The 72,089-nt window shown below is 36.2% G+C and overlaps 3 protein-coding genes across 3 annotated transcripts in view; all 3 read right to left on the bottom strand.

Annotated features, from left to right (window-relative positions):
- Positions 1 to 11,161: 11,161 nt before the first annotated feature.
- TCF24 (transcription factor 24) lies at positions 11,162 to 15,635 on the bottom strand. The gene is made up of 2 exons (XM_004679821.1): positions 15,246 to 15,635; positions 11,162 to 11,275 (listed from the first exon to the last, which is right to left on the bottom strand). The coding sequence occupies exons 1-2, from the start codon at positions 15,633 to 15,635 to the stop codon at positions 11,162 to 11,164; spliced, it is 504 nt and encodes a 167-aa protein (XP_004679878.1).
- A 1,532-nt stretch (positions 15,636 to 17,167) lies between these two features.
- On the bottom strand, positions 17,168 to 47,313 carry PPP1R42 (protein phosphatase 1, regulatory subunit 42). The gene is made up of 8 exons (XM_004680028.1): positions 47,185 to 47,313; positions 45,146 to 45,312; positions 44,194 to 44,332; positions 41,842 to 41,958; positions 32,508 to 32,625; positions 30,653 to 30,784; positions 18,005 to 18,096; positions 17,168 to 17,371 (listed from the first exon to the last, which is right to left on the bottom strand). Exons 1-8 carry the CDS (start codon positions 47,311 to 47,313, stop codon positions 17,168 to 17,170), a joined length of 1,098 nt encoding a protein of 365 aa, XP_004680085.1.
- Positions 47,314 to 64,594: 17,281 nt separating this feature from the next.
- COPS5 (COP9 signalosome subunit 5) overlaps positions 64,595 to 72,089 on the bottom strand; it is a 13,126-nt gene continuing 5,631 nt past the window's right edge. Inside the window, exons 5-8 of the mRNA XM_004679820.1 lie at positions 71,977 to 72,062; positions 68,921 to 69,032; positions 66,358 to 66,506; positions 64,595 to 64,812 (exon numbers count right to left, since the gene is read on the bottom strand). Of these exons, the coding sequence (XP_004679877.1) occupies positions 64,728 to 64,812; positions 66,358 to 66,506; positions 68,921 to 69,032; positions 71,977 to 72,062 (432 nt within the window). The 3' untranslated portion in view covers positions 64,595 to 64,727. The remainder of the gene's footprint in view (positions 64,813 to 66,357; positions 66,507 to 68,920; positions 69,033 to 71,976; positions 72,063 to 72,089) is intronic.

Genomic DNA, 72,089 nt, shown 5'->3' with positions numbered 1-72,089 from the left:
TGGTTGTCAAATTAATGCAGGAAAAACATAAATGACCTTAGTCATAAATGCATGACTTTCAGAAGGTCTCTTTACCTCAGGCAAGATTATTTTAAAACATAATATTGACATTAAGGTAATCATAGTATTTACAACTCTCGTCAATGTTGAAGTTCCAAAACTGTGAAAAATATGTTAAATTGTCAGAAAATAGAGTACTGACCTGAATGAAAGTTGATCTGCAAATACTTGAAGTACATGAATTACTTGCAGAAATAATTTTGTTGAAAATTACTTAAATAACTTATGATTTCTACCCAGATCTAAAATAATGAGCAGCTTTAATTGTCCATGTGAGAAACTAGGCTTCTCCTTTTCTGTTTAAAAATGTAAGTTTCATATTAAGTAAATGACTGCTGAAGTCATGTCACAAATTCTAAATGAAATGGAAAGTCATTAAAATGATTTGAACTGACCAATGGGGCTTAAGGGAAATAACCTGAGTTGACCAATGGGGTCTCCTTGCTACCTGAAGAGGGCTAGCATGCTGTGTTTCTTCAAAAAGTCAAAAGAAACCAAGTAACTTAAAGTTATCAAATAGTCACTTAATTAACCAATAAGGAGTCATTCTAGCTTTTGCTTGTTATGTGAAATAATACTTTTTTTTTTTGATGTTCAAAAGTTATCCAAGACTAAAGATTGAGAATATGGAGGTAGTTGAAAAATTCAATACCTCAGTTACGTCCTGAAACTAACAACACATTAAACTTAGAGCATATTCTGAATGGTTTTTCTATAATACCTTCCTGTACACATGCATGAGAAGTTATATGTCTAGTGGTATTCTGGTAAATAAGCTCTTTAAAAGATCCCTAATTTGTAGTACTTGCAAATTTTTTATAATGTCAATGGTTTCATCATTGCTTAAGCTACTAGTTATTTAGCAACTGACTCACAAAATATCTAAAAATTTGAATAGTTAACAATTGACTCTTAAAGTAAGCCATTGTCGCTAGGAGCTAAAGTGCTGAATTGACATATAACTCCACCTTCATACTTAATAAAATCCAATTGTTATCCAAGTGGTTATACCATAGCCCTGTCATAATTTTCTCTTTTCAGAATTTAAACGTTTGCCAATCTGAAGTATGAAATGGTATTCTTGTTATTTTAGTTTGTGTTTGCCATTGAAAAAGATAATTTACATATCCCTTTTCTTTCCGTAATTTTTTTTCATTGGTGTTATAGGCATAGACCAATTATTTCAATTTTCTGCTTCCCCCCACTTCCTGTGGCTTCCTGTGGTAGTTCGGACTAACTCACTCAGAGCTACTCCTGCCCCCTTTTGTCTTCATTTATGCACTTCAGAGGTTGAAAACTGAAGTATTATATATTCTAAAACTCATTTGCAGCTACGATTTTGGGTGTGAACTAAATCCTGCCAATCAAATGCATTTGGGCAAAACCTGAATTCTAAATTGAGATTTTTGAAGAAGAAAAGCAGGTCACCAGGTATCTGTTTTGCTGACTTACATGCAAAAAAGGCAGCGTGCTTCTGGAGTCAGTCACTGTGGGGCAGCTTTCCATTTGGCAGAGGCTGGATCTTGGCAGTGCTATCAGCTACTTTGACAGCCTGTTCCATGGAATGACTTTGGAATTGTTAGTATAAATCCAGCCTGGGTTTGTTTCATCTCAATGATTCTGGTAGTTATTAATACCCTGCAAAAAGCCTTTCTTTTTTAAACTAGCTGGATCAGATAACCTTAACCCAAAACAGAGTGATGTACCTCCCATGCACCTCTGGGTGACTTTGTGACCCAGTTCCAGTCAAAGAGAAATAGGTAGAAACCTTGGATCCTGATAAATTTCTGAATCTATCTACTGACTCTGGACTGCCTACTTGTGGATTTCTTTTACAGGAGAAAATAAAATCCTAATTCATTTAAGTCATTGTGATCAGGCCTTTCTTTCTTTCTGGCAACTGAATGAAATTTCTAATTGACACAGTATGCAATGAACAATGCAGTCCATTGTATTAATTTTTTGGGGGGGTGTACCAACTGATGATTGATGAACAAAGGCCCTGGGACATAAAATAGCTGTGTGTGTGTGTGTGTGTGTGTGTGTAAGTGTGTGTATGAATGTTTTCTACAATTTAAAGTGTAATATAAGTAGTAGAGAATAAGGGTGGTGATATATTAAGTAGTTTGGGAAGGTTTCATGGCTTAAGAGGTTAGAGCTATGATTTTTTTCTTGCGATTAGAACTTTTAAGATTTACTCTCCAGCAACTTTCATATATACAATATGGTTTTGAGTATGGTCAACAAACTGGATCATCTCCAATAATTATTTGTCTTGTAAGTGAATAGTCTATATCATTCTATAGGTAAAATGTTATTCCATTACCTTTAAATTTATATTGTTTAAGTGAGTTTGGATATCTTTTTGTAAAGATATTGACCATTGGATTTGTTTCTTATGAATTGCTTATTCATACCATTTATAGATCTATCAAATAACTGGTATTTTTATTTTTACATTCTGAGAACTGGGCCTCCCTGATCATCTAGGGTTAAGTCTCCGTTTTTTTTCACCACTATGGCCTGATTTAGATCTACAGTCAGGCAGCTGACCCACATATGGCACAGCAGACCTCTCCTATCTTGCTTGCTATGCACTTTCGCAGTGTGTTTCAGTAAATCTGTCTATTCTGCTCCCCCCTGTGACTCTGATGAGTCCTCTCACTCCCTTCACCTTTGAGCTACACCCCAGTTCCAAGGAAAAATTATAAACAGATAAACAAATTCTGAGATCTAATTTTATATAAATTGAATCACATCTCTAACATATATGTTGTTTTTTTTTTCTTTTTCCATTACTTATGGGTTTATTTCTTTTGTTTAATAATTTATTTATACAAAACTAAAATGAGCCACCTTTTCCTTAATTGTTTCTTGTAATTTTTATATCACTCTATACTTGTTATTTTTGGCTGGTCATCCAATAGACCCAGGCATCCTGAGAAGAGATGCCTGACTTCTATTGAATTGCCTACATGTACTTTCTTTCTCAGCTGTATTATTTAACACCAGTATTTTGAGTGTAGGGGAAGAAGGTCAGACGATAAGGGGAATTTATTAAGGCCAAACACTAAGCCAAGTGCTAATCATAGTGAGAGACCTGAAGCAACCAGAATAGGAGTAGCAAACTGGAGGATGCTTGAAGTATCCCGGCAACTAGTTCAGCAGAGCTGAAAACACCAAGATTCTCAGTTTGAGTCTGAATTCTGACTCTGCTACGGATTAGTTGGGCAATTCTGGGCAAGTTTCTTATACTCTGTGAATTTTCATAATCCATTAACAAAGGTACACAAATACCCTAAATATTATTACAATCAATCATTTAGATGTGTTCTAAATCATAAGGTTAAAAAAGGAACATTATATGATTAAGTTGGAATATAATATTGACAATTAAGTTGGAATATAATATTGACAATCTAGATAGTCAATATTAGTGGTATATTTGAGTTAAAATGTCCACACCACAACTGGAATGTGAAGCAATAACTTTCTTAATGTTCTACATGTGACTTCATCTTGTTTTGGAATCTACCCACAAGGAGGAAAGACATCTGCCAAACAATTATTATCCATTCAAGTAAAAGTTGAAACTCTTAACAGAACAGTTTTCCTTTCTCAGTGGGCTTCCGACCTACCATTCCTTTCATCCTGGTTAGTTTAAAAGTTATATATCTAAGAGGCAGAGGGAGGGACGCCAGGATCCCTGTCTATTTTCTGAGTCTAGACCTGACTCACAAAGTGTTTGTTACCTTAAGGTGTAAACTGTGTCATTGTGTTAGAGGAACAGTAAGAACAAGCTCCCAGCCATGGATGATGTTCTGAATGGACTTCACTCCCATCTCTATGTCCATGATATCTCAAGCACCTTGGATTACAACTTTCACTATTCTGTAAACTGATTTTTGAGCAGGGGAGATGCTGGAAACTAGGGGCAGAGCTGTGTGGCCAAGTGGACATTTAAACTCTGAAGACTGGCAGGCCTGGCTCTCTTGTATTTTCAATTTCAACTTGCTGGTACTGCTGGTAAGGCAGATGGTATGTAGTTATGTGCTGGGCAGTTAGTTGTTCTCCTTTCTCTATTTTGCCTCCTCTTGTAAATAAGCCTTCCTTTTAACTTACTACTTTCAGCCTGTCTGCTTTGGGTCTTGTTCTGAGTTCTTAAGCACATGGCTGAGGACTCACAAACTGGGACACCGCCCTTTATTATTTCTGGGATTGCCCACTAACAACTGCTAAGGTCCTACTTGCTACTATAACTTCCTATATCAATGGTGCCCTATTCTGCCTTATTCTCCTTGATTCCTTGATCACAGTGTATGATTAAGTTGTATAAGTGGGTCTAATGGTTCCTGAGACTTAGTGAGTCTGTCCTCTCAGGCTGGTGTAGTTTAACCTTAGCAGTGTTGTCCTGGTGTTGTCAAGAAATCAAGTCTCCTTTCAGGCAAACTCTCCTGTATGTCTCAGAACATTGCACTTATCACTTGACTGAACACCAGTGGAACTGGTTTCCTGTTTCTGAAGGGAGGATCTGGAAATGACTTTCCATTTCCCACCTTACTTCCTTCCTTTGACTCTGTTTCTGCAACCGTACAGCATTTTCTCATTTGATTAGAGTTCACAGTTCAAGGTAACTCCAGCATAGGGGATTACAGTCAGCAAGAGGAACATATGTGCTATATACAAAGTAGAAACAACAGATAGGTAATTTTAAAAGTTTTCACCTCATGACACATCCATTTAAGATGCCTTATAATAACACACTTTTAAAATTCTTTGATTGATTTCAGAAATTATATGAGAATGTTTAAAAGCAATTCTTATTTAGACCTCACATTGTTTTAAATGGCTTCCAGTTTTCAATGATCATAAAAATGGAGACAAGTGATTTAGTCCATCTGTAGAGCTCCCCATAGACATATTTCTTGGTTCTGAGAGGGCAGGAATGCATGAATTTCTTCAATAACATTCATGTGTACAGGAAATGACTATTGACATAATCTTTAAGCCCAATAGTTAAAATTATTCTTCAGTTTATAATTTAAAAGCTTTTGACAGCTAAATGCTATGGTATAATTTATAATGAAAGAGCTTGAGTGATTGAGAGATATTTTACTGAGCTGGTTTCTCCTATGAGTTGAAACTAAGACTTATGTAAACATAGGAAGGGAAACCCTTCCCGGGTTTGTGTAGTTAGGCGAGAATACTTAATGTCCCTCATTCCCAAATGTGCTGCAATACCATCTGTGCCATACTCAAAGTTAATAGGAAGCAAATCTATAGAATTTAAGGGTAATTTTTTCCCAAGTAAAACAGTTTCATATAAGACCACCAACTATCAGTTTGTAACAAAAGTACATGTAATTTTCTTTGAGATATACAATTTTATATTTCCTTAGTACTCTTTAAAAAGTTTTTGGAATACTAGCTTTTGGAATTACGGTAACAACAAAAACAGAATTTAAAAAAAAATCAAAAGTGTGTACCATGGACCTGATTAAGATGAAATCTGCTATGCTTGAAGATTTGGATTTTGTAACTTCATATTTTCAAAGAAAATAAAGATTAATTTTATTAATTGGATTTCCAATAATACATACTATAGTCATGAAGAACATTTAAGTCCAGGCATCCTCTCAAAATACTTAATAAATTTGGGTCAGAAGCAATTTTCTTCATTTACTATAGGGTCCCATCAAGGCCAGTTGAATGGGGGGACACACTAGCTTTATTGGAGGCACCAGACAAGCCCCAACCCTTGACTCCTGGCTTGGGGCCTCAGGGATGAGCACTGGTCCCTGCTAGGGCAGCTCCACACTGCAGTTCTCTGGAGCCACAGGCAGTGAGGCCAGCAATGCCGGCAATGTGATGGGTTCCCAGCAGCAGCACACCCTGCAGTGTCTGGGATCCATGTCCTGGGACTGCTGCAAGACCCTTCAGATTGTCAAACCTGGACATGTGGAGGGTCACCAGGTGCAGTGTACCTCTAGCTTCATCGAGACCAGCTCCAGATGTGGTTGCTCAGAGCCCTGAGGCACATGTGCTTACTCTGAGCTCAGTGCAGGATCGTCAAGGCAAAAACTGGGCTTCTCCTTTTTATATCTTGTGCCAAAATCATATCTGAACAAATCAGATTCAAACTCTCCAGCTGTCATTCAAGCTTTGAGTTATGTGTATTGAAAATAAAGGGAGTAAGCATCAGTGAAACAGGATTTGAGTACATGGACCCATAATGTTCACACTCTCCAGCTGTCATTCAAACCTTGAGTTAATTATGTGGATTGAAAATGGAAGCAAGATGACTGGTGCTGTCACCAATCACATGCATAATATTGAAACTGGTCCAATGAGCCTGGGAGATGGTGGACCCAGAAGATGATATAAGGCAGAGCAAGAGCCAACATGACTTATTCAGCATCCAGCCTCCAAACTGAGAAGCAGCACTCAGCAGCCAGCTTCTGAAGAATGAAGAAGGATTCAACAGATGACCTTTGTGGGACTCAGCAAAATTTTGCATATCCCTGTAAACTTCCAGACCTGCATATCTCTGTAGAACTTCAGAAGGTGGCTGCTGCACCTTCTTCCAGCCCTGCCTCTAATGTCACTTGAAAGGAGCACCACCAGCCTTGGTCTAGTGTCAAAGAGCTGTTGGCTGTTGGTTCAGACCAACACCTCACAAACAGCTATAGCACTAGTGTCTTTGACATTACCTCCTAGTGATCAGTGCTGACCAGCACTACTAATCAGTGATTGGCACACTATTTGGCCAGCTTGAGATTTGTCCATCTCTGGTTCTCTGGCATGTTTCCTGATGTTGAGTCTGTCACTGTCCAGTCTGGCATCCAGAGCTATCCAGGACTCCAGACTGTTGCTGTGGGCTGCTATGTTGTCATCTGTGAGCATCTCCAATGACCATCATGCATGGACCCTGGTGTACTGTTGACTGGTGTGCCACCAGCCCCAGGCCTCATTGATGAGTTGTTGCATGAGCAGACTTTGTTTGGGACTACTGGACACTGTGGACACTATATACTGTGAGATAGCCAGCCTCTTGTAGCCTTAGAAACTCTTTCTTTCTCCCAGTCTCCTGTTTGTTAAATCTATCCCATTACTGTTGGACCCTGCATCTGAGTGGTGTCTTTAAATTAAGCACATGGGTGAGAATCCCCCCTCTGGCATTGTCCCTTAGTACCATCCCATGATAGTTTTTTTTTTTAAAGATTGATTTATTTATTCATACAGAACTGGGGTACAGGCCAGAGATGGGGAGGGTGAGAGGATTCACCAGAGACAGGGTGGGGAGCAGAACAGGCAGATCGAGGAAGTACACTGCTGAGGGGAGCAGCGGTGGACTAGGAGAGGTCTGCCTCCCCATGTGGATCAAACTCATGCGCAAGTGGCTTAAGCTTCTTAGTGCTGTGCTTTAACCTGCTGTGCCACCAGGGAGGGCCCCCCATGATAGTTTTTTTAGCATTGTTTTAAAATTATAATTTCTTCTCCATTAGCTAAGAATGCAATTAAGATCAAGCAAGGAACCTGTCTTGCAATGTCAGAGACAATTCATATATTGATTTCCAAGGGAATTGTGTTGGCCACTGTGTAGATGCTCTGTCTGTATTGATTTAATTCTTCAGGATGTTGATATGATACATTGAGGCCTAAAGAAAGAGATTAAATAGTATTTGGAAAATATAGGATTACCTCACTCTACTCAAAAATGTCACCTCCTTAGAGCCTGATTATTTTCACTCTTACTGAAAATAATTGCTTTCATGAATATAAAATGAAGCTCTTTGAGAGACAGACATTATTGAAGAATTAAACTTAAACAATTTGAAGGAAAAGAATTACTGTATACTTTTACTTACTAAAAGAATTAATAAGGTCAATCAATATTCTTTTTTTGAATAGTTTCTACTAAGTTTAATTAAATTCTCCTTGAATAAATAAGAAAACTACTTTTTAGGGTATCAGTAACTGCAGATTATGGTAGTTGGGTCAAAAAGCATAAAATGTGTGAACATATTAATCATTATTTTAATGAACTACTACTGTTTTACATCCTTATTAATATTTTGACTGTTTAGGTTTCTCCCCTCACGCAATACTACTTTTAAAAATAATGTGTGGCCCATCTCCCCTGTAGGCCTTTTACTTTCCACTTCATTCCTCTGTTAAGTTTATATTTTAAAGGATGTAGGTACACATTTCTTAATGTAGCTTTATTGACATATAACTGACAGCTGACTAATTGCACTAGGTGTATTTTTATAATCAGAAAAAGAATCAATATTTTCAAGTTTGTTGGAATTGTTTATGCTTCTAAAAGGTGCAATTTTTACCATTATAGAGGAATTTTAAATATATATTATATTACTAAGAACTAAATGAAATGACAAATTTCTGAGGATTTCCTTTGCAAACTATGGACTAATACTGTGATCCAAGAATATCCTCTTCCCAGTCTATTATATACTCTATGAAAGACAGTGTGGTAAAGACATTAATACCACCTAGAGATTTATCTTTTAGAAAGATTTTAAAATGTAGTTTCGGATTTTTAAAATAACCACAGGTAGATGAAAAGTATTATATACTTTTTTAAACGGGAAATATTGATGTACAGCACTGCATGTGACTCAAAGATACAGGTAAAGACCTTTTCAGATGGCTGTTACCATAGTCGTCCATCACAGTCCACTGAGCCCTCTCCACACCATGTTCTTTGGCAGCCTCAGTTTTACACTCGGATTTGTAGAGTTTGGTTTGGTCTGTCCCTTTTATTGTCAATCCAAAATTAACAGACTAAATTAATTTTTGGGGCTTTATTTTATTTTAGTAACATCAGTTATTTCGACCATGTATCATTAATTACCAGCATTCTCCTTATCACCTTTGGGTTAATATATGCAGTTTCTTGTCTGAGATTATCCAACTTACAGAACCTGCTAGCATCCTCAAGAATTTGATAAAATGTTATAAATACCTACATAAAATTATACGTCTGTGGTTCTTGTAACTGAACAAGAAAAAATATAAAGTAAGACTGTCAAAAGTAAAACTTAACTAACAGGGTCATTCAGAGAAGTCATATTCTCTATCCCTTTGCCCAGTTAAATGTTTTAAAAACTAGCCTAACAGGCTATTATTATCTGGAAGAAAACAATTTTTGGTATCAAATTTAGTGCACACCATTCATTTTCAAATAATTTTAAAGACTAATCTATTTCATTCCTTTAGCACATTTTAGATTGTTTTTAGCATGTTTAATGCTAGTAACTTATAAATAAATAGCTGAATCATCTCGTTTTACTTTTTATTCCTTTCAGCGTTTATATGAGTGGATAAATATACTTAATTTACACATATTTAAATATACAAACATTTTTGCTACATAATAGTAGGAAGCTTTCATTATATGCCTTTTATTTTAAAGCCATGCTTTAGTCACATTACAAGGAATACATTCACAGTAAAATAATAAAAACTACCTATTATCAGACATGAGCCAAAACATGGTCATATTCAGTTGGATAAACTAAATGTTAATTTTTGCCTTCAAATAGTTTTTTACTTCATTTCACTGCAAGAACTGGAAGAAAACCAAGGTAAGGAGAAAACATGATAGTAGTTAAATGGCTACATTAATTCAGCCAACTCCATTAACATTCCTTTTTTACTTGCTAATCTTAGATTAAATTCAGCAATTTTTAACTGGGCTATTGAGAAATAAATGAACAGTATAGTGGGTAAATGGAATAAAGATTGAGAAGGAAAACGAGAAAAGGAGGTATTATAGATTTAAACCAGCAAATGTATAAGGAGAGACTGATGATATTCAAGGTGTCTCTATTGTATCCTGTTGTTTTGAGAGCCAGTGTATTCCCAATAAATAGCTTTCTTTCTCAGCTGTTATCCCCCAAGCTCCTGTTGAAAATTTGAAGCTACTGGCACAATCAGGCAGAACAGAGACTTCCCAAGACTTGACACGCAGTGTAGTAGGAGAGGCCCATGAGAAAGATTTTCCTTTTCAGTCCAAGTAGGGTTGTAGGTCCAAATGGGGACAGGTCCAAATGGTGGTCGGCTGTTGCCTGATTTATCTCAGGGTAGTCATTCTGCTTCTTCTGACCCCATCATAGTGCAATGGTATCACAATTCTCAAATCAGATAGTCATACCTGTTCACAGGTATACTGTGAACAGCAGCTGAGAAGGGGAAGAGGATTCTGGCCAAAGTCGTGACTGTGAGGATCACTGGAGTTTACTCAAGTCCCCCAAAGGCCTGAACATGTCCCTTTCTTTAGGGTAAGCACCTGCTTACTTAATCCACATTAAAATGTGCTCCCCAGGACCTGAAAGAGGGTGTGGAGTAGATGTAAAGTGATCAATGAGGAAATGACAAACCCAGCTGCCCAGTGACCCAACTTCTGTTGGAAGTAGGCTTTGGGGATTTCTAATGCCTTCTACAATTTGGAAATATAAGATATTTACTGCTTGTCTAGAAAAGCTTGTCCTTCAAGCCCTGCCCAGGAAGGAAACCACTTTTAATACTTTTTACAAGTTTTTGAAGAGAGTCAAATAATTACAGAAGTGATTGCATCTTCATATTGCCTTAGCACAATACATATACGCAGCTAAAACTACATCTTCCAACTGAAATGGCTTTTTAAGCCAACTCTAAGCACAAACTGGTTTCACAAAAATGGAATGTTGATGTATTATGAACACAGCTTTTATCTTTACTTGGGAGGGTTGCATTGATAGACATCAGCTTTTCTGTTTGTAAAAGAGGCACTATAGAGACTGTCTTCTTTAGATATAACACACACATACACAAAATGCTTTGCTTTATCGCATCTTTTGCTCTTTTCTGACAGTGTCTCATGTCTCTCACACTGAATAGATAAGCTATGGATTTCATACTAGATCAGTTATTTTATCCTACATTTATTTAGCTTAGATAAATCTAGACATCCAACTATGGGATAATATGTAACTTTCAGAAATGTTTCTTATGTCTGATGTAATAAATATACAATTATTTCATACCATTTAAAAACAATAAACACCATTTTCTTTACCAGTTCCTATCAAAGGAAAGCCTAAGGCTGGGAGTCTGAAGGAGTACTGCCATGATTTGGTTTTTCTCCAGAGACAGAGTGCTTCAGAAATTGACCAGTAGCACCAATATATAGTCTTGATCTCATGGGCCATTTCTGAAAGAGAATATTTAAACAAGAACCCAAAAATTAGAATCGATGACAGATATCACAGTCTGTAACAGTAAAATTAACTATTCCAAATACTTATGAAAATGCAGTATAATGAAGCTAGTAACAATTGTAATTATCAATATGAAGTCTAAAGGACAGCATGAAAAAAATGTTTATTAACAAAATTAACAATCAAAAATATAAAAAATAATTAACAAAATTATTATTAATAAAAAAATACACAGGCTTTTATTATCATTGTATGTGTACAAGAAGGCAAGAAATATGGAGAAAACATAATTAAGTGTAGGGAAATAAAACTCCCAACAATATTTTAATTTCAAATTAAATTTAAAACAAATTAAGCATAAGATGAGATCCATGGCTTTAAAGTCATTTTAAAAAATTATACATGCAAGGTGTCATAAGTCTACACTTAAAAGAATTACACTGAAAAGTGACTAGTTAAAAGCTCTAAATACATTATCCATCTAAAAGAACATCTGGAATGTACAATTATTAGAATGTTTGGTGTTACATAGATTGAACATCAGATTAAATATCTAGATGTACTGGTATCACACAGCTCCAGTTTTTCAGTAATCATCAGGTATGCATTACGTTTATGACTTTTCTAAACTCACCTTTAAGATGAATCACCTCGGGCCTCCCTGGTGGCGCAGGGGTTAAGTTTCAGCGCTATCAAGCTATTGTCAGCCACAGGAGCTGCCAGTTCCGTTCCCAACTAGTCTCTGGTGAATCCCCGCCCCCACACCCTGGCCCCGGGCACCTCCCCCCCCAACACCTGTGGTTTACCCTACAGTTCTTGTAAGTATAAATATATAAATAAATAAAATCTTTTAAAAAAACCACTTCAAACAATATAATTGATTGCCAGATAGTCATGATGATGAGAAAACATATCACATTAAGTAGCTAAAAGAGGTCTTTATCTCCGAATGGACCGCCTCTTTTTTTTATTTTTTTGGAGGGGTCATAGAATCAGCTTGGCTTTATGATCTTTGGAATACTAACCAGAGAAATACTACTTCTGTTATACAAAATAAGCTTTTAGACTAAAAAGTACAACTGCCAAAGATCAATAATAGGGTCCCCCATTTTCCAGAAAGTAAATGCTTTCATGTACAGCGCACTGTCTTCATAGGGGTACATTGACTGGCAGATAGTTGTTTACAGAGAACCATGTATTGTTTGTAAATGCCTCTAAGTAATCTGCAAGATTCACAGGTACAAGTATTAACAGGCTAAAGACTTCAGAAACTGTGTTCTTACCCCATGCTATATTATAATCACCTGGCGTTTTTTAAAAAATACTGATGGTCAAGTCATAATCCAGACCAATTATATCAAAATGGACCTCTTCTGCAGAAAAGAGTAAGGTAGAGTCAGATGTTATCTGGAACAATATAGACCTGTATTGTAACTCCAAATCCATTTACTATAACTTAAATGGGATACCAGATATAAAATGTAGTTATAAAGAATAGTAATATGATATTTATCTGAAACATTACTTTTTTCAGCAACCAATAAAAATCCTATTTTTTTGACTCCAGGTGAGATAGGTGAACTTGCTCCATGTACCCAGATCACTTAAAAATCCTAAATTCAGATTATTCTAACTGGGAATCAATACTTTAGACATAGATAAAATTTGTATAATTGAAATTTAAAATGATCCACTAGTAAATAATCTTCTTATAAAACAACTTTATAGTTTACATACAATAAGTAATAAGATGGGTAGTGTGCTACTTACTTCCGCAAACCCATTTCATGGTGGTGGTTTTTAATTCACAGATGTGCATTCTTATATACTCTGGGTGTATCACTCTCACTGGTGCTTTCCTTGGAAGTCCTGCCACAGGATTATTACCTTAAGTATTTTAGAAATTGGCCTGGGCGCTTCAGAATAATGCAGAAGTTAAATGTGTGTGTTCTCTTGGTCACATGGTGATGTTTTAAACACCAACGTGATGGTACAGGCTCCTCAAGATAGTATTAGAGATTTTTTTAAAAACAGGGAAGCTCCTTTTATTTCAGAGTGAAAAGTTGGTAAGAGAGCTCTCACCAAAAGTCAAATTGGTCAGTACTTGATCTTGAACTTTCCAGTCTGGAGAACTGTAAGAAAACAAACTTCTGTTGTTTTACTCACCTAGTCTTCCATATTTTGTTATTGCAGCCTGAGTAGACTAATAGATGTAGTGTATACTGTGAGGAGAGATCATCTATTTCAAGTGCAGAATTCTTTATAGTATTCAAAACAGTGCTTTGCATATTATAAAGGCACCACCAGTGGTTTTAAAACAGTCTAGACTTGTTTATCCATCATCAATTTCATGGTTAAGAGTTGATCTTGACTTTATTTTAAAATAAAAATAGTTGAATTCAAGGATAAATGAAATTTATTTTTTCTTAAAGGAGTTATATTAAAATATTTGGCATCTAAAATAAGTAAAAAAAAACACTTGTTAAAGTTATTACATGAAAATTGTGGTTCTAACACTGCTATTCAAAAAAAAAATTGCAAGAAACAACTTGGTGAAAAACAACTTGATTTCTCATCTGAATTATATCACTCCATAAAGGCATTTAACAGATGCTTTTGTATTAAAGTTAACTTGATGTTAAGATAAACTTTCTTAGTGTTTATGAAAAATGCCAAATTAAAATAAATCTAATATTAATGATGGATTTGAATAGCAATCAAATAACACTGTAATACAAGACAGTTAATAATGAATGACCTCTCCACTGAGATTATGTTACATAATTCAGGAGTGGGGTGAATCATAATTATAAATGAATGAGACAGTATTTTATATTGTTATATTTTAGCATTGAAAGAGCTCGAATCTATTATGTTGATTGTATCTGTAAATTTTGTTAAAATTCATTAAACTTTAAGTTCAGTTAATATTAGAGAGTATGCTTAACCACATTTCAGTAGTTATTATTCAAAAATTTATACAACACCAATTTATGTACTTAATGTTAAATCCCAATTTTGTATTTGTGTGTGTTTTGGCAAAGTGCTTTGGAATGGTGGAACCAAAAAACTGAAAATATAGAGAAGATGATGCATTTTGAACAGGCAGCCAGGTTAAATTACATTAAATAATTGTTAAGCTTTCCCAGACCCAAAGATAACTACCAAGTCATACAGATTTTGTCTACTTTCAGATACGGGTAAATCTGTATCACACTAAACAAAATCCCTGACCATTCTAGTTATATATAAAATGTAAAAAAAAAAAAAGTATAAAAGATGCGTTTTCTACGCTAATTTTGTACATTACAGAGTTTGCATATAGTATTTTATCAACTCACTCAACATACACACCAATCTACTATAAAAACTACAAAAATACAATATAATTTTTCTAACAGTCTTGGTTGTTGTCTACTAGAAGGGACAGGACAGTTAAGTCTTGAGAAGAAAATGGTCTTATTTTCTTCTTAACAATTTCACAAAAAAATTCTCACATGCTTTCTTGGACTACTTAGGGATGATTGATTCCATGACCCCAATTAATTCTTGCAACTTTTTAAGCATTTGATAAAAAAGCACTTGAATTAAAAACATTCAAACTAACAACGACACTAAAAAAGTACCAGGAAGGGCAACCAAGCATCCCACCAGGCACTTTGAGAAACTTCTCACTTAGGAAGGGCATCCAGTAGGTTGTACTATAAAGGGCATGAGGCACCCCTCCGTACTTAAGTCACCTCAAGTTTAAATTCACTCCCTGCGAATCGTTAAGGACTAGAATCCTGCAACTGGTACTTCACTACCAGCTCCCTCTAGGGTCAAGATGTCTCTTTGCTCTGTTTCTCCCTTCACCCGAGAGTGGGGTGAGGGCTTGGTGGCACCTGCCCAGGCAGTGGCGAACCCAGCAGGTCAAGATCCCTCGTTTCCTGGCCATATTAGTGTCGCGCCCTGTCCGCCTACCTTCACCGGGTGCAGGTACCCATCCCCTCGGAGGGCGCCAAGCCCAGGTTCCGCCGGGGCCTCGGCGTCGTCCTGCAGACTGCGGGTGAGGTGTGCGATGTAGGTGGTGGCCAGCAGCAGCACGTCAAGCTTGGACAACTTGGTGTCCGGTGGCACGGACGGCAGCGTGCGCTGTAGCTCCAGGAAGGCGTGACGCAGGGTTTGCACGCGGCTGCGCTCCCGCGCCGCGTTGGCTGCCGCCGGTCGCCCGGCGCCGGAGCGCTGGCAACTGCCGGAGCCTGCGAGACCTGGGCCGGCCCCCCCGGGGCTCGTTTCGCCAGGGGCGGCGGCCGGGGTCGCGGACTCGTGGCTGGCGATCAGAGGGCTGCCGGTGGAGCCGTCGCGGTTCATGGCTGCTTCCCGCGCCGAGCGCGCTGCAAAGGATCGACGCGCAGTGAGGTCCCGGCGCTGCGGGAGCTAAACTCAGTAGTCGCGTAGCCCTCTGGCACTCTCTGCGCGCGGGATCCCGCCACCAGACGGGATCCGGGCGTTCTCTGAGTTGAGCCGACTCTGAGGCGCTTTTGCCTCTCGGCGTCTGGGGAGAGTGGTGGAGCCTGATAGTTCCTGGGCTCCTAGAAGGCTGAGGCGCACACAGCGCGGGCTTTACTTTGTACGGGCAAATCAAGCGAAAGAGCTCCCTTGCTGGGCAAAGATCTACGAAGCACAATGCCGTTTCGGAAAATGTCTGTGCTTCTGGAATGTTAGTTAGGCTGCTACCCTAATTGCTGGTGCTGATCATGCTAGCCCATTGCAGCTGGAAGCCTTGGGTTCGCCCACGCACGGGTGCCAACGCCAGCCTCCTTCACCTTTCGCTCCCAAGGCCCGGGACTCCAGAGGCGACCCCAGGGTAATTTCTGCACAAGCTTAAAGGGACCCTGGTCCTCACCTCCCGCTAGGGCACCCGTAACCCGGGGGCGCGCAGCGCGACAGGGGTCAGACCTGGGTGTTTATCTTTCCTGGAATGGTGGTGCGGGGTTCGGCTCCGTTGCGTGAGCCCAGGAGGGTCGTGGAGTCGGGTCGTGGAGTCGGGTCTTGGAGTCGGGTCTGCGTGGCCAGAGCCTCGTCGGTCATTCCATGCCGTCCAGGTGAAATCGACAGCCTCTGCCAGTCCTAGACAGGCGCGCCTTTTAGGGGGCTCGGGGGCTGCTGAGCGTGTGTGCGGGCAGAGCTCGGCGTCGGGCCACCGCAGCAAGTCGGTGGAGATGTGCGCGCACCTGAGGGACTCTGCCGCCGGCCTCCCCCTCTGCCCCGAGAGTCATCAATCAAACCGTCCGACGGGGCGGGGCGTCCTTCCGCCCGCCCCGCCCACTCCCCCCCCACACGTGCCCCACAGACTCACTCCACCCCACCCGCGGGTCCAGGCGGGACTTGAAGCTCGACACGTTGCATGCCCACGAGGTAGATGACCCAAGGGGCCGGAGTCTCTGGCTCAAGGACCCCAGCGCGACCCGGCTGGTTGCCTCGTCGTTCCTCCTGGGTCCCTGTCTGGGCCCTGGAGCCTTCCTGGCAGGCGCTGAGTGAGTAGGGAGTACTCGGTTTTGTGAAGCGTGACTTGTCATTTCTGTGAGGAAATGTGGAGTGTGCGGCCTCGACGCGCTAACCTTTCCCTCTACCTACCACAAGGTAAACGTTTCATCTGTCCTGACTACTTAAAACAGGAGTCCCTCCACCTCGGTACTCTGAGACCAGTTTATAGAGCTTGTCAGAGATAAACTACACTTACCTCGAATCACTGCCCGTGATTCTCTAGAAAGTTCACCAAACCCGAGTAAACGGCCTGGGACCGTGGTGGCTTCTTCCCAAGGGCGCAGATTCCGGCCAGTCTCTACCCATCACCGCCCCCCCACCCCCACCTCCCTTCCACTCCCTCCCCAACCCCCTAGTTAATTGGACCAGCCGGCAGGGAATCGTCCGTGCTTGTATCCGTGCTTGTAGGGGCCGAGGGCCGGGCTAAGGCTCTTTAGAAAGCGCCCTTCGCCCCAGAGCGCGTTCAGAGCCGCGGGAGAGGCTCTGGGCTTGGGACACCCCAGGGCTTCTGCCAGTGGAGCACCCTTCGCCTTCGGAGGTGAAGACAGAGTCTCTATTTTCTAGCCACACAATTCGAATATCCTTGAAGCAGTGCCTACAAAGGCGAAGACAGAGTCTCTATTTTCTAGCCACGCAATTTGAATATCCTTGAAGCAGTGCCTACAAATTCGAATAGCAGGCTATTGAATAATCTGTAGGGTCCAACGGACTATCGAATATACAGTATTATAAAAACTGCGACGTTATTTTCTACTTTAGATTTTTAAAATTGGAATTACTATGTAGTAAAGAGTCATGGTGACGTTTGTTGTATTTGAGTATATCTTTCTACACTTAAAGTAGGTTAGTGAATCTGAATACTCCTCAGGCTTTCTGTCTCAATTGCCATTCAGTGACAGTAATCAAAATGCACGTTAGAAAGACATAAACCAAAAGGTGATTGATTCAAAAGAGGACTTTTCTTTCGATGAATGAGAAAGTAATTCTTTATCTTCCCAGTTAAGTGGATGTAGTAAGGAAAAAGGCAGTTGGTGTTTCAGATTTTATAAAGAAGCAAGTCAAACAAGAAACTAAAAATTTTTCTTATCTGATGAGATACCATAAAACCGCCAACCCTACAAAATGATGTTGAGTACTACAAAGGTAAATCGAATGATTCAGGTCACTTCAGATTAAATTTGCTTGTTTTTTACAGACTGTCTTCTACCTTTGGGTTTTGGAGAGGTAAGGTTCATGTACATAATTTTTGTCAGCAAGCTTTCAGATTCCTTCAAAGAGAGATTTCCTGTTTTAATAAAGAGTAGCATAAAATTATTTTAAAAAGTGAAAGTCACCGAAAATGGGTACCAAATATAGAGTCTAGGACACAATAACAATAGTAAAGTCTAGTGGTTTGTCACTAAGTTATAAATCTTAACAGGCATTTAAGGAGGCAAATACATAACTATTTCCTTCTTGGGATTTGGAAATCTGAGTAGAGAAGTGTATGGAAATAAGGTTGAAGGGAAGGTAGGCCAGGACTACTAAAGTGAGGTAAATTAGGTGATAAGGGCTTCCTAGATTTTGCACCCTTAGCCTCTCACAAGCCTCACCCTATCTAGTATAGCTCACTGCATTCTGCTGTCACTACAGGAGGTGAGAGGAGGTAGGGGCAAAACAGAGGCTCGCAACTGTAACCACTACCACAATAAAGATATGGAATATTTCATTTTCCCAGACTGTCTTGTGCTGACCCTCTGTAGTCAAGTCCTTCGTCTTTGGCAAATACTGCTTTGATTTGTCTTTTTTTTTTTTTTTTAAGATTTATTTATTTATACATACAGAGCTGGGGTACAGACCAGAGGTGCAGGGGCAGTGAGAGGATTCACCAGAGACAGAGTGGGGAGCAGAACAGGCTGACTGACAAAGCGCACTGCTGAGGGGAGCAGCAGGCCGGTCAGGAGAGGTCTGCCATGCCATGTGAATCTCCTCCCGGGCAGGTGGGAATCGAACTCATGCTGAAGTGGCTTTAGCTTCTTAGCGCTGTGCTTTAACCCTATGCACCACCAGGGAGGGCCCTGATTTTTGTCTCTTTAGTTGTCTTTGCCAGAATGCCATAAAATCATACAGGATATGGCCTGTTAATTCTGGCATCCATTGCTTAACATGTTTTTGAGATCTATTCACCTTGTTTTTCATATCAGCAGTTCATATGTTTTTCTTTCTTTTTTTTTTAAAGATTTATTTATTCATACAGAACTGGGGTACAGGCTAGAGATGCGGAGGGTGAGAGGCTTCACCAGAGACAGAGTGGGGAGCAGAACAGGCAGATCGACGAAGTACACTGCTGAGGGGAGCAGCGGGTGGGTCAGGAGAGGTCTGCCATGCCATGTGGATCTCCTCCGGGGCAGGCGGGGATCGAACTCATGCGGAAGTGGCTTAAGGTTCTTAGTGCAATGCTTTAACCGGCTGCGCCACCAGGGAGGGCCCTCTCTCTTTTTTTAAAAGGTTTATTTATGCATACAAGAACTGGGGTACAGGCCAGAAGTGGGGGAGATGGGGTGAAAGAATTCACCAGAGACAGAGTGGGGAGCAGAACAGGCAGATGTACTGAAATACACTGCTGAGGGAAGCAGTGGGCGTGTCAGGAGAGATCTGCCACACCATGTGGGTCACCTCCCTTGCCAGGGGTCCAACTCGAGCTGGAGTACTGTAGACAGCTTCATTGCACCACCAGGGAGGGCCCATCATATTATTTTTCATATCAATAGTTCACCAGTAATTCAGTAGTTATTGCTGAGTAGGATTCATTAAATGGTTGTACCACAATCTTTGTATCCATTCCCCAATTGACAGACCTTTGGATTTCCAGTTCTCATGATTATAAAAAAGCCACTATAAAAATTCACAGACTTTTGTGAGTATAGGTTTTCATTTTACTTGAGAAAATCCCTAGGAATGGGACTGCTAGATGTGGTACTTTTAACTATAAAAATGTGTTCAAGTATTTTTGAAGGCCTTTCGGATGTTGCCGATAGGGTGGCACATCTGAGTGATTGGGGAATAATTACCTGCACACTGGACTGAAGATTAGCAAGCTCAGGTTTATTGCAAGAGAGATCCAGCTGATAGGCAGTATCACCAGTAGGGCATAAGAGTTCTAATTGTTCCATATCCTTGATAGCATGACCAGATTGCTTCCCCGTGTGTGTGTGTATATATATATATGTGTGTGTATATATATGTATATATATATTCATTTATATATATATACACACATAGTATTTTTCTTTATTTTTAAATTAGTTTTTATGTTATTGTAGTCCCTGTAGTTCCCCTGCTACCGCATCATTCATGATCCATCATTTTATATATATATATATGTTTAATCCAATTCTTTTAAATTAGATGAGCTCACAATCTAGTCTTATTTCTCAAGTTCAGCATCCCTGCGTTGCTATGCTGTTTTGGAACTGAGTAGCTACAGTTGTCTTCAGTAAGACTTGAGCTCTCCAATTCACCTAAGTCAAATTCTCACCTGCTTCCCTCACTTTACCTTTCTGTGCCTTTGCTTGAGCCCCCCAATCCTTGTACCCCACCCCATAGAGTAGTTGAGAGCTTGGCTTTTGGAATCAATGACCTGGATTCAAGTTTTAATTCTGCTTTGTGCATCTTTGAACTTTGGGCCCCACTGACTGTACTTTACTTTCCCTATCTATAAAATGGAGCTTAGAGTTTTCTAAAGGAGTCTATTGATTTTTTTTAATTTGAATATTAAAGATTCAGCTTTCAAAAAAGGTGTTTCAAATTGAAAAATAAGCAATAATTCCTTTAAATTGGGTCTTTCATAGCTCTTGTTTATGGAGTAAACAATTGATGGAATTGGAACTAGAAGTTTCAAAAGCTAGTTTAGATTGCTCTAAAAAACTATGCTGATCATTGATTTTTTTTTGAAGGGAATGGTCTAATTTCATAAGTTTATTGAGAACTGCAAATCAAAACCAACATTGTATCTACATAAGTGATGCATATATATTTCTTTTGCATATAAAATTATTTAGTTTGAGACTAGATCTAACAAACAAAATGAAAGGCACTTAGAACTTATTAAGACCTTCCCAGAGTTTTGTGATAAAAATATCTAAGTTTTATATTTACAATAGTGAAAATATGGGAACAACCTAAATGCCCCCAAACAGAGGAATGGGTAAAGAAGATGTATATATACACAGCAGGATACTACTCAGCTATCAAAAAAGATAAATTAATGTAGTAACAATGATGGTGCTGGAAGGGATTAAGCTGAATGGATTAAGTCAGAAGGAAAAAGATAAATATTGGTTGGTTTCATTTACATGTGGAATACAGAGAAATTAAATAAAGATCAGGACAAACTTGCAAGCTGACCATAGAACTAAGGCATACAGCAGGAATAAGTTCAAAATCAGGGAAGGCAAACGAGATATAAGGGCCAAAAGAGGGGAGGGAAGAGCATAAGGAAATAGGGTGTTAGATCACAGGTGCAATGGTCGTGGGAGAACTATGGGGACCACACCTAAAGGCAGAAATTAAGTAATGTCCGAAAACTAACAATAATGTAAGTAAACAAATACAAAACTTTTCACAAACCTACCTTTTAAAAATTCTACTTGAAGCACATAAAAGATCTGTTGTTACAACTGCTCAATTGTAACCATGGTGAAAGAAAGTTACTTTTCTTTTTACTGAAGTTCACATTATAATTCAAAGAAACCTAATGTTTCTACAGTCTAACTAAAGATACTAGGTGTTTTATAGTTACATGACATACAGTGAACATTCAGTCTGAATTATAGGTCCTGAAATTCACCTTAAAGGTATCAGAAACTAGGGGGATTTTAACCCAGCTAGCAAGCTGTAGTTTTTACATTAACAAAAAAGATGGATTGACTATTAGCATTGCTGAGGCTTAAAAGATAGTTAAATCAAGTAACAATTTGCTTTATTCATTGTATAGTATTCTCAGTGGATCTTGTTTATAACATATAAATGCATTTAATGTTTATTTTTAAATTGCTAAGGCTCCAGCATCTCCTCACATGTTTGAAAAGAGAGGAAACATCTGTCAGAAAAATTTGCCATGACAAACACTGGAAGAAGCAATAATGTATATATTTTTTTGTTAATACCATATATTAATTTTAATTGAAGTGAAAGCATTTGTTCAGAATCATGCTTTAACTAAAAAGTAGTTTTGATCTAATCTTTAATTAACATGTACATTGACAGTATCGATTTCACGTTGAGGGTCAAAAACAACGTCAGTGAGTCTGACTTTTTCCTTCCTGCAGGAAAAGCAGCGCTGTGTAAATATACATGAACACAGACTGCAGGCATTTATAGAGGCAGTGGAAAACATTCCTCTGTCTTTGGACAGATGTTGCTTCACTGTGTTGCACATAGGATAGGCCCAGTTCCCAGTGTGTCGGACCTTAAAGGACTGTGGGGCAAAAGCATTTTGGAATAAAAAGTTATACTCCTTTTCACCTCTGAGCAGGCCTCCAACTTCAAATATTAAATTGTAGACAGTAGAAGACATATTTTCTGATGCCAGTTTTTTTCTCCCTCCTTAAAATATTAAGGAAAGGTTTTGCTGTAAGTAATTTTTTAGAAACTTAATATCTCGTGCTTGGGTTGTATATTTTGATTTAAGCAGTTTACTGACCTAGTGTTATTTACCGTTACACTAAATAATAACACATTAGCAGTAGGTATGTCCTAAAAATCTATATCAAGAACTTAATGAAATTCCATAATATATTTGGCTACCTTTTACTAGAGAGAGGTAGAACTGATATTCCCACTTAATCTTTTGCAATACCAAAATAGTATTTTGGCATGTTGTTAGTAAAAATGTTACCTGTGAGAATCAAAAAAATTCAAAAGAAAATATTGATAGAATTTTCCACCTTAGTATAACACTGAAGGCTAAAGATTGAACATAAATTACTTCACTGACAGTGGCAGAAGCAGACCATTCTTAATGTTCTTATAGAACCCTATTCTTCTAGAGTAGCAGGTCTTTGTAGAAGATAGTAGTTAAAAGTGCTTTAGCTCTGTATTCAGTACTCCTACTTAGGAAAATAAGGATAGAATTTATTCGCTTTTTCATGAGTGAAGTTCTGAATTTTGCTTGGGAATATAAATGTGGTCTATGCCAGCTATAGTTCACAGCTGAACTGAACAGTATGTGTGACAATATATAGAATTTACCAACATTTTATTCTTAAGCTGGGACAATTTTAATTTTCTTTACTGCTTCATGATGTGCTAGCAAGAATTTTCAAAATGCTTGGTAAAGAAGCAAATTCAAGGGCACTTTTGTGGAATTGACACCAGTTACGTAAATCTTTAAAAAGTTGTTGAAGTATTATAGACAGTGACTAAAGTTTTGATGGTAATGATTATGGATATAAGCAGTAAAACAAATTCTCATGCACCTTCCTTTAAAAAAAAATTTTTTTTTGGTAAATGGAGAGGAGGCAAAATTTTTAACTCCCTGCATATCTTTTCCCCTCTCCCCAAATAAAGCATTTGTCAGACACACAGGATATTCTCTCTAAGCCTCCATCACTACAAGCCTGAGCCACTCTGCTGGGAAGGGGTAACACAGTGCCCCAGTGCTGTTGTGTATTTCCTCTCCATGGGTTCCATTAGGAATGCTAAGTCATCACCCCTTGACTAGACCCCACAATGAGGATCCCATGAGAAATTCACCTGTCTTTTATCAGGCAACTCTGGAAAAAGGAAAGCTCTTCTAAAGTATGTCCACTGGCTGAATGAAATATGCTATTGCCCTTCATAATAGTGTAATGACGATGATATGATTGGAAAGATCAATAGATTTATCATTGTATTGATTAGATATGGACAGTTAAGTTGAATCAATAAGGATATATTAGGATCTGGTTTATAATGCCCATAGCATGTGCCACACTGTACAGTAATTGTAGCCCATTAGCACTGTAACTATCTTGTTGCAAGATCTTTCAGATTATATTTTGAATTTTTATATTCAGCATATTGCCTGGCATATATGCCTATTAGTTTTATGAACAAATGAAGTTCTTTTATTTTTTTAAAGTTATATATATAATTTAAATATGCAAGTTAAATATATTTATTATACTATTGTTAATTTTTGTACAATGTATTCTCCTCAGGTGTAATCCCCATAAAATTCCTGCCTCAGTTCACCTGTGAACCATCACCATAGTCCCTTTTCCTGCCCTGTTTTGATCCCTCTACCTTGCTCTCACCTGCAAAATGAAGCTATTGTCTGATGTTTTGTTGTTAAATTTTTTTAAGATTCTATTTATTTATACATACAATACTGGGATACAGGCAAGAGGTGCAGGGGGTGAGAGGATCCACCAGAGATAGAGTAAGGGAGCAAAGCAGGCAGGTTGACTGAAATACACTGCTGACAGGAACAGTGGGTGAGACAGGAGAGGTCTGCCATGCCATGTGGGTCACCTCTCTGGCCTGGGGATCGAACTCATCCTGTGGTGACTGTGATTGCTTCATAGTGCTGCTGTGCTTTAACTGGTTGCGCCATCAGGGAGGGCACTGTTTTTTTTTTTTTTTAAAGCAATGTCAACTATTAAAATCAAAAGCTGCCATTTTCTTCTCAGCAAATTTAGACTTGATTTATAAGAACTAAATTATGTATATATTCAAGGTTTGGAGTAGTAATTCTTAAACTATTTTTTGGATAATAAAGCCCCATGGAGAATCTAAGGAAAATTCTAACATCTTCTGTATCACCACATTAAGTACCTTTGGTTTGGTGAAGTGGTAAAAATAACATATTTGTAATGTCCTCTGGGATCTTCTTCCTTTCTACCACCTAATGCCCTTGCTGTAGTTGTCCACTCATTAATGGAATGTTCAGTATCACCTAACCTCAGATTTCATTGATGTGACCGTGTTCATTCATACATCTTCACCTATTGTTTTCTGAGCTGTTCATGAGATACCTGTCTTACTTTTGTGGGTGTTTATAATCTGTGACTCCAAACTCTTCCTGAATCAATATTGCTATCACAGTTTTATGATTATTTAAGTAGACTATCAGTGAACTTCGTGTACTAAACACACATGTACACACACAAGTTTGACCAGGAAAGATTAGAAGGAACAACTAGGAAATAGATGGAGAGTCTCTCCTGCATTGTTGACATGAGGACATCCTTCCCCTTAGGAGATGTTGTACAGATATTTGAAAGAACATACCCCATATCTTCAGTAATTTTAGTGCTATCTTCTTGGGAGGTTCTGGAGATGTATTTCCATTTCCAGGGTACCTCTGTATATCAGGGAAAATGACTGATTTTGTTTTATCCACTTTATTACCTGTGGGTACTAAATAGGAACTATGTTTCAAAGTTACCTGTAGCATACCAAGAACTAAAAATATGTTGCTTTGAAACTAATAACTATATCACAAAAATGCCTTACACTACCATTGGGATATTAAAGCATTATTTGTATGGATTATAAATTCTATTTTATGAAATGGGATTAAATAAAGTTAAATAGTTTTATAGTCAAACTAATAAAAAATTAATATCCAAGATAATACATCACCCTTTCACACATAAAACCTTCATAGGGAAGTTGATCAACTTTCATAGAAAAAATGGGAATATTAAAATTAAATATAAAGTGTATTGTCCTCACATTTTGCTATTCTGAGTTTTTCAGTGTGTTTAATTTTATTTCTATCTTTTCATAAAATTTTTAAATTAATTTTTTTGAGGTAATGCTGGTTCACATCTTTACATTTTAGATGTATAGGTCACTCCCTTTAGGTGTTGTTGCCATAGAGTAACCACAACCAAAGTACCCATAGTCCACTATCTTAGTTCATTGTGCTCCGTTTGACTTTGTTTTTGGCCCTTCCTCACCACTCTCCCTCTGGTTGCTTCCCTTCTATAGCCAGGTTGTGTTTTTAACTTTTAGGTATTATTCATGTTTAGTTTTTGTAATATGTTAATATTTTTATTTCACAACTTAATATTCCACCTCATTTTCCTGTTTACAAATCCTTCTCCCTTTTTAGCAGTTAATTCCTTTCAAGGATTGTGTTATGCACTACAAATTCTAGTGCCTCCTATAATTCTTAGCACATCTGAGATGCTCAATAAGTATATCGTTAATAGTTCCATAAAAGAGCCATGTTGTTTTGATTACTATAGCTTTATAGTATAATTTGAAGACTAGGAAGGTGATACCACCATTCTTTTTTGTCAAGATTGCTTTGGCTACTCAGGATCTTCTAAGGTTTCATATAAATTTCAGTAGTGTTTGTTATATTTCTTTGAAGAATGGCATTGAACTTTGATAGGATTGCATGCATCAAAACCTGTATATAGAGATGTCTTTGTGGATTCATCTCTAATGGCAAGAGAAATAAAAGAGAAAATAAATAAATAGCATTACATTCAACTAAGACTTCTGCAGAACAAAAGAAATTATTATTAAAACAAGAAGACACTCTACTAAATGGGAGAAAATATTTGGCATGTCATATATCCAAAAAGGGACTGATATTAAGACCTACAAAGAACTCATACAACTCAACAACAAAAATTACCCAATCAAAAAAAAAAAAAAAAGACCGAAGAACTAAATAGGCCCTTCTACAAAGAAGATATAAAGATAGCCAAAAAGCACATTTAAAAAATTCTCATTATCACCAGTCATCAGGCAAATACAAATTAAAACCACAATGAGATGTCATATTGCACCTATGAGAATGACCTAAATATATCAATATGTTTATATATATATGTGTGTGTGTGTATATATATATTTATTTATATTTATATTTATATTCGCATTTCCTAAATACATACATGCATATATACGTAAAACAGGATATTTAAAAAAAAAAACCTCATACTATGTTGGTGGGAATATTTACTGGTCCAGGCTTTGTGCAAAACAGCATGGAGATTTCTCAAAATATTAAAATTGATCAACCTTAAGATCCAGAAATTCCAGTCCTTGGTATCTACCTGAAGAATGCAAACACGTTATTTTGAAGGCACATATCATTCCTGTATTCATTGAAGCAATATTTATAATAGCCAATTTATGGGGACAACCTAAGTGCCCAATGACAGGTGAATGCACTAGAAAGATATGGTATATGTACACATGGAATACTACTTAGGTATAAAAAAGATGAATACTAACAATTTATTAAGTGAAATAAATTAGGTGGAGAAAGACATTACTGGATAGTTTCACTTATGTGTAGAATATAGAGAAATGAATCAAATGGTCAGACAGAACCAAACCAATAATTACTCCTAGAAATCTAACTGTAGAATTGAGGCTACCTGAGGGATATGGGGAGAAAGTGAAGAACAGTCTGTGAAGCAATAGACTATGCTGGAGACTCTTAGAACCTTTGTGGTGGGTGTGATATGGTAATAGACATCTGAGCAGTTGTGATCCTGTACCTCTGTATCATATGCAGTTTTATAAACCAGTATTTCCTCAATTTTAAAAAAAGCTAATTCACTTTCTAAAATTCAGCTTTCTGGAAAATGAATGTAATAATCAAGTACCCCACAGGTTATCATGATTAAATGCAATGATGTGTATAAATATCTGAAATGTTGGCACAGTAAATGTCAGCTCATATTTCTTTCCTTGCCTCTATACTGAGTGCTTTGCATTTTAAATTATTAATCGCTATTATAATAGCAACAACAACAAAGTATGAAGTGATGAAGTGGCTTTGTGTACATGTGTGATAGAACACTTAACATAGTATCTATCCTGTTAACAAATTTATACATTGTGCAATACATATTGTTAATTATAGGACAACTTTGTACAGAGGCTTTTTCAAGCTTATTTAATTTCATTGTCAAGTGAATTCCCCCATATTCCCTTCCTCCTGTCCTTGGCAACCAGCAATTCCACTCTTTTACTTAGTTAATTTGACTGTTTTTAATTTCCCAGGTAAAGGAAATCTTGCAGTATTTGTCTTCCTGGAGAGTAGCTTATCTCATTTAGCATAATGCTTCCAGGGTTCATTCACGTCACATTCAGAATTCCCTTTTTTTAAGGATGCATAGTATTCTGGTACATATATATTCATGCAGTGATATTATTCATACCAGTGGACATTTAGGTTTCCATCCATATCTTGGCTAATGTGACTGGCAATGCAGTGAACATAAGAGTACTAATATCTCACTGAGATCACAAATTCAGTTGTTCCGTAAGTATCTGTAAGTATGTTTGCTTATTGAACTATATGGTAGGTCTATATTTTTAAATTTTTGAGGTACTGTCATACTGTTTTCCATAGTGATTTCATCACTTTGCATTTCTACCAGTAGTGTGCAAGGGATTCAGTTCTGCATCCTCACCAAGACTTGTGTTTTTGATTTTTTTAACAGTCATCTCAACATTTGTTGAGTATAGTTCATTGTGGTTTTGATTTGCATTTCCCTGATGACTAGTGACATTGAGCATTTTTCATGTACTTGCTTTCTATTTATATCTCTTCTCAAAATAGACATTTTGAGAGAGTGTCTATTCAAATTCTCGGTCCATTTTTAAATCAGATGATTAGGGTTTTGCTTTTTGTTTTCTACTATTGAATTGGGGAGTCACTTATTTTTTGGAATTCGACACTATATCAGATCTATAATTTGCAAGTATTTTTCCTCATTCTATAGGTTGCCTTTTCACTCTTTTATTTCCTTTATTTTACAGAGGAATTTTAGCTTGGTATAGTTCTACTTGTTTATTTTTTTCACCTGTGCTTTTTTGGTTTTCATATAAGATATCATCTACATGAAATCATTGCTAACAGCAAACTCATGAAAGTTTTCTTTAGTGTTTTCTTCTAGGAGTTTTGAACTTTTGTTTCTTATTAGTAAGTTTTTAATTCATTTTGAGTTGACTTTTGTAAATTTTAGTTTGTGTTGTATGTATATATATAATATACCTATATATTATCTATATATTATATATATATACACACATGCACATATTATTTTTCATGTGGATATACAAATTCCCAATAACAGGTGCTAAAGACATTTATGCATTATGTATTTTTGTTACCCTTGTTTAGAACAGTTGGCTGTTTATTCATGGATTTATTTTTAGATCTCTATTCTGTTCCATTGGTCCATATGTCTCATTTATGCTAGTATCATACTATATTGGCTATTGTAGCTTTGTTATATATTTTGAAACCAGGATGTATGATGCCTCCAGCATTGTTCCTCTTCTGATGGTTGATTAGGTTATTTGTTGTATTTTGTAGTTCTATATGAATTTTAGACATTTTTTTTCTATTTCTGTAAAAAATTCTAATGAGATCACATTGCATCTGTAGATTGCTATAGGCGGAAGAATATTTTAACAGTATTACATCCTCTGGTAAGGTCTTTTCTTTCTGTCATGACTTAATTTTTTTTCACTAGTGTGTGGCAGTCCTCAGTATATATTTCTTTTAACTCTTTAGTTAAAGTTACTCCTAAACATTTTATTCTTTTTAACACTATTGTTTTCATAGTTTCTTTTTCAAATAATTCATTGTTTATCTTTATGGCTTTATGGATTTGTTTTTGTAAATTAGATCATATAGAGATTGATAAAGATTTGATTGAAAAAATGTAATTCTAAATAATTGAAAACATTAAGGCACATTATAATTACTATTTTGTTAAATTTCATTGGAAAAAAATTTAATAATTATCCCTAAATTAAGAAGAGTTTTAAAAATCTATTATGCTGAAGCAAACTATGTTATTTTTAGAATAGGGTTTGGAATGGGGGAGGGCTGGTGGTAAATTCTATAAGTATGTCAGTATTTATAAGTTGTCATTTTGGCATAATACTAATGTAAACCACTGGACTCCTTACTCTAGGGCTGGTTTTGCGTTTCACAGCCAGCCAGGGGTAAATGGAGGAGGAGAAATGCTTCCTATCTATTTCATAGATTGCAGATGTTGAGTAATTAACATTGCTATCACAGATTACCCTTGGTAGCTAAGTAAGTTCCATTCTTTGAAATGATTTTCCAGAGTTCTTACTCAGTGGACATAATATAGTGCAATCTCATACTGCAAATGGACCTTTTCACCTGTGCTTCTCTTCATCTCAGCCTCCTAAAGTGACAGTTCTGCAGAAAACTTCATTACATCATTCTAGCTTCCCTTTTCCTATTCCTCTGGCTACCGGCTTCCAATGCCCCATCTATTAAATATTCAAACACTATAATGGAATGAAGGAAGGGCTTTATTCCAATGCTGTGTACTACAGAATCTGTAAATAGTTACGATGCTGCCCCATATGATAAAAATAATTGTTATATTTACATTTAGCTAATTTTAGTTGCAATATACTTAGCTATAGAGTATAAGCCACAGATGTGATTATGATACATTTTATTTTCTATTCTGATGAAAAATATGATTTGTATACTATTACTAAACAAATATTCTAGTGGTTTAAGTCTCTCCATTTTACATAGCTTATTGTTATTTAACCATTTACATAATTAATATTTCAGACTTTCACTCAGATATAAAATGACACATTTCTCCCACCTTCATTACCCTATGTTTACATAACTGATGTGGTCATACTCAGTGTGAACAAACATAGCTTTTGTTGATAGTGTTTGCCATTTTCATAGATAAATGATACAGGTAAAATTTCCTAGGAATTACAATTATTTATGTATAAATAAGTAAAAAAAAATCAAACAAAATAATCTAAACAAAAAACCCTTATTTCTTGTTATCTTTGTTGAGTAGAAGAGGTCAACTAATGAACCTTACTTATGTATGAGTTACTTCCATCTTCATTTTTAATGTTTCTTTTCTTGTTCATTTTTTTGGCTTCTCTAGATGCTTTCCAATTCATTAGGAACTGTCTTTCCAGATATTTAATTTCTTTTCCATCCAGAAATTCTAGAGAAAAATCCGTATATTAAAAACACAATATATAGGCCCTCCCTGGTGGCGCAGCGGGTTAAAGCACAGCACTGAGAAGCTAGAGCCACTTCCGCATGAGTTCGATTCCCGCCTGCCCCGGAGGAGACCACATGGCGTGGCAGACCTCTCCTGACCCGCCCGCTGCTCCCCTCAGCAGTGTACTTCGTCGATCTGCCTGTTCTGCTCCCCACTCTGTCTCTGGTGAAGCCTCTCACCACCCCTGAGCCTCTGGCCTGTACCCCAGCTCTGTATGCACAAATAAATAAATCTTTAAAAAAAAACAAAAAAAAAACAAAAAAAACCCACAATATATAAATGTAAGTATGCAGGTAAAAAATATATAATTTCTGGCTTAGGGCACACAAACTAATTACAAGATAGGATTAAATAAATTCTTACCTTATTTATACAATTTCTGTGTTTTTATTTTTAGATTTTTTTCTTATTTCAAAAAGAATGTACTTATTAAAAACAATTGAAACATGATAGAAAAACATAAAAATGTTCTGCAATTACTACTCATAACTTCCCATCACTGCCAAAAATAATTCCCTTTCTAGCCCTTCCTCCATTCCATCACCTATAATATGTAAATTAGTGTTATTTTTTAAATAAAATGTTATATTAAAAATTCAGTGTTACCTATTCATTTAGATATGAACACATTATGATTATTATAAATTATGATTATTATTCTTAGAAAAAGGATCTGTGAATTTTCCCCCATTCCTTTGCATTATCTACAAGAGATATGTAAGTTTGCTAATCATAGAATGTTATAAAAATATAACATTCTATGTGTATATTTAAAAGGATCTTTGAATGAGTCCTCTTAATTTGTATATTTATCTTCATGTCTTTTATAGCATAGCTCATAGTACTATGTCATGAGCAATGTTTTCAGTAATAGTTATGTGAACATCCAGAGATTCTTAATCATCCAACATTTTATAATTTTTGTTCTGTTTTCAAAGAGTAAACCATACAGAGAGGGCAGGAGATGGAGAGTTGTAGGGGTGATGCATAGCAGAATAACCTATAGAACTTTTAAAATGTAGACATCTCTGTTTCTTTGTATACCCAAGAACAGCATGTCACGGGAGTTCTGTTATAAGTAATACTTTGTGAAAGGGCATTGCTTGTCTACTCATGGCTGGATAACTTGGTCTTTGTTGAAGTGCTTTGGTTCATTTCCCCCAGGACAATGCATATTCAGGAATGATAGTATTTGTAAGGATCTTGTAAAGGGACCCACCACCCACCTCCCCTCTTAAATCAAAAAGACTCCTGTATGTTTTTAGGGTATCATTTGGCAAGTGTCAAGCCATGAAAAACCTTGATCAATTTTATCTGCAGACCTGAGAGCTAAAGAGTCTCCTGGGATCTTCAGAGGATTTGTGCCAATGAAAGTTTGGCAAAAGGTCAACGAATACTACACATTTACGACCAGTCATTTTCGTTGATAACAGCCAACCCTCAAAGAAAGAGTGTTTGGTGCCTTAATTATTTCTAAACAGCAGGTATTTTCATGCTTAATTTCTCAAATTTAACTTTTGCTCTTATTCAAAATATCAAATTTAAAATTGGCCATAGGTCCTTATGTCATATTTATGTTTCTAAAAGCTTGAAGTAAATTAAGTAAAAAATAGACAGGTTCCTTTCTCTAAGAAAATTACATTAATGGAATATAAATGTTTACCCAGTGATTTGGACATCAATATAAGTCTGTCTCTGTATTTTGGTTTGAGACAAACAGGGTTTCCGTTGAGATCCATTTTCCACAGTTTTAACAACTTTTCCAGTAAAAACTCCAAATCCTATAATTAGAAGAAAAAGCAAAACACAAGTATTTGATAATTAACAGTATTTTTTCATGCCAATTAACCATTATTCTAGCTTAGTGCCAGGTATTTAGAAAATACACAGTAGATATCTTTTGGCAAAAGATGAGGTCCTGAGTCGGGAGCAACAGAACCACTCTTTGTTATGCTCACCTTACTAGATTGAACTTACAGCTAAGAAAGTACTTTTGCTCTTCTGGCCACTCTTACTGCAGATTTTTTGTAGTAGAGCTTATAAAAGTTTACAGATTAAGGCACTTAAGTAAGTAGTGAATAAAAAGTCCATTGGCATGGTAAAGAATTTATATTTTTGCTTTTTATTTTATAAAGAATGCACTGCCACTAAAAAATTATTGAATCAAAGGAAAAAACATTCCATGTTTATCACCCAAAAATCATTTAAAATATGTTCTATAGCCTACTCCTTTTTTAAGCATAGAGGTTTTTTTAAATTGTCATATTGTAGTCACACTTTTATTTTATGTCTATCATAAACATTTGAGTTTTTACACCTTGTAAGAAAATCAGATAATTTGTATTAAAAAGAATAATTAAGTTATGCCATGAGGTCTACAGGCTAAATGAATTTGGCAAAATGGAGTTTTGGCATCAGAGGAACAGCTTTCTCAATTTGTCCTCTGTCTCCTTTCTCTAATTTGGGTTTCTTTTTCCATTCAGCATCACTCTTTCTCCAATGACTTGTGCTTCTTTCATTCTTTCCATTGTTTTCTCCCCTTGCTCATCTTAAAAATATACATAATTTTAGAACTGCTTAATAGAACCAGTATATATTTTTGATATTTCTTATATATGTGTTCTATCTTTTATTTTAAAGACCAGAGAAATTTCATTTGTAATGAATTACTCAAGTCAAGCAATGTAAAAAAAAGTTGTTCTACTCTGTAGCCTTCCAGTAATTTTTAAAACTTCAATAGCCACAGGCAAAGTAAAAAAGAAAAATGATTTAAATGGGGGAAAAACCATTATTTAAAGCAAATGTTTTCCCCCTAATAGTTCTGTGGAGAACTTTCTGGTTTTCATAAGCCAGAAATATATGAAACTGTACATATAGGAAAACTGCTATTCTTTTGACTACAGGGAGAGGGTAGAGAAGTAAAAAAAAGAAAATTCCACCGGCAGGCAGACACCTAACAAGTTTTTCATTTGTTTTCCTCAAGTCAAGACCAAAATTGCCATAGAGTGTAAGAGTAAAGTAGGAAATACAAACTGACTAATTTATGTTCCTACTTGCAAAGCTAAAAGCAACTGACAATGCATTGTTTGATACTTTTATTTTCCATACCATTTCTCACCTGCAAAACTTATCTATCACTCTTAATATATCTGCTTAACTGAACCACGCGTACCTCCCATCTTAATCTGTTTGAGCCATGTTTATTGCTGCTTGGATATCTAATTTCTCCCATTTTGGGAAAAATAATGAAGATTTTCTCTTACAACTTCTTTTTTTGCTGTGATGCTTTGACAGCGTTCCCTTCTGCGTACTGAAAATCTTTATAAAACTCTGTCATTTCATAAAAGGTAACAAATTTGGGACATGTAGATGTGTGCCTGTATCTACATGAAGAAATAAGTCTTTAGGGAATTATTACAAAAACTGGGTGACCTCACTGTAAAGCAATTGGTAGGTCTTTTAATCTTCCTGAGACCACAGTCTTCTAGAAAGTGGCAAAAGTATTTTAAGATGCCTACTTCATTCTTACTGAATCATGGACTAATTTCTGTGCTACTAAGTTATCCAAATAAATAATATCAATCTATTTGAAACATATAAGGGAAAATACAGGCAACCTCAAAATCATGGTGGTGCTGCTATTATTTGAGCTTAGTCAAGTCTGTGGCCTCACTTATAATGTGAGGATAAAATAGTTCTTGTGTATATAAAGTACTAGATTAAGGCAAGTAAGTAATAATTGTGTTAATTTTCTGCCTCTTTGCTTGCCTTGCCACCCATCTTCTAATCCCTTTATCTTAATTTTGGTCAGCAGAGAGCAAAAATTGTTGTAAGGAAAAATAACCTTCTGATCCACTGACTTGACTTTTTATGGGAAAGCTTTCTTCAAAAGCTTCATGCAAATGCAAATTTTTTTCTACTCTGTAGTTTTTCAATTGATTCTTCCTTCTGCAAAATTTGTTAAATTGTCCTCCACAACATTTCATCAAGTCATTTACTTTAATTTATGTGAGAATTACAATATTACTCTTAGTCTAAAAACCTGTAAGAGAAAGGAATTGTGCATTGCATTTTTGTAATGTTGACTATTATGTCCAGCATCTAAAAGTTAGTAATAACAATGAGGGAATTTTAAATTTATGTAGGTAAAAAAAGTCCTTCAGAGTTTTGTTAATTGTTCCTCACTTGATAAATGACCCTCGACAGACTCCCTCCAGTGTATGTTTATTTAAGACAAACTGATCCTGTGCTGAAATATGATTACCCTTTGGATACGCTCTAGTTGTTCATTGCCTTCCTGTCTTTAATAAAATGCTTTCACTTTCCTGCCCTTCAATAAGTTACTAAAGAGAGCAGACACTTTTCTGGACAGTCTCTATTTGATAAATGATCATGTCATGCTATCATTTAGAGGAATGCTGCAAATACCGAGGAGCCAGTTTAGTTTCCCATGCAGGGCTGGTGTCCAGGCCCCTGCAGCCCTGGCAGTGCTCTCTCTACAGCTAATGATGGTCGCTGACGAACCTGTATTTGACCAGTATGCTCCAATCTTTATCGGAAATGTCTGGCCCAACTGTCCTAACTAAATCTAAAGATGGCCATTTGTCATCCCCCTGACTGCCTGTCATCATATGCCTGGGAAAATCTATAATTTTTGGCTTGTTCCTGACGAAACTGAGGAGTGAATAAATTTATCTGTAGGCTACTCTGCTTGTCAGGATCAATATTGAGCAGAGGTTGAATACATTAGAAACTAGGAAAACATGACAGGCCATAGTGTTTTGTTCATTTGTGTCTTATAAATCAAATATTTAGTTTATATAAGAAGCAAGCATGTCAAACTTTTGATTCCCACATTCATTTTGAAGATGCTTTACTTCATGATAAATGGTCATCGGAAAACCAGTGAAGTAAATCACTAATATATCTGATTGTGAGATGAACTTTTCAGATCATTTTATTGATTTAGCAAAGTTTTCAAACATAAAACTATAGGTATAGATTTTTTTGTTTTTTTTTTTTTTTAAAGTTGTACACATTTATCCAACTACCATATTTATTTGAACCTTATTGTGTCAGGAAGATACATAATGCTGGTTCTAGGGAAGTTCATGGCTCATTAAGCTACTTATAAAAATGCAAGTACCCATTTAGTAACCATCATTGTAAATAGTTATTTCAGTGTTTAGTATTTTAAGGTATTGATGCACACCTATTTAAAGAAGTTAAAGAAAAAACTGCAAAGAAATGTTAACGAAAAGTAAATGTCATTCAAGTTGGAGCCCAGGGAGTTAAAGAAGGTAGTTCTATGGAGTATTTTTGACCTAAAGCTATCTTTCTCCTCTTTCTCAATAGTTGACTCTGCCAACAGTTTTAATGAGGGAGAAGTGGATCATACATCCACAGAATTTTCTGTTTTCTGCCTTTAATCTCACACTTCTTCTTGTACTCCTTTCTCCAGTTTTCTTAATAAAAGAGGACTTCTGCTCTTTTCCCAAATTTATCAGTTATCTTGAGTTCTTTCTCACTTTACAGATTTCCTCTTTTAGGGATCTTCTTTCTCTCATATTTATATTTCTACCTTTCCTTCTCTGGGCTTTATCCTATCTCTTACTATCACTATACTTTTTGAAAGAGTAGTACAGACCAGTGCTTCTCGAAGTTTTATGTACTTGAGTCACCAAGGATCTCTCAGTATGGGTTTTGATTTGTTAGGTCTGGGCAGAAGCTGAGATTCTACATTTCTGCTGCTGAAAATGGAATTTTAAGTATCTAAGAGGCCACCACCTCTGTATTCACAACTTCTAGGTTCCTGTCAGTCCAGTACTGTCAACCTCCACTGCTAACCTTGTCCCTGCCAGTCTTGGGCTTTCTCAGTTTCAATTCTTTGGAGCATTTTACCCTGCTGGTCACTCCTCTTAAGGCTTTGTGTGTCAGTCTTTGTAGGCTCTTTGGATCCTGCATGAATCTCTGACCTCACAGTAACAAACCACTGGCCATAGAAATACCCAATGTATGAACAGTCTATTTTCTGAATAGCTTTCGAGAACAGAGAACATATCTCATAAAACAACAACAACAGCAAAACCAATGCTTTACTTGGCAGACTGTTGCTTTAGTCAGCCTATCAAAACAACTCATTTAAATGAGAAAAAGTCAGAAGAAAGTCTCTGCAGTGACAGTGTTATAACACGTACTCACAATGCGTCCAGGCACTAGAGCTCCCTCTGGGAAGCAGGAGCAGGTGGCCCTGTGGCTGGGATCACTTCACTTGCTTCCTTTTCTGTAATCTACATTTATTTCTTTCAGTGTTTGTTTATGTTCTTGGGCCACAGCAGAATGGTCCAAGAAAAATGTTCCTGTAATCTACCAATCTTTCTCCATTTGTATGTAGGCCTTTTACAGAAAAATAATGACAACATTGTGAAAATAAAGCATCTGTTATACCAAGAAAAGAAGTGTTATTTGTACATGAAAGGAAGAACCAAATTTTGTGGGAAGCCTTGTTGAGCATTTCATCATATACTCTTTCTTCCATCTCTAGACAATCTCATCACGATGGTAATTTCATTGACTACTCAACCTGTATGCTCAAAACCTCTAATTTTTCTGTCCTCTGAGCTTCGGCCTTCAATATCTAATTGTCTTTTTGATATTTTCTCTTGAACACTTCAAAGGCACCTCAAACTCTATTTGACCGAAACTCATAATCTTCTCTCCCATACCTGACTCTTGAGTTTCTTATTTTCTGTGGTACAACGCAGAACTTAGGGGTTCATTATTCCACCCTCCCTATATCCAACAAAGCAACAAATCCTGCCCACTTTACTCCCTAAACAGCTTTCCAGTATGTTCACTTATGTTATTTCCAGGCCTATCCTGTTCAAGTTTCCACTGTTTTCCACTTCTCTAACTACAGTTACTTCACCCCTGGTTTAAACACCTGCAATGTCTCCTCATTGTTTTTAGCATAAAGACAAAGTCACTCATGTCACTTTTGTGGCCCATCTAATCTACCAGCTTCTATTTGTCATATTCTCAACTGACTTTGTACATGTTAACCTGGATAGCCCTTCTGTTCTTTCAGAGCATATCTCTAGCAATCATTTTCTTCAGCGAAGCCTTTCCTGAGCTCCAGAACTAAGGCAAATCCCCTTTGCAGGCTTTCAGAGCCACGTCCTTCTTTGTATTATTTGTCAAAGGTATAATTTTACATTTGTTTTAGGATAATTATGTGCTTGATGTTTTTCTTCCTGAGACCTCCATCAAGCTTTTCTGCTCATATTGTCTCCTCAAATATCTAGTTAGTGCTACCTCATGGAAAGTGTTTTGAATGAATGGAAGAAATAAATGCATGCATACATATATGAATAAATCTGAGATTAGAAGTAGGACAGGGATCATAAAGAAAAAAATCATAGGGAATAATTTTGGAAGAGCTTGTGAGTAGAAGGGCCACAGACATTAAGAGAGGTAGGAAAGCTGGGATTTATCTCCTCTTTTCCTTTTCTATTTCTTCCTCTACTTCTCTGCCACCCTAACCCCTCAAATCCCAAATAAGAGGAACTGGCTACTTAGATTGGTGGCCACCCTGCTTTCCCCAGGTCCATATCCTTTGCCTCCACCTTAATTGTTACCAGTCTCCTTTGACTTTAGAGCCATGAATAGGCTAGCACACAGGCATCATTTGGGCATGTTTGTATATCCTAATGTCCCATTCTCTTTTCTTTTTCTTTCCTTAATCCTTCCATAGAAGTCTAAGATTTCAGTTGCAGAGAGTATTTTTCTTGTTACATGTATTCCTTTTAATTTTTAAAAATATCTTTCTTACTGCTCACCAGTATGGAATTATTCAAAATTACGTAATCATCCTAAGGTACCATTTTTCTCTGTTTTCAAAGTGGCATGCACTTTCTCTAGGTACATTTGAGGAACGTAGAGATGCCCATATAAAGCAGTTGCTCTAAGTGCGAAAAACCTTGGGTAATTACAGCAGTTTTGTTAGGATTCTCTAATGATGTCCATTTCTTTTTCCCAATGGCACAAAGCTGTCTGTTGCTGAAGACTCCTACGATGCATGTCAGTGACCTTATGTATGGCCAGTTGAGCTTTCTCTCCCATGGAAAAGGGTTTGATGTCAGCAGTTTTTGGATAACTTCAATCAATGAGCATACAGAATGGAAAAATTAAAGCCAAAAATAAAGATGCTAATCCCAGAAATACTTGCAGAGAAACAAGTTAGTAGTCTAATGTTAAACCTTAACATGTCCTTTGACTAAGCCTTCAAATGATGACTTAAACTGGACCACAGAATCACACTACAAACAAATTCCAGGCAAGACTATATCCAGACTCCCAAGTGCTGTGTTTAGAAGTTTCTAATTGCTGTGTCCTATTGTTAGCAGTACAAGAAATTGGGGTTTCATTTTTCACTCCCTGATATCCTCTCTCTAGAAGGGAAAAACAAATATTCACATAGCCTACCCTCTGGAACTTATTGAGTGGCTTTTACATTCTATCTTCAAGCTGTTTAATATTTTTATTGTTGCCGTATTCATTATTTCTGTAAACATGTAGTAGGTGTTATATATAACACTGTTCTAATCTCTGTGCAATCCTGAAATCAACAAAAATTCTTTGCTCTTCAAGGTTTTCAGACCAATAGGGTTTATGGTGATATATGATTACAGATTGTATTAACCAGGTTTTCTTTCCAACCATTTACTCTTTATAAATCAAAGCAATCCAGTCAATACAGTTAAAAAAATCAAATAAGAACATAGATTTTATTAGAAAATTTAAAGAGTACCTTAAGACTTATAACAAAACCACTTTCAACTTCTTCAGCTATTTCTATACACACTTAACCTCTATAATGAGAAATAACATCTACTGTATGTTGTTTAATCTTAAATATTGATTTACTGAATCTCTACTATAGAAGATAATGATTTAATTCTAATTACGATACTCAAGCCCTACAACACTTCATTTCCCTAATCCCATCAATAGAATTATATTAAAATTATCTATTAGATTATATTTATGACTATGTTATTAAGCTTAACTTATGAGAATATCAGGGTACAATATTTGTGATATCTCATAAAACATTGTTCCATTAGCCTAGATTCTCACTCCAGACATAAAATAAGCTTTTTAAGTTTTTCATATCTCAATATTTCTTCACTATTGTTTCCTCCATTGCTAATCTGACTACTATTTACTAGGATTTATTTCATGCAAGGCACTGTGCTAAGAACTCCCTATGTATAATCTCATGTAATTCCCCCAGTCCTCTGCTGTAAGAACTCTTTTGACATCCTTTTGATAAGTGAGGATTCTAAGATCCAGAGATCCAGAGGAGACCAGCAACTTGCCCAATTTGTAATTTTGCTGGCAAGAGGCAGGGCAGGACTCCAACGTAGGTTGGCTCCTTGTAAAGCTTAAACTCTAATCCAAAGGAGCTTAAATTCCTTTGGATCATGGTAATTTAGGTAATTTTCCCTCTTTTAATTCTTCAACTCCAAGTTCAATCATGATCTTCCTTTTTGTTCCCTTTAGGAGAACATCTGTTAATTAATCATTTAATTTTAATACATGTGTTAAACATCAACTGGGTGAGAAGTACTTTTTAAGGAAATAGAGCTGCAAGAGTTTGCTTCTATTACAGTCTTTCAGTCTAAAAGACATTTTAGGTATCTGATTAAATATATAAATTTAGAAAAAGTTAAAAATAAGTCTCAAAGACCATGAAGCTTCTCTCAGTGAAGCTATTTAGAAGAACTGCACTTGAGGGTCATTTCTCCACTTATCTGGAGTATTCCATAGGACATAGGGAATGCTTCTTTCCATCACAGACTTCCATTGAGAACTCTGCTCTCACCCTGAGTCCTGGATACAAGTCTTCCTGTTATATGACCATTGATGACGAGCATCTCCTAAAGACTTTTAAAATATGGGAATATTTTACATGTATTGTCTCCCCTGTTCCTACAACCTGATAGGTAGTGGTATATACCTAGTGCAAATCAGAATAAGTTAAAGATCCAGGTGCTTCCCTAACTAGGAACAGGCAGGACAGAGTTCAAGTATCGTTGATTATTACAAACTCAGTAATTGGAAGATCAGTGTTTGGGGCAAGAAATCTGGGCTCTCGAGGGAAACATAAAGAAATATTTGATGGCAGCACAATACAGAGAGGAAAAAGAAAATACTTCCTTCTTAGAAAAACTTTTTCTTCTGGTAGGGATGGGGGCATTCTGATATAGAAAAGAGAAGTAAGTCTGAGGGCAGAATATACAAATAAATATTTGAGAAGCAAAGATTTGTAAGTTAGTTTTAAAATAAATTCAGAAGTTTTTAGGACCTTCCCTGGTGGTGCAGTGGGTTAAAGCATAGCACTGTGAAGCCATCCACAGCCACTGAAGCACAAGTTTGATACTCTGCCAAGAGGGTGACATGGTATGGCAGAAATCTCCTGACACCAACTCACTGCTCCCCTCAGTATTTCAGTTTACACCTGTTCTGCTCCCCAGTCTGTCTCTCTTGAATCCTCTCACACACACCCCCCCCCCACCTCTGGCCCAGTTCTTGTGTGTATAAATAAAAAAATATTTTTTTCAAAGATTTATTTATTTATTCATATAGAACTGGGGTCCAGGCCAGAGATGCAGAGGATGAGAGGATTCACCAGAGACAGAGTGGGGAGCAGAACAGACAGATCGACGAAATACACTGCTGAGGGGAGCAGCAGACAGGTCAGGAGAAGTCTGCCTCGCCGTGTGGAGCTCCTCTGGGGCAGGCAGGGATCGAACTGATGCGGAAGTGGCTTAAGCTTCTTAGTGCTGTGCTTTAACCAACCACGCCACCAGGGAGGGCCCTAAATAAAAAAATATTTTTAAAAAAGTTTTTAAAGTGAAATATTTTATAACTAATTAGAGAAGTACATATCTTAATCACAATTTCATGATATCTTTAATTTTTCTTTCCATTACCTTGACATGCTGAAGTTGGTTGTCAACTGCTGTGAGCTGGTTAAGATTTTCCAATGTTTCTAAGTCTCTTATGTCATCAATATTATTATTGCTGATATTCAATATAGCAAGGGATTTCTGTAAGAAAAAATAACTAAATTAATATTATTAGACTACTTAAATACTGTCAGTGGGAAACAAAGCTTAATTCAAGAAAAATGTAAGATGTCTAGCTTAGGCTGCTTTGATTTTTAGGCAAAAAAATAAAAAGCTATAGAGATCTTATTTCTATGTCTTCTTTTTATTTTCTTTTATTATTTACTTATTTATTTATGCATACAGAACTGGGGTACAGGCCAGAGGAGCAGGGACGGTGAGAGGCTTCACCAGACACAGAGTGGGGAGTAGAGCAGGCCTACTGACGAAGTACACTGCTTAGGAGAGCAGCGGGCTGGTCGGGAGAGGTCTACAGTGCCATGTGGGTCACCTCCGGGGCAGGTGGGATCAAACTCATGCTGAAGTGGCTTTAGCTTCTCAATGTCGTGCTCCAACCTGCTGCACCACCAGGGAGGGCCTCTATGTCTTATTTTTTATGGGAAACGTCTACTGATTTATTTTTTAAAGATTATTTTTGCATTAAAGAACTGGGTACAGGCCAAAGGTGTGGGGGATGATAGGATTTACCAGAGATAGAGTGGGGAGCAGAACAGACAGACTGACTGAAATACACTGCTGAGGGGAGCAGCGGGCAGATGGGGAGGGATCTGCCACACCATATGGGTCACCTTCCTGGCTGGGTATCAAACTCATACTGCAGTGGCTGCAGTATGCTTCATAGAGCTGTGCTTTAACCCATTGCGCCACCAGGCAAGACCCAGAGGAAACTTTTAGAATTACAGTAATTCTTTTTGTTTATAGTTCCTCCCCAAATTCAACTTTCTTCTTCCAAGACATTAGAGAAATTTATAGAAAAAAAGAATAAAAAATTCAAGAAAGAAAGAAAATACTCCAACAAATGATCACACAATGTAGAAAAAAAGCTTATTTCAGCTTTAGCAAATTTTCATTTTTTGTTACTATCACTAAGATTTGTACTTTTGTAGAAACAGGTAGTTTTGTCTTTATTTTTTCTACTTAGGAGACATGACCAAAAATGAGAGAATATCTATATAGCTTTTCTTTGAAAATTCATATGTTCAGAAACCACTTAAAATAATAATTAGATAACTAAGAAGAAATTTCCCATCAGCGTGAAAAGAGGACATAAACATAACAATAGAGTAACACTAAGTCCAACCTATCTTAAAATCTGAGACCCAGGAATCTCCACCATACTGGAATTTACTCACCTAGGTTTTCACACATAGCCAACCAGTAGAGAAATTACTTCCTGATACCTTTTAAGATTTGAAATGCAGAAATATATTTCATAGAATTTTGGAATTTGCTTGAATCTATGCAAAAAATGTGCCAGCAAAAATGTTTTTGGTGGCTTTTTATGACAATATTTGACCCCTCCTCAATATGCTTAGATCAACTGAGGCTGAACTGAGACACAGTTGATTTTTTGAGGAAAAACAGAAAAAGGTAGTATAAAAAATCAGGCCATTATTTCCTTTCTAATTTAAAGCACTATCCCTTAACCACTGTATACTCTCTTCGCCACTATCCTCTGTTTCTGAGTCAATAAAATAAAACCTAGGGAATCTATAAATCCAATAATGTCTCATTTATGTACTTTGTATGAGACTTGAAGTTAGCATACCCTAACAAACCCCATTTTGAGGATTAGTAAAAGCTGGGATACCCTATGGTGCCCAGATTTTGAGAAACCTCTATATGAAGTGAGTGATTGGCAGGTGACAGCTGGTGCATCAAATGTGGTGTTCCCAGAAATACTGCTTCTGATGAGGCAAAGTCATATAATAACATAACCTACAATCAAATAAAAATCCAGTGAGAACATGACTTATTATAGTGATTCTCTCTGTTTAAAGTTTGCCAAGTAATTGTGCACTCCTTTTCCCACAGGCTTTCCCCTAAAATTTTAAATTTTGAGTCATAATAACCACCAAGGTCCAAATTATGAATGAGTCAACATCTGTACTGGCGCTTCATATTTTACATAACCTTTTCACATCTTTCTTGTGATCCTTTGAGTTACCCTAGAGACTGGCACTATTATCCCTATTTTACAGCTGCTGAGTTTTTGAAAAATTATATGGGAAACAGGAGTTTTGGTTTCAAACTCTCAAGTGGCCATATAAACCTACAGAGCATATACGTTGTCCATATATACCTTTACCACCTTCCTGTTCCATTGTAACTGTTTATCATTATAGTCTCTATCAGAATATTCAAATATGGTCTTACTGCCAGAGAATGAAGTGTTCTTGGATCAAACAGAAGTTTTTCTCCAAGGGGAAGCCTCTGACTCTCAACATGAAGCTCTCTTAGTTTTTCTAGTCCTTCTAAACCTTCTATGACAGCAATGTAATTTCCTCCCAGGTACCTGCAAAATGTAAAACAAAATTTTAAGTAGGGAATCTGAGAATGTTATGGTATATAAACATGATAAATATAATAGCAAATTCATTGAACTGTGTGAAAAGAACATAAGCAGAATATTGAATCAATGAAAAGGTTATCTATGATTTTTATAAGAATTAAAGCTTTTACATTTTGTTTAAAAGAAAGAACTGTCATAATCTTTCTATTTGCTAGTGCTTGTCATTTGTTAGGGTGCAGAAGAATAACCTGGATTGTAGGTCTATAAATAAAGATTGCTGGACCAAAGTCTCAGAGATTCTGCTCTGTCTAGGTTGGAACTCGGCAATCTACACTTTTAACAGCATTCTCTCTCCTCCCCTATTGATCTCCGAATTTCCAATCTGAAGAAATTGGGTCTACCAGTAACTAATGAAGTATTAGCTAATAAAAATCATTATAAGCAGTAAATAGCACTTAAAATTCAATCAACATCAGCATTACTCTATGACACACCCCCTTGAGGTGTGTGATTTTGGAATGCACCGAATTCATTAGGACCCCATGTAAACTTTTTGCAAGTTGAGGATATTGTTAATATACAAAGATGTTTTACACATGCCTTTAGGCAACCCAGCCTCCTGCAAAAGGAAAGTATATTAGGCTCAGTAGGGCACAAATTGTCAAGCATTACATGTAAAACAATTTATTTTGTATTTAAATACTAAAAAAGAATAAGGCCTTTTGCCTGTTCCTGCAGATAATAGAAATGCCTACTTGCAAAAATATTACTGTAATGTTGACAACTACTAAAAAAAAAAAATGAAAAAACACTTACAATTTTTCCAGTTTCTTTAATGCCCTGAGGTTTTCTATACATGAAATACAATTGTTTTGTAAGTATAGATGAGTCAGATTTGAGGCATAGTTCAAGTTAGTGATTTCACTAATGTGGTTATCATACAAATATAAAACACTAAGGTTTTTGCAAAGAGAAATGTCTTCCTAAAAGGAAAACAAAGAAAAGTCATACTTAATTCCTCCTGAAAACTTAGAGTTTCTTTTTCTTTCTTTTGCTTAAACAGTCTGTGCATTTTCTTAAGTTAATGTGAGATAACAGTATTATCTAGGCTTTAGTATTCAACTGCTATATCAGAACTGCATTTGGTAAGAAACATTTTCCCAAAGTAAGCAATTTTCCTAGGAAACAATTAGGCTATCTGAAATTTGAAGTATTTAAAAAATTATTGCTCCAACATTATAAACTAAGACTTAACGTTTTTCTAGGACTGAAAGTAGCTGTTGTGGTTTACAATACTGAAAATTGGAAGTCATCTAGAGACTTAAAACCAGATACTGTAAAAATGATATTGAAGGGGGATACTATATAAACCATTAAATATTCTTTAGCATAATAAAATAAAAACTATGTCATAACAAAATAAAAGCTGTATATTCAGTATGAGACACTATTGTAAAATTACATGAATACACATGTGGAAAAAAAACTGGAGAGATATCTCCTAAATGTTAACACAGTGGTTTTCTCTGCATAGTAGGACTGTAAGTCAATTTCTTCTCTTTTATATGTAACTTTATATAAATGAATGCCAATTACCTTTAAGATAAGAAAATAATTAAAGGTATTTTTATAAGGCTGTCACTTTTTGTGTGATGGTAGAGTCAGCCTAGAGGAAGTAGGAAAAGAGTGAAGTTTTTCTTAAAAATATCACAGATTTCATTAAACTAAGATCTTTTAAAAATGCAACATCTTGGGCAGTTAACCACACACTCTATTTTTATCTCATTGTGAATTATTTTAACCATTTAACCATTTCAACCATATCAAAGAGACACATATGGGAGGCTCAAAAGAAAGTTGAATAGACCATGTAAATGTATGGGGAACTTTAAAGTCATTTAGGATTTTTGTACTGCTATTTGTTTTCTACAGTAAAATGATGAAGACTATAGATGAGAGAATTTTTCTTGGAAACATAACCTACTAGAGCACAGGATGATTTTGTGCTCCCTGGTGATGGATCACTAAGAATCTAGAAATGGATATGAAATGGGAGCTGGGTAAAGTCTGGGATGGATGGAGGGACAGTTACCTTAATGACAGTTTGTGTTTGTGTTTTTCATTCAGTAAATAATTGTTACTTAATATGAGTCCAACACTATATTGATTGGGGAATTTAGAGCAATATGAATAAAATTTACATGATCCTTGAGCTCTTGTAGGTTTTATTTTTGACAAAATTTCTCTCATGTATAGCCTTTAGCATTTTTTGTAGTCATCTGATACCATACAAAGGGCCTAACTGGGTCTTTTGCCACCTTTAAAGTTCCTTAAATTAAATCCAAGAATTAACTCAGTACACAAGAAACATAGTTTCAGAGTATATCTAAATTAATGTAATCTTGTTGATAGAGCTGACAGGTTAACATATACTTATGTCACCAGTTAAATTAATTGAAAAAATGATTTTACATTTAAAGTTTCAAAATATGGTACTCATTAATTCTTAATATTTTGATATGTTAAAAAATTCATATTCCAGGTTTCTGAAATTGTTACACAGAAGTAATTATCTTTGAAATGATTTTCCACCATATGCTTTCACATTTGGTTTGCTATATGTAGAATACTCTAGAGGAACACATATTTTAACACATATAGCAATCACAATGGTTAATTTTAATAAGTTTAATATAACAAGTAGGAAATTAAAATAAAGGCAAATAAAGCTGAATAATCAACGTATAGTTAATAAGTATAATAAAAATATAGTGAATAAGAAAATACTCCCTTATAACAATTTCTAAATGTTATATTGTTAATGACATAAAAGTAAATAATTTCAGAGTTCTTACAATAGCATCTATATTTTTGTCTGAAAAGTTTATGTGAGTTATTTTCTTCAGGTATTGTGAAATGGTTTCTTCTTTTCGTAGTTTAAGAATGCTGTTTTTGGCAATTAACCTCAAGGTCAGTCGAACCATGATTTCTTTTTAAATCAAATTCTCAGCAATGGCTCTGTTCTGATTCCATGTCAAGAGATTTAGATATTGTTTTATCCCCAACTTTCTGAAAAAAGAAAAGAAAAAGGAATGTTATATACATAGCAATTTAAGAACAATTACTTGAACTTACTCTCAATTTTTAAAAAAAGATTTACTTATTTATGCATACAAGAACCGGGGTACAGACCACAAGTGCAGGGGATGAGTCACCAGAGACAGAGTAGGGGAACAGAACGGGATTGACTGGAATACTCTGCTGAGGGGAGCAAAGGGAGGAGATTGGAGAGATCTGCGGCACCAGGTGGGTCTCTCCAGACCCTCCTGCTGCTCCCTTCAGCAGTGTACTTCGACGATCTGCCTGTTCTTCCTGTCCCTGGTGTCCTCTCACCCTTCCTGCACCTCTGGCCTATACACCAGTTCTGTATGCATAAATAAATAAATCTTAAAAAAAAAAAACCACCAAAATTAAAGACACAAATGACCATTTTACTTCTATTTTTAAATATTTTCCTCTGCTTGGTATTGAATTATTATTGTGGGGATCTTTCAATGGACTTTTTTCCTCTTTGAGCTGAAAAAGACATTAAGGAATGGCATACATAGTTCACACATGGAGAAAATAAAACCCAAAGATTTGTCTCATATTACTCAAAGAGTGTCAGTTAGAATGAGACCAAGTTTCCTGGCCCAGCAAATAATATTTTGAACAAAGTCTCTAAGTAAAAATAACTTCAGGGCCCTTCCTGGTTGCGCAATGGGTTAGAACGCAGCACTGCAAGCTAGGCACAGCCACTGCAGTGCGAGTTCCATCCCCGCCCGAGGTGATCCACATGTTGTGGCAGACCTCTCATGACCCTTCCGCTGCTTCCCTCAGCAGTGTATTCCAGTAGATCTGCCTGTTCTGCTCCCCACTCTACCTCTGGTGAATCCTCTCACCATCACTACACCTCTGGCCTGTCCCCCAGTTCTGTATACATAAATAAATCTTAAAAAGAAAAAACTTAAAAATTTTGTCTGAAATATTTCATGATAAAAATATAAAGACTAACACTACATCCATGAATCCACAGTTCAGCTTAAAATTCAAATCATTTGGGCCCTCCCTAATGGCACAGCTGGTTAAATGAAGTGCTATGAAGCCACAAGCAGCACGAGTTTGATCCCTGGCCAGGGAGGTAACCCACATGGTGTGACAGACCTCTCCTGTCTGGTTCACTGCTCCCCTCAGCAATATACTTCATCAATCTACCTATTCTGCTCCCACTCTTTCTCACCCCCTCCCCCAAATCTGGCCTGTTCCCCAGTTCTTGTATACATAAATAAATATTTTTTTTTAATTTTTTAAAAATTTATTTATTTATTTGTACATACAGTACTGGGGTACAGGCCAGAGGCTCCGGGGCGGTGAGAGGCTTCACCAGAGACAGAGTGGGGAGCAGAACAGGCAGATTGACGAAGTACACAGCTGATGGGAGCAGTGGGCGGGTCAGGAGAGGTCTACCAGGCCATGTGGTCACCTCCGGGGCAGGTGGGGATCGAACTCATGCTGAAGTGGCTTTAGCTTCTGAGTGCTGTGCTTTAACCCGCTACGCCACAAGGGAGGGCCAATAAATCTTAAAAAAATAAAATAAAGATACATTTGGAACCCCTTTGTACTTGTCTCCTTCTCCATTCACTTTAGGGTTATATTTCTTTTAGACATCCCTGTTCATGTCTATCCTTTAACTACAGGTGTATATATTTGTTTGTATATTTTAAAAAATTTTTTAAAAGATTTATTTATGCATACAGAACTAGGGTACAGAGTTGTGGTGGGTGAGATGATTCCCCAGAGTCACAGTGGGGAGCAGAACAGGCAGACAGACGACGTACACTGCTGAGGGGAGCAGCAGGCCAAACAAGAAGAGGTCTGCTGCCCCATGTGTGTCACTCCGGGGCCAGGGATCGAAACCAGCACTGAAGCGGCCACCGCTAGCTTGCAATGCTGCGCTTTAACCCACTGTGCCACCAGGGAGGGCCCTGTTTGTATATTTTTTAATTAGTACCTCTTAGTGATAGTACTCTATCTTGGTTATAGATGGTTCTGAACACTTTTTTACTTTCCAAATTCTTTTTTGTGGTAAACTATAAAATTAATCACCTTATCTATTCTTAAATGTACAATTCGCTGGTATTAAATACATTTATAATACAAGGAATGTTTCCATTTATTATTTTTTCTTTAATTTCAGCAATGTTTTGTAATTTTCATTGTAGAAGTCATTCACCATGATTAATTCCTAAGTATTTATTAATTTTTTTTCTGTTAATATAAAGGGAATTATTTTTGTATTTTCCTTTAAGGTTGCTACAACTGATTTTTGTATAATGACTTTGTATTCCACTAGGCTGAATTCACTATACTAACAGATGTGTATGTGTGCACGAAATTTTCAGATTTTCTTCATATAAAATTATATCACCGGCCCTCCCTGGTGGCGCAGCGGGTTAAAGCACAGCAGTGAGAATCTAAGGCCGGTTCCGCATGAGTTCGATTCCCGCCTGCCCCGGAGGTGACCACATGGCGCGGCAGACCTCTCCTGACCCGCCGGCTGCTCCCCTCAGCAGTGTACTTCATCCATCTGCCTGTTCTGCTCCCCACTCTGTCTCTGGTGAAGCCTCTCGCCACCCCTGAGCCTCTGGCCTGTACCCCAGTTCTGTATACACAAATAAATAATAAATCTTTATAAAAAAAAATTATATCACCTATAAATACATATATTTTTTCCACCCCTTTGAATGTCATTTCTTATTCTTGCCTAATGGCTCTAGCTAGTGAGAGGCACCTTTACATTATTCCTGATGATCTTCAAATATTCTCTCTTCCTGTATATGTACCCTCTCTCTTCACTTTGTGGAACTTGTACAATATGTTAAGCTGTTAGATGCTGATTAGGTTTCACTCACTTTCCATTAATCTTTTTTCTTTCTTTTCCTAGCCAATAATTTTCATTGTTTTTTTCTTCAGTGTCACTCATTCATTCTTCTGATATTAAAATCTTCCTTTGAAACATCTGGTGAATCTTTAATTTCAATTATTTACTTTTTGCCTCAGAAATTGTTTTTAGGATAGTAGTACTTTATATATATTATCCATACATTATTTACTGAATTTTCTTTGGATCTTCCTTTAGTTCTTTGTATATGTTTAACATAGATTTTTCAGTCTTTGTCTAGTCTTTCTGCTCTCAGGTCCTCCCCGCCCCCTCCCTGGAACAGTTTCTGTTATATTTTTTCATTTGATTGAGCCATATTTAACATTACTTTGTATTCCTTGAATTTTTTGTTGTTGAAGACTGCATGTTTGAACCTAATAATCTAGTAATTTTGACAATTACATTCTAACCATCAGAATTTGCTCTTTGATCAGAAGCAACCATCTTGGTGAGAGGAAAAAATCTTGATAATTGGTGAATAGGGTGCTTTTTGCACACCTTGGCTCCTATAAGCTGTCACTTACTGGCTTTCTGCCATGACTTTGGGTGTGAAGGGTGGATAGTTGCTATAGAAGTAAGAGTTAAAATGAACCAAAATTTACTTACTGTCCAAGCCTTATGTGTGATGTTCCAGAATAGTCTCATCAGACAGACTCTGCCTGTGCAGTTGTCTTGGTGAAGAGAAGATGCTTCCTACTCTGTCAGATTCCTTTCTTCCTTAACTTTCATGTACATTTTTAAAATGAACTTACCATGTTTCATGAAAAATGCTGTCAAAATTTTGTTAAGATTGCACTGAATTTATAAACAATATGAAACTCATTAACATCTCTCTAATATTGTCTTTATCATCACCATGGTATAGATCTGTCTCAGGAATGCTTCAAAGACTTTAAATTTCTCCATAATTTTATTCTGATTAGGGCTATATATATAAATTTGTAGTCATTGGTAGAAATCATGAATTTTTGATATGACAAATGGCACTTTTAAGAATTACATTGTCCATTTGTAACTAGTGCATACAAATGTAATATTTTAAAGCATTTTGAAACAATGATTTTTTGGTTCATATTTAAACATTTTTTGGGAAATTTAAACATCTTATTTACACGGATAGCTGTGATGAAATGCACATCTTAAAGAGGCTGTGTACACTAGGGTTTCTCTCATATCTGAAGCAGGAGACTGTTTTAAAGGTGGTCATGCAGGAGCAACCCTGCACTATGAAATAGCTAATGTCCTAAGGGAGTAACTTTGGCCAGGAGGGACCAGGAACTCTGAATGATTTATCTTCCTTCTGTCCCTATGAACCCTTAAGAGAGATAGTCATTTCAATGGTCCCCTGAAAACATGCTTAGTATTCTTGATTATATACTCTATGGTAGTCTTTCATTTCCATCTCACTCCATTTCTCTCCTGCTTCCCTGAGATTCGAATCCCCCAAAACATGAGCTTTTAGTTTCAGGTTCTGTTTTTAAATCTGGGCTAAAACAGAGAAATTTTCGGTTATCTTAATCCTAGAAAGTGGCCGTGCTGTAAATGGGTTTTATCAATAGGTTCCAAATGTATAAATTAATGTTTGTATAGAAAAACATCAAATTATCGCAGACAACTAGAAAGGAAAGAGAAACGTAGTATGTAAGTGTAGTATTAAATTAGGGGTAGGCCAATGGACTTCATCAGTAAACTATAGGACAACTTTCTAGGGGGTTGAATTTTCTATATGGAAAGAGTGAGAACTGAACCTATCTAAAAAATTAGTTAAAAAGAACCTGCATACCCAAGAGAGAATTTCACATACTCAAGACACTAACATTCTTTTTAACTTAAACTACTGTGTTTTAGATAAATTATAAACTTGAGTTTGATGCTCCTTTGGATTTGGATACATTTTAGAATATTCTAGCAAAAAAGTGTCAACACTCAGGATATGTGCCTGGTTTTATTTTTCAGGTTTTTTTTTTTGTTGTTGTTGTTGTTGATATACTCTTAAAAGAGGTTCAGTGTTTTTAAAGCTTGAGGAACGCTTTTTCATAATTTTTTCCTTCTAGGCATCGCCTAAGTCTGAGCTCCACTTCCTAGGATGTCGCTATCTCCTTAGACTGCCAGTGGAGGGCGCTGCTTTAGGGAGGCTTTACTAGCTCAGGGAATCAACTTTAGTGGACTCTGGCTTTCAGCTCTTTGGACTCCAACAGGTAGGATGTTTTATATGTTCCCGAATTCAGCTGGTGCATTTCCGTTAGCGAACCCTAGAGTAAGTGACTTCCAAATACTTAATATCCGGCTCCCGCTATTAAAATTTGAAACTCAGATCCAAGCCCACAGATCCAGCTCTCTTAACTCTGCAGCAATCCCCTCCATGCAGGTCTCCCGCCTCCAGAACTGTTTCCCAACTTTGCCTGAATCTAGATTTGTTAAAAATACAGACTTCCAGGCTGTTTTGGATATAGAGAGAGGTTCTGGGGGCAGCATTTTAACAAATGCTGTAGGAAAATCTTACTGCCAGGCAAGTTTAATAAACAGGATTCTCAGTCCCACGCTTGTTCCCTGAAGGTACCTCACCGCTTCTGGGATGAGCCGGATCTGTAAGTCACGTTTGATCAGTTTCTCTGGTCTCCGCTTCCTCAGCGGTCCTGGGCGGTTGCTGGGCAACCAAACGTTCCGGGTACGACAGCGGCTCGCAAGAAGTCTCGCGAGCTCTCAGGACACCCCTTGCAGTGACCTGGCGCTCTCACCACTCGGTGAAGGAGCCATGGTGGGTAGATGGGACCTCTCAGTGAGGAGTAGTGGGAGCCAGCCAGTTTAGTGAGGCCCTAAGTCGTCAGTTACACTTCAGATTTTACTGGCCTAAACATGGTTTAATATTGGGGCATTAGATAGATAACCGAAGAGAAGTTTGAAGATCATTCCTGGGTTTAGATTACACGTTTGCAGGGGACTATGGTGATGTCATATGGGTGAAGTGGTGTGGGATGTCCACGGGGATTACCACTGAGATGAAAAAATGTACAAAATGAAGAATAATGTAAAATAAAATTTTTGAAGTTAAAAAACAACAACAACAACTAGATGGGCTCTCCCTGGTGGCGCAGCTGGTTAAAGCACCGCACTGAGAAGCTAAAACCACTTCAGCATGAGTTTGATCCCCGCCCCCCCACCCCCCCAGGTGATCCAAATGGCATGGTAGACCTCTCCTGACCTGCCAGCTGCTCCCCTCAGCAGTGTACTTCGTGGGTCTGCCTGTTCTGCTCCCCTCTCTGTTCTGGTGAATCCTCTCACCACCCCCGCACCTCTGGCCTGTACCCCAGTACTGTCTGTATAAATAAATCTTTTTAAAAAATTACAGAAACAACACTAGGGAAATAATTTGAGGGAAAGTGTTGAGTTTGGTTTACAATTGTTAAGTGCCAGGTAACATAGATTTGATAGTTTAGGAAAGGAATAATCATTGAGAGGTGGAAATAAGAGTGAAGGAGAAAGTAGGGAAATGATAAATAGGTCAATAATTATGCTAACTAGTTTGAATGGAAGAGGGAAGAAAAGCTGGTTAAGATGTCAGAGAATGAATGACTCATCAGAAATGAGCTTTTTTTTTCTGAAACCAGCTAAAAATTCGGTCATTTTAGTGTTTGCACTGGGGAAAGAGTTTACTGAGGGTGAATACCAAACATAATAAAAAGCTGTGCAAGAATACAAAGATGTTATAGAATGAGCAGAGTAATACAGCTAACACACTACAGCACAAATGAGATTCTTAACTATTAAGTTGTTTACTTGGGAATAACAGTTTCACAAATGTATACAGTGCTGTCTCATTAGTTCGGAAGTACTTGCTTAATTTGTTAGAAATGTTTGGAAGTGTCATTTAACGTCATTTGCTCTGTTTCTTATATTACAAAAAGTATGAGTTCATTTATGGTAATATTATAATACATTTAGATGTCTAAAAGGATAGACAGCTGACTCTTGAACAATGGGGTAGGGGTTAGAAATGCTTGTGTGGTAAAAAAAAAATCCACATATAAACTTTGATCTTACCCCCCACCAAGAACTTTGTCATACTTTCCATACCAAAATCTTGGAATGCTCAAGGCCAACTATTTGAAAATGGTCCATGTATGAGTAAATATAGGCAGTTTAAATCTATTTCTGTGTATGCATATGTAAATTTAAGTGTAACTCTGTGGCTCTATACCTATATGTGTGTGTGTATAAATATTTAATAGCGTTCATTTCTTGGTAGTGGGTTTTTCAAAATGATAAAATTATGTCCTGTAAGTTCATTTTGGATTCGCTCATCATGGAACTGAAAAACCTTTTTGTGATTGTTGATATTTAAAATAGTTTTAAATAGCTGGATTACTAATTAGTTTTTTTAAAGCAACAAGTTAAATTTTGGAGAAAGTATTTTCTCATTAAGATGTGAAATATAATTCCTGTCTAGTGGCACATAGTGTTAAAAAATCATCTGTTTACTTTCCAATGTGGCAGAAATTTGGCAGACTACAAGAAATACTTGTCTTCAGTGCCACATTTGCAAGTTCACTATAAACCACTCCTAAGATTTTCACTTTGACAGATGTTGGGAATTTGTAGTTGTAGGAAAAAAATTGTGAGGTCTTGAGAATCATTTTAAAAGAACTCATGAAGAATTAGCTTTTTAAAAAGTCCTTATGAGAGTATCCAAGAAATTATATTATTATAATTATATTATTATATTATTTTGTGTATCTTTGACAATCAATATATATTTCCTGATTTCTAGACACCTTACACATCAATCACTAATAACCAATTACTTTTACTGAGAATCCAACAAATTAAAGGCCCAGATGTATATATGATCTCATAACTTCACATACAAAAATTAACATTTATTGGAGTTAATTCCTCTTGTCTTGGCTTTGTAGGTTGGTAACTATCAGTAAATGGCAGCAGACTTTTAACTTTGCAGTGATCTCACTTCCTGATGTTCATGTATAAACTCCTTCTCTTGAGCATAGGATGGACATAGTGACTTGTTCTAGTCAACAGAAAAAGCAGAGTTGATGAGATTTTACTTCTGTGACGAGGTTACAAAAGATTGTGACTACTGTTTCTTTAGCAGATGTACTTCATTGCATTTTTAGTTTGCACTCTTTGATAGAACTAATTGTCCTTAAGAAAATTCCAGGTGGAACTGAGTTCCAGGGGGTAGAACTGCGAATAACCTGTAGCCAACAGGTGGTACAGAACTGAAACTCAGTTCAATGAGGAACTAAATGCCAGCAACTGCTGTTTAAGATTGGAAGCTGATCTTTCCCTAGTTAACACTTCGGGTGAGATCATCCCTGGCTAAAATCTTCAGAGGAGCCTTCTGAAGAACCCTGAAGCAAAGGATCCAAATTCCTGAACCACAAAATGTGCAAAAATAAATTGTCTTGTTTTAATGAAATACTTAATAAAAACTTCACTAAGTGAAGTGAGACTTAAGAAGTTAAGGGGGAGGAGGAAGAAAGGGTCAAAGGGATGGTGGTGGCAAAAAAAATAAATTAAAAAAAGTTAACTGAAAAGCTCTTAGCCAATGAAATAGATGCTAAGGATTATGGAAAGAATGTCAGAGAGAGTTGTAGGGAAAAGAACCTGTGTATTTGTGCAGAGTAGAAGGCAAAATAAAATAATTGCATTTTATGGCACAACATTTCAGGGAAATTTGTTACATAGTAACATGCTATTAGTACAGGGAGCAATGGAAAAATTCTGTTAAGGAGGGAAGACTTACGAAGTTTGGAACACAATTCCCATTTTCACAGGACATTCTGAGAGGAAGGTTGGAGGAGAGAAATCAAAGTGATGATAGGCTGTTGTAGCTTAACTGAAACAAAAAGTTTCTTAGATGTACACTTTGAGAAGCTCCAAGTTGAGAATCAGTACTTTTGTTTATGGATGAGGCAGTTTCCATTCAAAAAAACTTGACTTTTGAAACCTAGGGATGATGATTTTATTGAAAGCTTTATGACCTTTAGGGTAATGATGTATATAGAACATGGACACCAATAATAAATAATTAAAATGTACAACTTAGCTTTTTCTTCCAGGCAGCTGCTAAAGATGGCAGAGGGGCAGGTCCTTGTGTTTGATAGCTTAGGCCGTCACCTTGGCTGCCTGGTGGCCAAGCAAGTGCTGCTAGACTTAGCTGGTGATTGTACACCTTGAAGGTGTCAACATTTTTGACAGTTTCTTTAGAAATAAGTCGAAGTACTTCGTCTTTCTCTGCAAGAATATAAACAGCAACCCATTCTGTGAGCCCTGTGACTTCTGGGCCCCTAGAGGCCTTTTGTCTAGTGACATAAGGTATTCTGTTCCACAAGACCAAGCAAAGCCAGGTGTTTTATATAACTTCAAGGTTTTGTGGGGTCCCACCACTGAATGGCAAGAAAAGATGTATTCCTGCTTCCCTCAAGGTTGTTTCTCTGAGGCCTACAAGAAAGTTTGTCTACCAGGGTGCCTGACCCATGAGGTTGTCTGGAAGTACTAGGCAGTAACAGCTGGAAAGAAGAGAAAAAAAGCCAAAGTTCATTGCCTGAAAAAAAAAAAAAAATGGCAAGGCTATGAAAGCATGTTGAAAAGAATGTTGAGAATAAAATTAAGATTTTCACTGAGGTCCTCATGACCCCTGGACTCTTGGTGTGAGCTCAGTAAAATTGACTTTCTCACAGTTGGCCTGGCCTGCCCTTCCTCCATCACCACCCCAGGATGTGGGAGACCCTCCTGGCCACCATGCTGGTGCTTAGAAGGCTGGGAACACAGAAAGGGCCTTAGTCACTGTTGTTTAAGAAAGGTCTTTGAAAAGTTTACATAGCTCTCATGAAATAATTTACCTATAACCTACTTGTTCATGAGAGATTTAGGAATTCAACAGTATTTACAAAATAAGCTTTAAAATGACCCACATGGTTGGAATCTATATTCGGCTGCTATTAGAATGAGAATTCTTGGGGCTTATTTGCTCCTGGTTTGTACAACAGTTTACAGATGCCTCAGTAGGCAGCTCCTTCAACCAAGGAGTCCTCCTTGTTCCTTCCCTGTATTTTGTGATTAGAAACAAATATTAAAAAAAATATTAAATTCAAAACTCAGCTTAGTAATGGATTTATTATTTATAATACATCCTATAAATGTAAATGATAATTACTTAGGTTGTATCCAAAATAATCCAAGGTATTTCACCTGAGTTCTAAACCTATGCACCTAGGATGTTTATTCTACCTGGATATGAAGAATGTCTTAAAGAGAACAAAGCTTAACTTGTCAAAACTGAGCTTGTTGTTGTTTTACACAAATCCAATCTGCCTTCTCTAGTTTCTACCCTGCCCACAGTTCCAATCTGCTGTACAGAGTAAAGTTCCAGAGCCCTCTCACATATTAGTATCTCCCAAATCTAGTTCACTTAATCTCAGAAACTATTTTCAAATCCAGCTCTCTCTCCACTGCTTCCATCACTACCTAAAAATGGGTCTGGAAGGACTTTGTCATGTCCTATTAGTTTTTTTTTTATAACAGTTTATTTTTATATCATTTTGTACATTTTTTTCCATCTCAATTCCTATTACTTTTTTTTTTTTTAAAGAAATTTATTTATTTCCTCATGCAGAACGGGGTACAGGCCAGGGCTCGGTGCGGTGAGAGGCTTCACCAGAGACAGAGTGGGGAGCAGAACAGGCAGATCGATGAAGTACACTGCTGAGGGGAGCAGCGGGCAGGCCAGGAGAGGTCTGCCGGCCCATGTGGTCTCCTGGGGGGGGGGGCAGGCGGGAATCGAACTCATGCTGAAGTGGCTTTAGCCTCTTAGTGCTGTGCTTTAACCTGCTGCGCCACCAGGGAGGGCTCTTAAGTTGTATTTTTAAAGCTCTATTGTGTTTGATGCATAAAGTGTTTACTGCCACCTTTTACTATTTATTAGCTGGTTAAATTGTAGTTAGTATAAAATGTGAGAGGGAATCTAAACAATTAAGGGATCTAAGTTGAAAATAAGTTTTATTACCTTAAAATTTCATTTATATCTTATGGCAAAAATGAGTTCTGAAAGATAGTTTTGTAAGCATTGATACTGACATTTAAATTTAAATACTTTTTATTTCTGAAACATCTATTGTCAGTAGAATCTAAAACTTTGAGTCAGGAAGCATTTGCAAGAAAGGAATGTATTTTAGAAAAAGTTTTGATTTCACAAACAGTTCATTGTTTATGTTTTAGAAATATAAAAAATATTGTCTTTCAAACTAAGAGGGGGAACCTCTGTATTCTAAGAGACTGCTTAATTTAATTAGGCCAGTAAATTCAGAAAAGTTTGAAACTAAGAGAAAAACTCACATCTTTCAAAAGAATTTGTTAAAATCAACAAAACATCTAATATATCTTTATTTGACTGCTTTTTTTTCTTGCTGTTGTCTGCTTTTTCTTGGTCAGATTGTTTGAAAAGAGTTCCATTCCTTCATGCTTGTTTTGAAAATGCCTGGTGCTCTTTTGCTGGTGTGTGGCTTTTTGCAAATTCCTACAGTAATGACCCCTTGATTGACATTTAAAAAGAACTTTTTTGTCTTTTTAAAAATCTGTTATTTTGCAAAAAGATAATAATTTTGTATACTTGAAGAGAAACAGATGCCTATTTCCCACAAAAAAGTATGCACTTATGTAATTTTGTCATTCTAAAAAAATTGTTAAATGTTTCTTAAAAACAAAATATTTACTCAGTACCTACCATCTGCCCTTGACCAAGGTGCCGCCCCACATGGAGCTTACATTCTATTAAATGCAGACAGTGAAAGATTAAATAAGGCAATGACCAAGGTAATTTCAGATTATGGCACATTCCATTAAGGAATTAAATAGGATGAAACAGCTGTTTGCAAATGGATGTAGAAATAGGAAGGATGGATGGCAAGTGTTTTCTTGAGATGAAAGTGGTAAATAAGGTTTCTTCAAGAGGGCAGACTTTAAGCTGCGACTTGAATGACAAACCAATGTATAAGGCCTGTAAGAGCTCATGAGGCAGTGTTCCAAGCCTAGGATGAAGACAACCTGAGGGTTTGAAAGGGAGAAAGAACAGGAAGAGCAAAATCAACCATGTCAGTCCTTAGACCACAGAGCAATTTGGATTTTGACATACAGCAACATTTATCTTGTGGCAGAATATACATTATTCTTTGGTTTATGAGAAGAACTATCAAGTTTAAAGGAGAAAACAGTTGTTACTTGATTGTAAGTCAACACTTGAAACCTTGATTGAAATTTAATGTACTAAGGTGTGATATCAATGTGGTAAATAGTGTATTATCAAAGATGGTCTTGCAAATCTGGTTCTGAGAGTCTGAGAATTAGAAAGTATAATTTTTATTTGTCCTTCAAGAGCTCACATTTAATATAGCCTTTGTTTCATTTTTGCTCTTTACTGTAATAGGGAAAGTACTTGTTAATAAATTTAGTTGAATTAGCTAGAAGTTCATAATTCTGATGTCTGTCTAAAGGACTTTATTATTTTAATAGTTCATAGTTCCTTAGTTTTTGGTGGTAGTATGTTTTACCTGAAATGTTAACATTTAATAGTTAAATGTTAACCATTTTAAGATTAATTAATATGAGATTAGTTAGAAAGTCTAAAAATAATCTCCCCATGAGCACCAGTGACCATACTGAGAGAAACCCTATACTGCTAAAATAACAAGGATATAAAACAACTTCATTAAATAAATTTTTTAAAAAGCACCAAAAAGAATCTCCTCCTCAAGTGTGTTCATGTATAATTTTCACTTCTCTGAAGTTATAGAACATTTCAAATTGTAATAATGTGTGATTATTCAAGATGATATGTTCAAATATATATAACATTAATTTTTTATTTAGTCTAATTTGTGTTGCCTTATTTAAGCTCAAAATCTTTATACTAGAAACACATGTTAAGAAATGATAGATGGATTATATAAGAGTAGAAAGAATTAGAGCTAAACACATGTTTAAAAGAATGTATTTAATATAATCAAAAATAATGAATGGTTGTGGATGGCATATGAATTTGTAAATTATAGAAATAAAAATGAATTAACTATTTTGAATGAGTTTATACCAAGTAATTTTTCATGAAGGTAAGTAGTTCAAAGTAATGATTACTAATGGTAAACATATTCATAGTTATATAATAGCTATTTATAATCCTCTAAAATCTAACAAAAGGTCACAGAAGTATTTGAGACAATATATTTCTTTATGCATATACCTCTAAAGTTGTAGAAAGTACAACTGTAGTTCATCAAAATGTGCCCCAAAGGCACAATACCATTTTCCTCAGTCATTAGAAAGTTTAGCATAATTGCTTAGTATAGTCCAAAGAAAATATGAGTACTGACACCAGGGACTCTCTAATTTGTTACACAATTGTTCCATGATTTTTGGCATCAAGATAATCCACATGTAGAAAAAGCAATTAATCATTGGTGTTAGTTATCAAGCTATGACTTTAGCTGTTTCCTCCCAAATTTGACCTAAAATGACATATTTGTTATATTCTGATTTCTGAGAGCAAAAGTTTAAGTATGTCAATCTGTTATAGTTGACCTGAGCTTAATATATTAGTTTTCTAAAATAAGTGGATCATAATTTTATACTAAAAAGATGGATGATACTTTCTCCACTAATATTTGGGTAAAAAGTTTAGAAACCTTTAGAAACTTAACACTGTTTACCCCAAACTTCACTTGAAATCCTTACACTAACATTGGGTCCCATAAAAGTGAATTTCTTTGCTATTGGAACTTGTATTGAAAATAAGCCAAAATAATTATTCAAAATTATATTTTCAATTTTGAAAGTAGTTTGCTAACCACATTGGCATAGATACATCAATTATTAAATGATGAATGGAAAAACTATCTCATAGTTTGAATATAATATTCTTTTATATCATAAGGATGAGCAAAAATAACTATTGTTCCAGGTAGTAATTCTCCTATCTTAAAAAACAAAACAAACATCAAAAAAACAAAAAAAAGCACCCCACATTGCTTACTGATTTTTCATGATGAATGTCTTTGGAGTTTATTTAAAACGATCCAGAAATATAAAAAGAAATCTTGGAAACTCAGCAGTCTGTGTTCAGCTCAGTTTATTCAGCTACATGTGGATACAGTGCAGACTTAGCAATATAAATGAACTTCTTGGTGTGTATGACTTATGCATCTGTACCTCATCACTCACAAAACCATTTTTGAACCTTTGTAATATGCAGTACTCCAACTACCAGTTTCTCCGATTCATTTAAAAGTTACTTACGTTCCTTTTCTTCTTTGTTTATTTTCAAGTGGGTACGCTATTGGGCAGTTTATTATTCTATTGTGTGGTGCAGCGATCTTTTTAAAATCCTGAATACCATATAATCACACTAATTTGTGACAGCAATCTTTGGACTTGATTCCTCATACAGACCACATAATGTTTGCTTTTGTAGCTTATTTTGAAATTCAGGAACAATGGTGCATAAATGGTTTCTCTTCCACCATATGCTCTGTTCTTGGGAGAACTACTGACTTTGAAACAACAAACTGTGTCTTTTAGTTATTAAAACATGTAGAGTAAAATACTCATGTAACTGGGCAGTATCACCTAAACATGGTACTAAATGCATAAATTCTCAAGAATACAGGCATGAATATTGTTGAACAAACTGCAGACTTTGTTATTGTCAATCTGGAAAATTTGTAACACCCTTGACTCTGGTTTCTTACTACATCCTTACTTGTTGCATTCCGTGTTCCCTGCCTACTGAGTTCTCCATCTCTGTGTGAACTTGTGATTCTATTTCTACTCTGGCTTCAGTTTTACTCCTTGGACATTAAGTTTTTGATGATGACTGACATTTCCTATATGTTATCACTGAAGAGCTTGAGGAAATACTGAAAAATTCTGAAGTGAAACAGAGCTTACTTCACTTAGAAAATGGCCTTTTCAGCTCCTGAACAGCTCAATGTTGTAAAATAATATTTTGCTGGAGAAGACAACCCCAATTCACAACAGTTTCTATTGAATAGTGCTTGCAAATTGAAATCTGATTTCCTAAAAACTCAGTATTATTGTTAGAGCATTTATGACAATACATTAAAATGTAAAGATACACCTTAAACTGTTTATAAAAGGATCTTGATTTTTTAATAAAGTAACTATACTTAACAATAAAACATAAATGATCCTTTTTAGGACTATTTTTGCCTAGGCTGTACTGCTGAGTAGAGGGTACATTGTTAGTGTCCTAAGTAGTACCCATTTAGCCTTCCAATGTGTAGTAATAATGCATTTTGGGTATTACTGACCAACTCCCTGCTCCATGGGTGGCCCTTTATTGATCTATATCAGTTGCTATATATAATCCTAGGAGCAGGGTGATGAACCAATTCAGACCAGAATGAAGTCAGAACCTTATTCTGACAGTGAATGCAAACTCTTTCCTTCTAGTTAGATGGCATAAGTGTACAGCCAGTTTGGGGAATCAGCTTGAGGTTTAGGTCAACATAGGGATGGCAGAGCCTAATCTATGAGTAAACCAAGTCTGATTCTGGCTCCTATGGAGTTAGAGGCACCAACAAGTTGTTTAAGCTGCTTTTTGTTATTCCAACCAAGGCATCAAAACTGAAATACTAAGACTTTTCAAAAGGGGTCTAATGAAGTTAGGACTGAAAAGTTTCCTTTTTCTGTAATTCTGTTGTTCACATGAGCATTTTCTACTTTAGCAACATGTCTTAATTGATCAACATATATGACTAACTGTATTCAAATCTGAGAATAAAAACTGCTAGCCTGGTTTTATGGTGAATTCCATTACTCCTTTATGCCAAAACCTTCAGTCAGATGAAAAAACATGCATTGTACAAAAAATGAAAAAATGATGTTCAAAAAAACAAAACAAAAAACCCCCATAAAACCTTCAGTCATGTCTTTCAAAGGAACCTCAATCATCATGTCAAAACTCCTAGTTGAATGTCTCAGTATAGAGTTGGTATTGCTAAAGGCTGTGGTAATAACAGATTTTAGTTGTTTAGTGGGGACAGTCGTGATTTTTTCTTTAAAGGGCATAAAAAGGAAGATCAAGTTGTCAACTGAAATGGGAGGGGTGCTTGTTTTTATTTAAAAATATGCAAATATACAAACAGCAGTCTCAAAGTATTTGGGTATTAATGTTAATTGGCTTTCTCATTTTACAAAACTCTTGACAAATCTTACAGAAAACTTCTAGGTCTATTTTCCTTGACTTTGGTAGCATGTGACGTCATTGGTAAGTTATTTCTTAAAATTTTCTTACTTTAACTCTTGTCTTTTTCTTTGCCTATTTTAAAATTTGATCAACATTTGTCTTTTTACTATTATCTACATGTCATTTTATCCAGCCCTCACCCCAAATCTCTTAATAGAGTGCTCTGAGAAACATTAATCTGTTATATTTCTGCTGCTTAAAATGCCTTAATACTGTTACAGGGCACCCCAATGTGAATTGGGTTGCTCATTGCTGCTAGGATGAAGTCTAAAAGCTCCCAAAGGATCTACCTTCATCTTACTTGTTAAAACTCATGTCCTGCCACTCCTCACATTTTCACTCAACCCCTTCAAGTCTAGGTTCTTATTCTCTGCCTCTACTCTTCCATATTCTGATGTAATTTCTGCCTGTCAAAGTAATCACTTTCCCAATATGTTTTTTTCTGGTGAGTCCTCCTATCTTTCAATTTCAGCTTAATATCAGGTTACTACCTTAAGAAAGCCAACTGGGGTAAGTCTCTGGGCAGGTGATCCTCCCAAGAGTTCTCCAGCATACTTTTTTCTGTCTTCATAGCAGTATACTATGAGGTTCTAGTTAAATGGTTTAGTTTTCATGATAAAATGGTCATGTCCAGCTGTTTCAACATGAATAATATTGGTCCTAGTTCAGTAAAGGTGCTTGGTGAATATTGGAAAGACTATATACCCTGTATTGGGCACTCTCTTGTATAAGTTATTTGATTCTCAGGAAAACAGTTTATGGCATGATTTGACCAATGTTGCCTAAAAATGTTGCTATATTTTTACTGATGGGCTAGTCAAAGGATGTAGAGTAAAACTCAAAAGTCACTCTGACATCAGTGTGGCAAGTGAAATGTTAAACTTTTTTGAATCAATTAGGTAGGAGTCTTGGGATAAGAAAATAGAAAAGGTCTTTTCTTCTTGCAGAACATTAAAGGATACTAGAAAAATAAATTAATCCTTCCCACAAACCAATGAAAGAACAATTTCATTTAAAAGAGTTTTATTACAGTAAGTTAATATTCAGGACACTTCAGAGCACCTTATACTTTTAAACAGACTTGTAACTCAGGTGTTTTTCTCATGCTTGTTTTCAGGCAAAAAGTACTAGATGATTGTTTAAGAGATATTAATTTGATTAAACAGTTTATCCTTAATAACCTGAGACATCAATCCATGGATGGCTTCTATAGTAGTTTTACAGCTGGAAAGGAAAAACATCACATAATGTCACAAGAACTGAAAACTGTTTTAAACATGCATTTTTTCTTCCCATTTCCATTCTTAAACCCAAATGATTTTTTTTTGGCTTTAAGAATACTCCCTAAATCACACCAATTTATAGTTTACTCTTGTGATTTTTAGCCTTTGGCATTTCTCATGCCCATTTTACTTCCTTTTAGTTTTAGCCACTTTATGAGAAAAATGACAATGTAAATTTTTATATAATTCAAATTCATGACAGTTTTATTACCTGTCAGTAGTTTTCGGAAAAGTTCTATTTTAGTAGGTGACTGAAATGATATATAATTCATAATTGTAGATGGATTAGAAAACACTGACATCTGTTCTCTTGTCATTAATCAGAATAATAAAACATAATTTAAAAATCCCTCCCCCACTGCTGAAATCACACACACACACACACAAAACTTCAAACAGTTAAAAATCAAAGTCAAGTCAGTAGGTGAAAGACATAAATTTCAGAGTTGAGAAAAAGTAAAAAACAAAACCCCAAATTTGTCAATACTCAGAGAAACTTCAATTCTTGTAAGGCTAGCTAAAAAAGGAATGTTCTGTTTGTATTACCACTTTTATTTTTCCTACTTTTCTTATTTAGACGTACCATAGTGAAAATTTTTCATCATAAGAAATTGAGATGTAATTGTAGATAAAACAAAAGAAAACCATCCAAAGACAGAGGAACAAGACTAGACACTCAATTACAAGTACCCAAAATGAGAGAAAGATGATATTTTTATCCAGGTCACTAGCACTACCTTTTAATAATCTAAGAAGAAGAAAAGAATAAGGTAATTTTAACTGAAGATAACTTCTGCTCCTAATATACTTTACCTTTCCATCTCCCTTCTTTTATTAACCAATCCAGTTTTTCTTAAAATGGGTAGCAAGGTTATCACTTTATAAATATCAACCTAGTTTTCTCTTCTCTTCTGCCCCAATGATTACATTAAAATTCAATTTTTTGTGAAATTACATGTTGTTCAAGTATTCCTCCCTATTCTGTATATAACTGAGGGTCATTTAATTTCATAAGTGATCAGGGGACAGATCCCAGCAAGTTTGTTCCTACTAAATTCTTGATATTAAAAGTTTGGAAACTAAATTATAAAGGATTCTTTAAGAAGAATAAGAGAGATTCAGTAATTGCTGTTGTATTTAGGAGTTTAAAAGTAATAAAACCTTTAAGTTAAGCCAGATTCAGTAATTGCTGTTGTATTTAGGAGTTTAAAAGTAATAAAACCTTTAAGTTAAGCCAAAAAACAGCAACTAGGAGTATCTCATAACATTACCTAGATCTTTAAGTCTTTAATACTCTTACCTAACATCTTCTAAATTCTCAAAGTTAAAATCTGCATTTGAAAAATCATAAAAGTTCCCAGTAAGTTAATATTCAGGTGCCTTTCTAAGCTAGAAATAGGTTGAAGCAAAAGGAACTTGAATCCTACTATTTATTTTCAAATACTGAAACAGAAAGAGGCCTAAAAATGAAATCATTTTTCTTTACCTGTCTCGTGTAGCTTTGGCGAGTTTGTCTTCTGACTTCCGGTCATGTGTTTCTAAACCCAACATGAAACTTCCTCGCCCCAGCTGGGCTTCTGATTGCTCTAACTTTTCGGATAAATCAAAGACCTGACCGGTGGTATAGTCTGCGTTCTGTGGGTAAACAGTATTCTGTCAGTACACTTAACAAATTTATCATTAAAAATAATAACAGCAATAAAGATTATATATATATATACATGTAACTGTAAGTTATGTAACTTATCTTTCTTCTATAAATAGAAAATTTCTTTACAAAGAATTCCATTATGAAATTTAATTGAAGAGTCAGTGAATAAGTTGAATTATACTTGCAAGAACTGATTACAAGCCATTCATGGTAGCATTTTTTCTTCATTTATAATTTCAAGGTTAAATTTGGAGTTTTTCTTTTTGATTATTATGAGAAGCTTTGAAGTGTAAAGCTTCTTTTTAGGTTCTTGCCCTCCTGCAGAACTGTGTTTGGGGGCGGGTGGTTACTTTTCTATGTGTACAGATCCTCTTCTGAAAATTGGGGAGGAAAGCAATAATTTTGACCTTGAGGTTACTGTGAAAATTAAATTAATAACTTACACAAAAATTCTTCAGACTATCCACTGCATCTAGCAAAGGCTTAGTGATTATTGTCTACTCATGTTATATGTTCTAATTGAACTTCCAAAATTAGTTTTAGGGTATTTAAAAAGTAACATTCGTTTTAGTTTTTTTGTCTATAAGATTTAATAGTTACTGCAGAAAATTTAGAAAATGTTGAGCAATATAAAGAAGGAAACTTATATATCTCCACCTAGTGATAACTGGTTATATTTTAGAAGACTGTATTGTGTTATATTCACATGTACATTTGATAAACTGGAATATTATATATACCATCTTGTCCTTTAATATTTTATACTAATTGAAAAGAAAAAATTTAATTTTAATGACATATGTGCACTTAACAGTAATATTGGTTCTGTATATAACTTTGAGGTATAAAAACACACCGTCAGGTATATTACCAAGATACACCTACCATGAAGGCACCAACAGTCCTTCACGAGCATTCCCCATTGGGCCTCCTTTCTACTTGGCTTTCCTCCCTCTCATTCCTCTGGAAACCTTATTTCTACAGTCAGATTTCTAAGATGTGTTGCTGGTGTAATTTATCTGACCTTTTTTTTATTTCTCTATATTTCATATACAGGTGGGCATAATCTGGTATTTGTGTTTCTTCTTCTGACTTATTTAAAACATTTTTTGTGAGCTATCTTTTAAAAATGTTTTAGTCTAAACATTTTTTTCCCCACATAGATAAGTTGAGAAGTATACTATACTTCTTTTCTACATCTTTAATAGAAAAGAGTAAAGATTAAATAAATAACTTGGCAACAACTAGTATATTATTTTATGTGCTCAATTTATAAGGAGTGTGTTACAGAAAAACAGTTCAACCACCAAACATAACAAGTTATTTGCTGTCATAATTATGGTAGAAGGTCCTTTATAATGCTACCAGCTTTTCTAATGATTTTACAACTTAGGTTTTTTTTTTTTTAAAGATTTATTTACTTGTGCATACAGAACTGGGGTACAGGCCAGAAGCTCAGGGGTGGCGAGAGGCTTCACCAGAGTGGGGAGCAGAACAGGCAGATCAATGAAGTACACTGCTGAGGGGAGCAGCGGGCGGGTCAGGAGAGGTCTGCCACACCATGTGGTCACCTCCGGGGCAGGCGGGAATCTAACTCATGCGGAAGTGGCTTTAGCTTCTCAGTGCTGTGCTTTAACCCGCTGCACCACAGGGGGGGCCACAACTTAGGTTTTTAAAAAATACAATTATATCCATTTTGTCTGGATCTAACTGGTTTAGGACATCAACTGATACTTTCACACTTAGAAAAAATCTTAAGATTTATAGACTACTTCACAACACAAGATTTAGCTGCTCAAAACATAAAAATGTAGAACAGCAGAAAGTTGTACAATTACAATGAAATAAAATATTAATTACAACTGAGCACTCAGCAGTTAATGTTTATTTTGCTTTCATAAAAAGCCTGAAACTAAAGCCAATGACATGAAATCAATGGTGAGGAAGAAAGATCAAGACCTCACAATATTGTTCAAATGCATGAAGTAAAGCCTACTTCTGGCTTTGCAGTTGACAAAATTTCTTTTTTTTTTTTTTTGTTTAAGTTAGTTAGTTTGGGTCTTCTGCTACTTGTAATCAGGATCCTAACTGAGATATCTGACACAACAAAAAAATCAGTATTTGTATTTTCCCACTGAAAGTCTCTTTAAGCAGGCACAGATATTATTCTCATTTGGTCATTTATTTTGCCACTTAGACCTGGTCTCTGTGATACAGGACAGACACATCTTAGGTTGGCCTAGTATCCTAGTACAGCTCTGGTCATGCAGATTTTGATGTTAGCCCTAATGTCCTGGCCAAGTTAGGTATATAGCCTTTCCATGAAAGAGTTGAAGGTATTAAACATATACAGCTTAGAAAAAATTTCAGATGCATTTTTTGCTAGTAGAGTACTTACAGTAAGCAAGCTAGAGGAACTCAGCGTATTCACCCAGTATTTATTCCATAAAAGTTCAAGTAATTTGCGATCCAGGGAAGATTTAAAATATGATACTTCTAAGGCATAGTACCTATGAAACAAAAGCACAAATTTAGTAAGCAAAAAAAAGAAAGATTTCAACCACGTGATATAAAAGCTATGGCTAAATTTAAGTGAATTGAATTTTATATCCAAATAATCACATTTTAATTTTTAATCTGATGGAATAATAGGTAACCATGGTTTCCTTACTCTTCAAATCTGTTTACTAAACTTTCTTGTGTTTTATTTCTTCCCTCTGTAGAGCGCAGAAATTCCCAAGAAGTTAACCAGTGAGAACATCTGAATGACATGCTTATTGATGTTTCTGAGGTCAGAATTCCAGCTAATGACACATATATTTAATGAACTACATCTCTAAAGTCAACTATAGTTTTGTTAGTCTTTTTGAAATATTGAAAATGACATACGGATATTTCATTTTCTCCCCCTCTAATTCTTGAATTAGGACCTACTGTTTTTTTTTTTTTAATGTAATACATATTAAAGAATCTCACTGGGTTTTGCACATCAGTGGATACAAAGCATCACAAGAGACATTTTTACCAATAGTTACATAAGGAAAGGCTTATTGTACACATTCTACAGGCAGAAAAATAGATTCAGAGTCTCTTTTTGCTCAAAGCCACACAGCTAGTATGTAACAGAATGGATATGAAAAGTTAATATAAAAAATCTCAGTCTGTATTTTTACATCCAGAGCACAGATATTTAAGAAAATATTTAAGATGGCTTAGTGAAAGACATAACAAAAAAGGTAAATTTCTTTGGTTACAGAAAACATAAATGGTCAACTTAGTCCTTTTTGTTTCAAAAGCTGCTGCTGGTGGAAAACATATGGAGTAGGTGTTAAAGGTATAATCTTTTCAGAGCATTGTAACTCAATATAAATGAAAAAAAAATTGTCTGTTAGGCTGAAAATAAAGTTACCTCAGCCTGTGCTTACAGCAATTCTCTCAAACAGAAATTCTTTCAGTAAGGAAAAAAAAAAAGATCCCAAGCCTCTAAATGAAAAGTAAAACAATCCCCCCCCCCCCGAAATGTCAGTAAAACTGTAAACCAGATATATTCAAAACCTAATACTAGACACATTGGGATAAAAAAAAAAAAGAGCAGTAGTAGCACAAGGATAATAAAGATATTTACTTGAAGATGGGATAGGAGGTAGGGAGAAAAGGGACCATGAGCTATTAAGTCATTCATATTTTTGGAGAAGCCTACCCTTTTTTGTGCTGTGCCTGCTGTACATATTAGTATATAGCAGTTTACTAATTCTGTTCTCATCAAGTTCAACATTCTAGTTGGGCCAAAAACAAGAAGCAAAAATATATCAGATGTGACAAGCACTAAGAAAAATAAAGCAGGGAAAGCAAGCAGAATGACAGGAAGGTAGTGGTTTAGACTTTTGTGGCCAAAGAATGTCCCCTGTTAAGGTGACACTCAATGTTTGAAGTAGTGGAAATAAGAGTGTTCTAGAAGAAAGAGCTAGTGCAAAGGACCTGAATCAAGTGCTCACATGGTACACTGACATACCTTAAGGAGGTTGCTATGGCTGGATTGGCTAAATCAAAAGTTCAATAATAAGAGATGAAATCAAAGAATTGGTAGAAGTCTGATCAGATAGGGTTGTGTAATTAATGATAAGGATTATGGATCATATTGATGGTGAGATGGGATGTCACTCTTTCAAAAAAGAACATGATCTGACTTATTTTCACAGAATAAGAATGGCTACACAAAAGATCTTTAAGGGGGTCCCTTCCCTGTCTTCTCTGCACTGGGAGCAGCTTCCTTTACCCCTTGAAAATGTATGCCTGTGCTAATTTCCAACCCAGACTTGGTCAGGAGGACCTCTCAGCTGCTGAGGTGATCACTGTCTCCTGTGGTGCTGAAACCACCAGAGAGGTGACAGATAAGCACCTCAGCAACTTGGCAGCCATACCGTCCACTTATTCCTAGCCACAGCTTCCAAAGCAGCACCATTTCAAGGGACTTGGACACAATTCTAGTAACTAGGGATCACAGGCAGCCAAGTTCATAGGGGCTGGGGCTGCACAGTAGGGGTGGCAGGCTGAGTCTGGAATTGGCTGTATGTTTGGGAGCCTCATCATTGGTTAAGCCAGGAACCCTGCTCTGCAGCCACAGCTATTTTCCTTCACTACTCTAGGCTCTGTCTTTTCAGAGGCCAAGGGGCTCTCTTGCCTGATGGTAACCTTTCTCATCCTCTTTGTCACGTGAAGGAGCCATTTCTACCTCTCAGTTCTTTATCCCATGTTTTGTCTGCTTTGCACCTTTTCCTGTACCCCTCAGGCAGCCTGGGGAAAGTGCTTGACTCAGGAAAGACAAATAAATAAATACCGGATTAATGAGACCTTTAAGGGGGTAGTGAAAGAGAGAAGCAGAAAGATTCATTTGAATGCTAGTATTTTGGTTTAGACACCAGAAAGTGGTGGCTTGGTTCACAGTGATAGAAAGAGATGGCAAGGTATATTAAGAAGGTGGGAAAATTACTTTCATTGGTTTCTTAACACATTTTAAAACTGAGATGTAATTCAGTACCAATACCATAGATTAGCCATTTTAAAGAAGTATCTAATTTGGTGGCTTTTAGTATGGCTTCTTTAGCATTTGAAATGACTGTATTTAGGAAGATTTTTGCTAAGTGTACTTTGAAGGTTACAAACAAGCTAACATCAGGCTGGTACTAAATAAAATTTCTTTCAATTGTTGATTTCATTAATGAGCCAAGTATCTTATACATAAAATGTTCATAGCATGTCAGATTGGACCTTTTAATGAAAAATTTGAACATTACCCTAAGTGTGTACATTCTCTCTATTATTTAAAAAGGTATTATGGAATGTATTTTGTCTGAGTTATTTTTCTCATCTGTAAAAATAGGGGCTTGGTTTGCAGATAATCTCCTAGGCTTCTTATGATGATTTCAGCATTAGATACATTTTAACATTACTTACTGTTTGCAGTGTACACCAAAGTCTTCTATTTTATTAAGTGGAATAGTCTGGTACTCAGAAGGTCCTTCATCGGGAGGTTTATAGCCCTAAACAAAAATAAAGAAAGAACACAG

Source organism: Condylura cristata, unplaced genomic scaffold (genome assembly GCF_000260355.1).
Source record: "Condylura cristata isolate star-nosed mole 26May11 unplaced genomic scaffold, ConCri1.0 scaffold00009, whole genome shotgun sequence".
NCBI classification, from domain to species: domain Eukaryota; kingdom Metazoa; phylum Chordata; class Mammalia; order Eulipotyphla; family Talpidae; genus Condylura; species Condylura cristata.
The sequence above is the reverse complement of the archived record's forward strand: the minus strand, read 5'-3'. Positions and strand labels throughout refer to the sequence as shown.

Excerpts from the sequence above, each read along its gene's own strand:
- TCF24 (XM_004679821.1), bottom strand. The coding sequence starts at position 15,635 with ATGAACCGCGACGGCTCCACCGGCAGCCCTCTGATCGCCAGCCACGAG. Across the intron at positions 11,276-15,245 it reads GGTACCTGCACCCGGTGAAG|AAATGGCCCATGAGATCAAG; the intron begins GTAGGCGGACAG and ends ATTCTCTTTCAG.
- PPP1R42 (XM_004680028.1), bottom strand. The coding sequence starts at position 47,313 with ATGGTTCGACTGACCTTGAGGTTAATTGCCAAAAACAGCATTCTTAAA. Across the intron at positions 45,313-47,184 it reads ACAAAAATATAGATGCTATT|GAAGACATTTCTCTTTGCAA; the intron begins GTAAGAACTCTG and ends TTTTCCTTTTAG. Across the intron at positions 41,959-44,193 it reads GAACACTTCATTCTCTGGCA|AAATCCCTTGCTATATTGAA; the intron begins GTAAGACCATAT and ends TTTTTCTTACAG.